Source organism: Salmo trutta, chromosome 17, assembly GCF_901001165.1.
Source record: "Salmo trutta chromosome 17, fSalTru1.1, whole genome shotgun sequence".
NCBI lineage: Eukaryota > Metazoa > Chordata > Actinopteri > Salmoniformes > Salmonidae > Salmo > Salmo trutta.
The window spans coordinates 55,767,566-55,839,654 of NC_042973.1; the positions used below are offsets into that span (position 1 = coordinate 55,767,566).

Below are 72,089 nucleotides of genomic sequence, written 5' to 3' on the forward strand. Positions count from 1 at the left end.
AGCAGATATACTACATCCATAACTAGTGGTTTCCTCATTACCAGATATACTACATCCATAACTAGTGGTTTCTTCATTACCAGATATACTACATCCATAACTAGTGGTTTCCTCATGACCAGATATACTACATCCATAACTAGTGGTTTCCTCATTACCAGGGAGGTGTTTCTGCAATCAAATTGTGAGTGCATCGCCCTCGCCCCCAAAATTTTAGCAAACACAGAAAGGGGCCTGTATTGGATAGCAAAAATCACAATGCTTAGGATTTCACCAACTTTAATAACTTATCTCTAGCTACCGCTAATGTGAAAACAAGACAAAATATGATTGTTGCTAACTTGACTGTCTTAATTGCCAAATAATTTAACAGTCAATTGTTTACAACTTCATGGGTATGCTCTTGGCATCACCTTTCACCTCAAATAAACAGTGGATTTCTGCTGCTGTGGGCCTTTAACCATCTGTTTATAACTTTGTTATTCACACAGGAGAGAGACGTGACTATCGTGGATCCTCTGGGGAGTCTCAACAACATCATGAAGCTGACAAGGCAGAGAAGAGTCTCTCCAGATCAGAACTCCTCAAGAAACACCAGCAGAGACCCACAGGGAAGAAATCTTACTGCAAATCTTCATCGGAACTTAAAATACACCAGCGAGTACACACAGGAGAGAAATCTCACCACTGTTTTGATTGTGGGAAGAGTTACTTAAGATCAAAATCACTAAAAGTACACATGATGATTCACACAGGAGAAAAACCTTATAGCTGTGATCAATGTGGGAAGAGTTTTACTACATCTAGCTATCTGACTATACACCAGAGAACACATACAGGAGAGAAACCATATAGCTGTACTCAATGTGGGAAGAGTTTTACTCATTCAAGCAACCTGTTATCACACCAGAGAAAACACACAGGAGATAAATCTTATAGCTGTGATCAATGTGGGAAGAGTTTTACTCAGTCAAGCAACCTGGTATCACACCAGAGAACACACACAGGAGAGAAACCTTATAGCTGTGATCAATGTGGGAAGAGTTTTACTACATCTAGCCATCTGATTGTACACCAGAGAACACACACAGGAGAGAAACCTTATAGCTGTACTCAATGTGGGAAGAGTTTTACTCACTTAAGCAGCCTGGTATCACACCAGAGAAAACACACTGGAGAGAAACCTTATAGCTGTGATCAATGTGGGAAGAGTTTTACTACATCTAGCCATCGGATTGTACACCAGAGAACACACACAGGAGAGAAATCTTATAGCTGTACTCAATGTGGAAAGAGTTTTACTCACTTAAGCAGCCAGTTATCACACCAGAGAACACACACAGGAGAGAAATCTTATAGCTGTAATCAATGTGAGAAGAGTTTTGTTACTTCTAGCCATCTGACTATACACCAGAGAACACACACAGGAGAGAAACCTCATAGCTGTGATCAATGTGACAAGAGATACTCTGATAAAAGATCTCTGATCAAACATCAGAAAATACATACATGAGGGAGTTGTTTCATGATATCAATGAATTAATGTCACAATGTAGAATGTTTTAACATTGTAGAAGGAGTATTTTAATGATGTCACAATGTAGAACCCTAAATGTTTTCCCCCTGTTCTATTGATTTCAACATGATATGGATATTAGCCTCATCTGTGGAAATTGTTTTGTTCTTTGCTCCGTTCATCTTTCCCTCAATCTTGACTAGTCTGCCAGTCCCTGCCACTGAAAAACTTCCCCACTGCATGATGCTGCCATGCTTCACCGTAGGGATGGTGCCTGGTTTCCTCCAGACGTGACACTTGGCATTCAGGCCAAGAGTTCAATCTTGGTTTCATCAGAACAGAGAATCTTGTTTCTCATGGTCTGAGAGGCCTTTTGGTGAACTCCAAGTGGGCCGTCATGTGACTTTTATTGAGAAGTGGCTTCTGTCTGGCCACTCTACCATAAAGGCCTGATTTGTGGAGTGCTGTATAGATGGTTGTCCTTCTGGAAGGTTCTCCCATCTCCACAGAGGAGCTCTGTCATAGTGAACAGCGGGTTCTTGGTCACATCCTTGAACAAGGCCCTTCTCCCCCGATTGCTCTGTTTGAAGAGTCTTGGTGGTTCCAAATGTCTTCCATTTAATAATGATGGAGGCCACTGTGTTCTTGTGGACCTTCAATACTTCAGCCATTTTTTGGTACCCTTCCCCAGATCCTGTCTCGGAGCTCTACGGACAATTCCTTCGACCTCATGGCTTGGTTTTTGTTCTGACATGCACTGTCAACTGTGGGACCTTATATAGACAGGTGTGTGCCCAAATCATGTCCAATGAATTGAATTTACCGCAGGTGGACTCCAATCAAGTTGTAGAAACATCTCAAGGATGATCAATGGAAACAGGATGCACCTGAAAGCAGTTTCGAGTCTCATAGCAATGGGTCTGCATACTTATGTAAATAAGGTATTTCTGTTTTTCTCTTTGTCATTATGGGGTAGATTAATGAGGAAAACAATATTATTTAATCCATTTTAGAATAAGGCTGTAACGTAACAAAATGTGTGAAAAGTCAAGGGGTCTGAATACTTTCTAAATGCTCTGAATATGCTATTGGTTTACTGTTAGAATAAGTTGTATGACTACACCAATACTGTTAAAGCAACGATGCAGAGACCTAGAAAATGCATGGCCAACCTTGCTGCTAGAGATCTAGCTACTGAGTGTGCAGGTTTCTGTTCCAGCCCTGCACTAACACCTGACATTGTGCTGATTATTTGGATTAGACACTATTGAACTATTCAGTCATGTCTTGTTGTGGAGTCAGATGGACGTCAAAATCCACGGCCCATTTCCACAGCTGTTCTTTATGATAGGAAATAAAGTGGATTCACACAATCAACTATAGTGTCTTTTTGGGTCAATGAACATTCCCTGTTTGTCTGTTTTATTTGGTTGTTTATCTAATTTAGTCTGATGATATTGATGCACAATCACTGTCTGGCTGACAGTCTGTGAACTGAGTCAATCTAGTTCCCACAGAATGAATGTTGTGGGTATTTAATTCTGCTACATTTAAACATTATTTTAAGCTTTATTTAACTAGGCAAGACAGTTGAGAACAAATTCTTATTTACAATGATGGCCTACCTGGGAACAGTGGGTTAACTGCCTTGTTCAGAGGCAGAATGACAGATTTTTACCTTGTCAGCTTGGGGATTTGATCCACCAACCTTTTGGTTTCTGGCCCAATGCTCTAACCACTAGGCTACCTGCCGGCCTATAGGCATGTCCAATGCAGACATGATGGGATTAGTATTGGCTTCATAGGCGTGTCCAATGCAGACATGATGGGATTAGTATTGGCTTCATAGGCGTGTCCAATGCAGACATGATGGGATTAGTATTGGCTTCATAGACGTATCCAATGCAGACATGATGGGATTAGTATTGGCTTCATAGACGTGTCCAATGCAGACATGATGGGATTAGTATTGGCTTCATAGACGTGTCCAATGCAGACATGATGGGATTAGTATTGGCTTCATAGACGTGTCCAATGCAGACATGATGGGATTAGTATTGGCTTCATAGACGTGTCCAATGCAGACATGATGGGATTAGTATTGGCTTCATAGGCGTGTCCAATGCAGACATGATGGGATTAGTATTGGCTTCATAGGCGTATCCAATGCAGACATGATGGGATTAGTATTGGCTTCATAGGCGTGTCCAATGCACTTGTGCATGGGGTTTGTAATTTCGATAGTGAAACAGGATTTGCTAATCCTCCCACATTGTTTCCATTTTGCTGAGATGTTTTCTCCATTTGAAATGATACTGTTAGAAATAGGTAAAGCACTCACACATCTGAGAACTTGTGTGTGTTAATCATTAGTTAATAACTTGAAAGAAAACAAAAGGCTGATTGATACTGATCAGTGTGTGGGTTTCTTTTTCATCAGACAATTAATGAGGCTCGCCATGTCGATGGAGACCAGATCAGACTCATAATGAGGCTCACCGTGTTGAAGGAGACCAGATTAGACTCATAATGAGGCTCACCATGTTGAAGGAGACCAGATCAGACTCATAATGAGGCTCACCGTGTTGAAGGAGACCAGATTAGACTCATAATGAGGCTCACCATGTTGAAGGAGACCAGATTAGACTCATAATGAGGCTCACCATGTTGAGGGAGACCAGATTAGACTCATAATGAGGATCACCATGTTGAAGGAGACCAGATTAGACTCATAATGAGGATCACCATGTTGAAGGATACCAGATTAGACTCATAAGGAGGCTCACCATGTTGAAGGAGACCAGATTAGACTCATAAAGACCCAGTGAGGGTGGAGCTCAGTCAGAGAGCTGTTGAGGGACTGGTTAGGAAGAACACTTCTACAGCCAGAGAGGTGAGAGGTCACACATGGTTTAGATGGTAAATATTTGTTCCCTTAGCGGTTCATCACGTCAGCTAAAGGGAATATGTTCCATCATCTATGTTTATTTACATTAGTGCAAATTGTCCACTGATATTGGTGTAATTTCTCACCCCTTCTGGCTGTATGAAAGTTAATTTCCCCTCAGACACACACATTTGTTCTTTGATATTATGGTAATTTGTGTGGAATGTACTTGTCCCCACACATTCACCCCATCTCTTTACATTGCTGATGCATATTCAGTGGCCTGACTGTGTCCAGACTTTGTCAAAGGCCCATCCTGGTAGATCTGAACCTAATGCAGCTTGGAGTGATCAGATGACAGAAGTCACATTTAAGTGCCAGGTGTAACTGAGGCCGTAGATGCTCCATATCCATTACTTTGAGTGTTTTATATAATATGACTAAATGTGTTTCTGTGTTGCAGGGGCAGTCAGAAATGGAACAGCAAGGCCACAGAACATGACATAAGCAGAGCTGTGGGAGACCACCTCAAGCCCCTGGTAGAGCCAGGCCTTCAGCAGGCTGGAAAAGTGGGATTGATACAGTTTTTCATACTAAGGTGGACCAAGAGTTTGTTGATTGGTCAGTCATTGGGTTAATTTGTTTTACAATATGTTCAAATCAAATCAAGCTTTATTTATACAGCACATGTCAGACATGGATGCAACACAATGGCTTCACAGGAAAAAACTATGAAAATAATCAGAAATATTTAGTACACAAATATGAGGATAAAAAACAATAACAACTGAAAGACTAATGAGCATTGTAAGGAAACGCCATTGATTAAAATATCAACAATATGATGCAATATCCAACCCAAAATATAATAAAATATTTTTTAGGAGGGTCTCTGAAAGACACTATGGGGGTGTCGACTGAAAGTTGACTAGTAACAACAACTGGGACCTAAAAGACACCCACCATGAGACCCACTAAATCTGCCCAAGAAGAGGCAAACAAAACAAAAACCCACACCAAACTTAAAGACAGGAAGCAAACCAAAAAGGTGGAGCAACTAAAGGTGTTGACTCTCCACATGTATCAAGACAACTGGAGCACTGGAACAAACAAAACTGAAATCAAATTGTCACATGAACTGAATACAAAAGGTGTAGACCTAACAGTGAAATGCTGACGAGCCCCTAACCAACAGTGCAGTTTTTTAAAATACGGAAAAGAATGAGAGAAAACTCATCTCCAACACGGAAAAATGTGTCAAAATAAATTGGTTAAACGCACAACACAAGTCTTTTTGACTGCCCACCCTTGAGACAATCAACAACCAAGTTGTCCTTACCACAGACATGTCTGATTTCAAGAGGAAACTCCTGCAATATCCGTAGTAACTTTCCACCTTACTGCAGAGCTTCTCTCTCTTTTCAGGGTTCACTAGATAGACATGTTGTTGGATCGGGGCCCAGTCCCCAATGTCATGCTCTAGTACATTTGGGTTGGCACATTTGAGAATGAATCCTGATATTCTAAAAGCAGGGCAACAATGTTAATATAATTGTACCCCAAATATGTCAGTTGGTTACATTAATAATAATCATGACTAAATGTTACATGAAATGTAAATATGAAATATTTGGTTGCATAGTCTACTTTCAACAGCTTTTCAATGACATGTTGCTAGATGGGATATCCCCAATGTCAAAACACAGTTTTAACGTGTCCAAATCAATAACCAATTTGCAGAAACAGTTTGGGATATATTGAAAACCTAAACATAACATGTGCTATATACATAAACATCTGCCAAAATAAACACAACACATGGAAATGGGAGATATCTGTTACCTCACTGATTAGAAGACAACCTGCAGAAGACAGTCAGCTACATTTTGGAGTGATGCATTTAAATTTAGGGGTCATTAAACAAAGGAACGCAACACTTATTTGTCATAACTCATCGATATCATGTGGATTTTTTTATAAATTTTTTTTATTTTACCTTTATTTTACCAGGTGAATTGACTGAGAACACATTCTCATTTACAGCAACAACCTGGGGAATAGTTACAGGGGAGAGGAGGGGGATGAATGAGCCAATTGTAAGCTGGGGATGATTAGATATCCATGATGGTATGAGGGACAGATTGGGAATTTAGCCAGGACACTGGGGTTAACACCCCTACTCTATGATAAGGACCATGGATCTATAGAGACCACAGAGAGCCAGGACACCGGGGTTAACACCCCTACTCTATGATAAGGCCCATGGATATCTGCCCTGGGGAATTTAGCCAGGACACCGGGGTTAACACCCCTACTCTTACGATAAGTGTGAGTAGGGGTGTTAACGTCCCATCCGAAAGACGGCACCCTACACAGGGCACTGTCCCCAATCACTGCCCTGGGGAATTTGGATATTGTTTAGACCAGAGGAAAGGGTGCCTCCTACTGGCCCTCCAACACCACTTCCAGCAGCATCTGGTCTCCCATCCAGGGACTGACCAGGACCAACCCTGCTTAGCTTCAGAAGCAAGCCAGCAGTGGGATGCAGGGTGGTATGCTGCTGGCAACAATTGTGCGAAAGGAGGAAGATGAGATTACACATCCTGTTAAAACGAACAGCTCCAAAACCACACGGAATCTGGGAGTAATGTGTACATCACTGGTTAGAGGACAATTTATAGAAAACAGCTAGCTACATTTTGATTCAAGTGGGTCACCAACGTGGTAAGTGTAACACAACTATTTTTGTGTTAGTCACTTTTTGTTAAATCTCATATATAGTAACTCTCTCAATTCAGAGCCTGGATTTTCCCCCTGAGGCTAATATCCATATCATGTTGAAATCAATAGAACAGGGGACAAACCTTTAGGGTTCTACATTGTGACATCATTAATATACTCCTACTACAATGTTAAAACATTCTACATTGTGACATCATTAAAATACTCCTACTACAATGTTAAAACTTTCTACATTGTGACATTAATTCATTGATATCATGAAACAATTCCTTAATGTATGTATTTTCTGATGTTTGATCAGAGATATTTTACTAGAGTATCTCTTCCCACATTGGTCACAGCTATAAGATTTCTCTCCTGTGTGTGTTCTCTGGTGTAGAGTCAGCTGGCCAGATGTAGTACATCTCTTCCCACATTGATCACAGCTATAAGGTTTCTCTCCTGTGTGTATTCTATGGTGTAGAGTCAGAGATCCAGATTGACCAAAACTCTTCCCACATTGACCACAGCTATAAGGTTTCTCTTCTGTGTGTGTTCTCTGGTGCACTGTCAGCTGTCCAGATCCACCAAAACTCTTCCCACATTGGTCACAGCTATAAGGTTTCTCTCCTGTGTGTGTTCTCTGGTGCACTGTCAGCTCTCCAGATTGACCAAAACTCTTCCCACATTGACCACAGCTATAAGATTTCTCTCCTGTATGTGTTCTCTTGTGTTGAGTCAGATGGCAAGATCTACCAAAACTCTTCCCACATTGACCACAGCTATAAGGTTTCTCTCCTGTGTGTGTTCTCTGGTGTAGAGTCAAACTTCTAGATGCCACAAAACTCTTCCCACATTGACCACAGCTATAAGGTTTCTCTCCTGTGTGTATTCTCTGGTGTATAGTCAGCTGGCCAGATTGACCAAAACTCTTCCCACATTGACCACAGCTATAAGGTTTCTCTCCTGTGTGTGTTCTGTGGTGTTGAGTTAGATGGCCAGATCGACCAAAACTCTTCCCACATTGATCACAGCTGTAAGATTTCTCTCCTGTGTGTGTTCTATGGTGTAATGTCAGCTGGCAAGATTGGCCAAAACTCATCCCACATTGACCACAGCTATAAGGTTTATTTCCTGTGTGTGTTCTCTGGTGCACTGTCAGCTCTCCAGATTGACCAAAAGTCTTCCCACATTGACCACAGCTATAAGATTTCTCTCCTGTGTGTGTTCTCTGATGAATTTTAATGCCTGATGAGGTGAATCTCTTCCCACAGTCAGAGCAGCAGTGAGTTCTCTTCCCTGTGGATCTCTGCAGGTGTTTCTTGAGGTGTTCTGATCTGGAGAGACTCTTCTCTGCCTCGTCAGCATCATGAGGTTGTTGAGGCTCCCCAGAGGATCCACGATAGTCACGTCTCTCTCCTGTGTGAACAACAAAGTCAGACAGATGGTTAAAGGCCCACAACAGCAGTAAACCCCTATAAAAGGATGATGCCAACAGCGTAGCCATGATGTTGTACAACAATTGACGTCTGTAATGAATGTTAAGATTTGACATTTGCCTTAAAATGAGCAAGAATAGTCATATTTAGTCTTGTTTTCACATTAGTAGTAACATCGATGATTGTAGGCTAGAAATTAAGTTATTCATGTTGTTGAAACTCTAAGCACTGTGCCAGACGACTTTTGGTCTCCAATATAGGCCCCTTTCTGTGTTTGCTAAAATTGCAGCACGAGAGCGATGCACATGCAATTTGATTTCAGAAACTCCTCCCTGCTAATGAGGAAACCGATAGTTATGGATGTTTGCCTGGAGCAAAAATGGTGAGCAAAGATTTTAGTTTTTCACAATGTATTCTGAATATGAATGGGGGAAAACTCAGGGGAGTAACCTCCATTTCCAGGTTGGTGATGAGTTCATTTCACACTACTTTGGATTATAATTGTAAGGCTCGTTTGAATGTCCTGCTTAATATAATGGTTGTGTCATCATCGCAAATCAACTGCTTTATACCTAAACACTTCAATCAGTAAAATTTTCTTTGGCTAGCTTTTCCATCAGCCTGACAATGAGGGTTTGTACACTAAGTGTTTGCCAAATTGGCCCATAACTTCACCTAACAATAACATAGACCTACTGTAGGACCCATAACTTCACCTAACAATAACATAGACCTACTGTAGGACCCATAACTTCACCTAACAATAACATAGACCTACTGTAGGACCCATAACTATAACATAGACCTACTGTAGGACCCATAACTTCACCTAACAATAACATAGACCTACTGTAGGACCCATAACTTCACCTAACAACAACATAGACCTACTGTAGGACCCATAACTTCACCTAACAATAACATAGACCTACTGTAGGACCCATAACTTCACCTAACAATAACATAGACCTACTGTAGGACCCATAACTTCACCTAACAACAACATAGACCTACTGTAGGACCCATAACTTCACCTAACAATAACATAGACCTACTGTAAGACCCATAACTTCACCTAACAACAACATAGACCTACTGTAGGACCCATAACTTCACCTAACAATAACATAGACCTACTGTAGGACCCATAACTTCACCTAACAATAACATAGACCTACTGTAGGACCCATAACTTCACCTAACAATAACATAGACCTACTGTAGGACCCATCATTTATTTTTATTTTTTTTAATTTCACCTTTATTTAACCAGGTAGGCTAGTTGAGAACAAGTTCTCATTTGCAACTGCAACCTGGCCAAGATAAAGCATAGCAATTCGACACATACAACAACACAGAGTTACACATGGAATAAACAAAACATACAGTCAATAATACAGTAGAACAAAAGAAAACAAAAAATATATATACAGTGAGTGCAAATGAGGTAAGTTAAGGCAATATATAGGCCATGGTGGCGAAGTAATTACAATATAGCAATTAAACACTGGAATGGTAGATGTGCAGAAGATGAATGTGCAAGTAGAGATACTGGGGTGCAAAGGAGCAAGATAAATAAATAAACACAGTATGGGGATGAGGTAGGTAGATAGATGGGCTGTTTACAGATGGGCTATGTACAGGTGCAGTGATCTGTGAGCTGCTCTGACAGCTGGTGCTTAAAGCTAGTGAGGGAGATATGAGTCTCCAGCTTCAGAGATTTTTGCAGTTCGTTCAAGTCATTGGCAGCAGAGAACTGGAAGGAAAGACGACCAAAGGAGGAATTGGCTTTGGGGGTGACCAGTGAGATATACCTGCTGGAGCGCATGCTACGAGTGGGTGCTGCTATGGTGACCAGTGAGCTGAAATAAGGCGGGGCTTTACCTAGCAGAGACCTGTAGATAACCTGTAGCCAGTGGGTTTGGCAACGAGTATTAAGCGAGGGGCAACCAACGAGAGCGTACAGGTCGCAATGGTGGGTGGTATATGGGACTTTGGTGACAAAACGGATGGCACTGTGATAGACTGCATCCAGTTTGTTGAGTAGAGTGTTGGAGGCTATTTTATAGATGACATCGCAGAAGTCGAGGATTGGTGGGATGGTCGGTTTTACGAGGGTATGTTTGGCAGCATGAGTGAAGGATGCTTTGTTGCGATATAGGAAGCCGATTCTCTATTTAATTTTGGATTGGAGATGCTTAATGTGAGTCTGGAAGGAGAGTTTACAGTCTAACCAGACACCCAGGTATTTGTAGTTGTCCACGTATTCTAAGTCAGAGCCGTCCAGAGTAGTGATGCTGGACGGGCGAGCAGGTGCAGGCAGTGATCGATTGAATCGCAATTGAGAATCCATTCACTTTTAGATAAACTTCAGTTAGTGCTAAATACGGCTGCTAGAATCTTGACTAGAACCAAAAAAATTTGATCATATTACTCCAGTGCTAGCCTCTCTACACTGGCTTCCTGTTAAGGCAAGGGCTGATTTCAAGGTTTTACTGCTAACCTACAAAGCATTACATGGGCTTGCTCCTACCTATCTTTCCGATTTGGTCCTGCCGTACATTCCTACACGTACGCTACGGTCACAAGACGCAGGCCTCCTAATTGTCCCTAGAATTTCTAAGCAAACAGCTGGAAGCAGGGCTTTCTCCTATAGAGCTCCATTTTTATGGAATGGTCTGCCTACCCATGTGAGAGACGCAGACTCGGTCTCAACCTTTAAGTCTTTACTGAAGACTCATCTCTTCAGTAGGTCCTATGATTGAGTGTAGTCTGGCCCAGGAGTGTGAAGGTGAACGGAAAGGCTCTGGAGCAACGAACGCCCTTGCTGTCTCTGCCTGGCCGGTTCCCCTCACTCCACTGGGATTCTCTGCCTCTAACCCTATTACAGGGCCTGAGTCACTGGCTTACTGGTGTTCTTCCATGCCGTCCCTAGGAGGGGTGCGTCACTTGAGTGGGTTGAGTCACTGACAAGGTCTTCCTGTCTGGGTTGGCACCCCCCTTGGGTTGTGCCGTGGCGGAGATCTTTGTGGGCTATACTCGGCCTTGTCTCAGGATGGTAAGTTGGTGGTTGAAGTTATCCCTCTAGTGGTGTGGGGGCTGTGCATTGGCAAAGTGGGTAGGGTTATATCCTGCCTGTTTGGCCCTGTCCGGGGGAATCGTCGGATGGGGCCACAGTGTCTCCTGACCCCCCTGTCTCAGCCTCCAGTATTTATGCTGCAGTAGTTTATGTGTCGGGGGGCTAGGGTCAGTCTGTTACATCTGGAGTATTCTCTTGTCTTATCCAGTGTCCTGTGTGAATTTAAGTATGCTCTCTCTAATTCTCTCTCTCTTTCTTTCTCTCTCTCTCTCTCGGAGGACCTGAGCCCTAGGACCATGCCTCAGGACTACCTGGCATGATGACTCCTTGCTGTCCCCAGTCCACCTGGCCGTGCTGCTGCTCCAGTTTCAACTGTTCTGCCTGCAGCTATGGAACCCTGACCTGTTCACCGAACGTGCTGCCTGTCCCAGACCTGCTGCTTTCAACTCTCTAGAGACAGCAGGAGCGGTAGAGATACTCTCAATGATTGGCTATGAAAAGCCAACTGACATTTACTCTTGAGAGGCTGACTTGTTGCACCCTCGACAACTACTGTAATTATTATTTGACCATGCTGGTCATTTATGAACATTTCAACATCTTGGCCATGTTCTGTTATAATCTCCACCCGGCACAGCCAGAAGAGGACTGGCCACCCCTCATAGCCTCGTTCCTCTCTAGGTTTCTTCCTAGGTTTTGGCCTTTCTAGGGAGTTTTTCCTAGCCACCGTGCTTCTACACCTGCATTGCTTGCTGTTTGGGGTTTTAGGCTGGGTTTCTGTACAGCACTTTGAGATATCAGCAGATGTAAGAAGGGCTATATAAATCCATTTGATTTGATGATGGAATATTTGACTATTTTGACTGCCAGAGCCAGTCGACCTCTGAAAATAACATACAGTCCTTGGACCTTGAGGAGTAACGGGGGCAGCAATCAGCAGTAGAAACAATAACAAAGCGTACTCCCTGTCCGTTTCGGTAAAAAGCTGAGGGATGGGGCTGGAGAAATACAACCATCCATGATATCAACATTCTAGTTTTAACCATGTTTTGAGGATATACAATGTTTGTTTATATTTCATGACAAACATTGGAGTTAAAAAAAGGTTATATTTTGGGTTCTGATGGGGTACGACAGTTGAACTAAGCTCATGAGGCATTTATAAGTGATTTCTTCAAGAAACAATGGGTACATATCATTAATGTATAAGTCCCAAAATGGATGTAACAACTGCTGATTGCCCCTTTAAGAGAACATCTTGGGCTAATCTAATAGGAGATATTGAGGACTACAGTATTTCAGGCATTGTCATTGGATGCATTTGATCAATTGTTAACGTTTTGTTGATGGTCCACTCTTGATGTTCTACACGTTACAGTGTAGCTTCAGCCATTCCTACAGAACAACATTAAAGTGTAGAACCCCTTTACTGCATATTGGTTCAACGACTGCAGAGACGGTACTTACTGGTGTTAAACACATCTCCAACCTCCTCTTCTTCCTCCAATGTGACAGTCATCTCCCCCTCCTCCTCTTTCACTCCAAAAACTGCATCCTCCTCTCCTTTTACTGTAACATCCTCCTCCTCTTTCACTCTGAACGCGTCTTCCTCTTCTTTCATTGTAACGTTTTTCTCTTCTTCTTCTTTCACGGTAACAGCCTCACCCTCTACTTGTTTTTGTATTGTAACATCTTTCTCTTCCTCCTCCTCTTTGACGAGAGCTTCTTTCTCCGTCCAGCAGACCTCCTCTTCTTTAGCAGGAGGAGAGTAGCTTAGTGAACTCATGGTCGGGGATGTTAGCTAGCTAGCATTAGCGACTAGCCTAGTTCTAAGCTAACTTAGCAAACCAGCTAGCTGACAAACAACGTAAATATATAATTAAATGGGCCAACAAGTACATACAACAGAAGTGTGTTTAATACACAGCGACTAATATACACCAAAACAGTGTAAAGAGCGTAAATGTTGTAGCTATGTTTGCTAGAAAGCTACCGAGGTGTCTGACTAGCTGTTGTTGTTGAAGGAGCGTCCCGTCCACTAGATTATACGTCACACTGGCAGCATCGCCTGAACCTAAAAGACGCACATCGCCATCTGCTGACTGGAGGGCAACGCAGTTGAGGAACCAAACGTTTATTTTTCATTTATTTCAGGAAAGTTTTATATTATATTAAGTCGTTCAAAGAGAAGCATGTGTTGATTGATTTGTGTTTAATAAGTGAGAATTTAAAGCAAACTTTACACCCAATACACATTTGCATTGAACCATACTTCTGACATGGATCATTTTGACCCCAGAGGCATATCTTTTATCATAGCCAAAATGTGGTTTATTCAATTCTTCCAAATTTTCATGACTTTGTCAATCAACTTGTTCTTAAGAAATCTATATCATGGTTTAGTGTTTCTGTATCAATATGGACTTTTAACAAATTCAAATCCTTTGGAGTCATTTTGACTCCAGCCAAAAGCATCTTTGATAAATAGGACGTTTATTTCAAAACAAAATCACATTTTATTGGTCACATACACGTGTTTAGCAGATGTTATTGTGGGTGTAGTGAAATGCTTGTGTTTCTAGCTCCGACAGTGCAGTAATATCTAATAAGTAATATCTAACAATTTCACAACATTTACCCAATACACACAAATCTAAGTATTTTAATCTGGGTTTCTCTGTAGACATGATCCATCCCACCAGAGGGTGGAGGGGCTCCTGTAACAGTGGTTTTAACCAGATAGATACCTGCAGACACACATTATAGTGCCTCCCATGTACTCTCCTAAGATTGGACTCTTCTATACCACGGATCACATGACTGTGTACAAAACTGCAAGGGGTATACAGTGCATTCATTAAGTATTCAGACCCCTTCACTTTTTAAACATTTAGTTACATTACAGCCTTATTCTAAAGTTGAATAATTTTATAATTGAATAATCAATACCCCATAATGACATCACAATAACCCATAATGACAAAACAAAATAATTAAAAAAAAACATTTTTACAAATGAATTGACTTAAGTATTCAGACCCTTTACTATGAGACTCGAAATTGAGGTCAGATGCATCCTGATTCAATTGATCTTCCTTGAAATGTTTCTACAACTTGGAGTCCACTTGTGGTAAATTCAATTGATTGGACATGATTTGGAAAGGCACACAACTGTCTATATAAGGTCCCACAGTTTACAGTGCATGTCAGAGCAAAAACCAAGCCATGAGGTCAAAGGAATTGTCCATATTGCTCCGAGACAGGATTGTGTCGAGGCACAGATCTGGGGAAGGGAACCAAAAAATGTCTTAAGCATTGAAGGTCCCCAAGAACACACTGGCCTCCATCATTCTTAAATGGAAGAAGTTTGGAACCACCAAGACTCTTCCTAGAGCCGGCCGCCCGGCCAAACTGAGAAATCGTGGGAGAAGGGCCTTGGTCAGGGAGGTGAACAAGAACCTGATGTTCACTCTGACAGAGCTCCAGAGTTCCTCTGTGGAGATGGGAGAACCTTCCAGAAGGACAACCATCTCTGCAGCACTCCAGCAATCAGGCCTTAATGTAGCAATGATTAAATTGTCAAAATTTATTTCAATGGACAATTCAGTGAACTGTTCTGTGAAAGGTGTTGGCTAGAGATGACATGCAGGAGCTTGCAGGGATTTGTAGTCTTGCATGTCATCTACTTTGATGCTAATTAGCATTTTAGAATCCGAGAGTAAAGAGACACAAATATATTGATACAAGTATTTGTATTGATTATGGATCCCCATTAGTTCCTGCCAAGGAAGCAACTAGTCTTCCTGGGGTTTATAATGGATCCCCATTAGTTCCTGCCAAGGCAGCAGCTACTCTTCCTGGGGTTTATTATGGATCCCCATGAGTTTCTGCCAAGGCAGCAGATACTCTTCCTGGGGTTTATTATGGATCCCCATTAGTTCCTGTCAAGGCAGCAGCTACTCTTCCTGGGGTTTATTATGGATCCCCATTAGTTCCTGTCAAGGCAGCAGCTACTCTTCCTGGGGTTTATTATGGATCCCCATGAGTTCCTGCCGAGTATGGTTAGGGAGCGTGCCAGCCTGCCTGAACCGCCCCTGAATTAACAGGTATAAATGATGGGTTATGAATTAACCTCTCTGGGGTATGTGGGACGATTTCGTCCCACCTACGTAACAGCTACTGAAATTCCAGTGGCGCGATTTTTGAATCGTTAGAAATACTATTACTTCAATTTCTCAAACATATGACTATTTTACAGCTATTTAAAGACAAGAATCTCGTTAATCTAACCCCACTGTCCGATTTCAAAAAGGCTTTACAACGAAAGCAAAACATTAGATTATGTCAGCAGAGTGCCCAGCCAGAAAAAATCAGACAGCCATTTTTCAAGCTAGCATATCATGTCACATAAACCCAAACCACAGCTAAATGCAGCACTAACCTTTGATGATCTTCATCAGATGACACACCTAGGACATTGTGTTATACAATACATGCATGTCTGTTCAATCAAGTTCATATTTATATCAAAAAACAGCTTTTTGCATTAGCATGTGACGTTCAGAAAACGCATAACCCCCGGCAAACTTCCGTTGAATTTACTAACAGTTTGCTAAATTACTCACGATAAACGTTCACAAAAAGCATAACAATTATTTTAAGAATTATAGATACATTACTCCTCTATGCACTCGATATGTCCGATTTTAAAATAGCTTTTCGGATGAAGCACATTTTGCAATAATCTAAGTACATAGCCCGGCATTACAGGGCTAGCTATTTAGATACCCACCCAGGTCAGCCTCCACCAAAATCACATTTCCTATAAGAAAAATGTTCTTACCTTGCTTGTTCTTCATCAGAATACACTGCCAGGACTTCTACTTCAATAACAAATGTTGGTTTGGTCCCAAATAATCCATCGTTATATCCAAACAGCGACGTTTTGTTCGTGAGTTCTAGACACTATCAGAATGCTTCTTCACGGTCCCGCGCATGGCGCATTGGCGTGTCAAAAATGTCTAAATATTCCATTACCGTACTTCGAAGCATGTCAACCGCTGTTTAAAACCAATTTTTATGCCATTTATGTCGTAGAGAAGTGATAATATTCCGACCGGGAGTATGCATTGAGCCTAAACAGCCGAATAAAATTTCTCCTCGGGAGCGACTCGTGCACGCGCCTCATTCAAAGGTCCTCTGAGCATCCACTTACAAAAGGCGATAATCTGTTTCAACCTGAGGCTCCCTCGTAAACCTTCAGGTTTTTCGCGGGCTCTGAGAGCCTATTGGAGCCCTGGGAATTGTCACGTTACAGCTAAGATCCTTACTTTTCAATAAAAAGATGCAAGACGCACGACTCCTTGTCAGACAGGGTACTTCCTGCTTGAAACCTTGTCAGGTTTTTGCCTGCCATAGGAGTTCTGTTATACTCACAGACACCATTCAAACAGTTTTAGAAAATTCAGAGTGTTTTCTATCCAAACCTGAACAATAATATGCATATTCTAGCTTCTGAGTTGGTGTAGGAGGCAGTTAAAAATGGGAACATATTTTTTCCAAAATTCTCAATACTGCCCCCTAGCCCAGACAGGTTTTAACAGGTATAAATGATGGGTTATGAATTAACAGCTATAAATGATGAGTTATGAATTAACAGGTATAAATGATGGGTTATGAACTAACAGGTTAAAATGATGGGTTATGAATTAACAGGTATACATGATGGGTTATGAATTAACACATCCCCTCCAGGCATTAAAATACATTCAGGACTTCTTATAGTGAGCATAACATGACAATACATGACATCTAAGTAGCTGAATATTCTTTTGGACTAACAATCTAACAGTTTGAAGGACACAACTCCTGTTATTCTGGTTAAACAGTGAGAGACTAGTTGATTAAGAAGTGGGATTTTTTTACAATTAGGAAATAATACGTCATGTTTTACTCGTACCTCAGCAAGTATTGTGAATGGTTAGGAAATAATATGTCATGTTTTACTCGTACCCCAGCCAGCATTGTGAATGGTTAGGAAATAATATGTCATGTTTTACTCGTACCTCAGCCAGCATTGTGAATGGTTAGGAAATAATATGTCATGTTTTACTCATACCTCAGCTAGCATTGTGAATGGTTAGGAAATAATATGTCATGTTTTACTCGTACCCCAGCCAGCATTGTGAATGGTTAGGAAATAATATGTCATGCTTTACTCGTACCTCAGCCAGCATTGTGAATGGTTAGGAAATAATATGTCATGTTTTACTCGTACCTCAGCTAGCATTGTGAATGGTTAGGAAATAATATGTCATGTTTTACTCGTACCTCAGCCAGCATTGTGAATGGTTAGGAAATAATATGTCATGTTTTACTCGTACCTCAGCCAGCATTGTGAATGGTTAGGAAATAATATGTCATGTTTTACTCGTACCTCAGCCAGCATTGTGAATGGTTAGGAAATAATATGTCATGTTTTACTCGTACCTCAGCCAGCATTGTGACTGGTGTCTGATGCAGTGACATACTCGACCATGGCAGTAAATCTAATACTTAGGTGTTTTTAGTGATGCATGAAAGGTCTGGGGTGGTTCTGTGATTATAAGTTACTGACCTTGGAATACATTTCTGGCCATGCTGGCAGGGTCTGAATCAAACCCAATGTCCACCTGGTACACTGACAGGGTCTGAATCAAACCCAATGTCCACATGGCACACTGGCAGGGTCTGAATCAAACCCAATGTCCACCTGGTACACTGGCAGGGTCTGAAAACCCAATGTCCATCTGGTACACTGGCAGGGTCTGAATCAAACCCAATGTCCACCTGGTACACTGGCAGGGTCTGAATCAAACCCAATGTCCACCTGGTACACTGGCAGGGTCTGAATCAAACCCAATGTCCACCTGGTACACTGACAGGGTCTGAATCAACCCCAATGTCCATCTGGTACACTGACAGGGTCTGAATCCACCCAATGTCCACCTGGTACACTGGCAGGGTCTGAATCACACCCAATGTCCACCTGGTACACTGGCAGGGTCTGAATCAACCCAATGTCCACCTGGTACACTGGCAGGGTCTGAATCAACCCAATGTTAAGGGGAGGGAAGATTGGTCAAGAGGGTGATGATTATTGTTGTTCTACTGCCTGATTGTTATGCAACAACACTGTTTACAAAAGCTTTGTTAAAGAACAAGTTGTTGTTTGTGTCGCACTGCTTTGCTTTATCTTGTCCAGGTCGCAGTTGTAAATGAGAACTTGTTCTCAACTGGCCACCTGGTTAGATAAAGGTGAATTTGTTAAAAAAATATATATATATATTTTTTACAACATTAACAATGTCTACACTGTATTTCTGATCAATTTTATTATTATTTTAATGGATGAAAAATGTGCTTTATTTAAAAAACAAGGACATTTCTAAGTGATCCCAAACTTTTGAACAGTAGTATATATCTACATGATGTATTGTTACACCATGTAGGAGCAGTATAGACCTAGTCTGTTCATTATATACATCTACATGATGTATTGTTACACCATGTAGGAGCAGTATAGACCTAGTCTGTTCATTATATACATCTACATGATGTATTGTTACACCATGTAGGAGCAGTATAGACCTAGTCTGTTCATTATATACATCTACATGATGTATTGTTACACCATGTAGGAGCAGTATAGACCTAGTCTGTTCATTATATACATCTACATGATGTATTGTTACACCATGTAGGAGCAGTATAGACCTAGTCTGTTCATTATATACATCTACATGATGTATTGTTACACCATGTAGGAGCAGTGTAGACCTAGTCTGTTCATTATATACATCTACATGATGTACTGTTACACCATGTAGGAGCAGTATAGACCTAGTCTGTTCATTATATACATCTACATGATGTATTGTTACACCATGTAGGAGCAGTATAGACCTAGTCTGTTCATTATATACATCTACATGATGTATTGTTACACCATGTAGGAGCAGTATAGACCTACAGTAGCTGGCTACTTATTTATATGTTGTTTGACTGAATGAAACTGCCTTAAATGTGCTGTAGAAAAAAAAAATATTCTCACTAATCAATCACCACATTCCTGTCTTTGTATGTCTCAATAGTATTATTTAATTAAATCCATGTAAGATAATCTTAGTCTGAAAATAAAATGTGATCCTCAACTGCGTTTCCCTCCAGTCAGCAGACGGCGATGTGCGTCTTTCAGGCGATGCTGCAGCGTGACGTATAATCTAGTGGACGGTTCTTCATAAACAGCTCGTCAACCACCTCGGTAGCTTGCTAGCCAACATAGCCGAAACATTCAAGCTATTTAGACGCTTTCGGCCTATATTACCTACTGTGTTTTAGACACACTTCTGTCGTATCTACTTGTTAACCTATTTAATTTAATATTACGTTATTTTGTATTAGTCAGCTATAGTAGCTGGCTGGTTAAGTTAGCATTAGCCTAGTCGCTAATGATAGCTAGCTAGCTAGCTAACATCCCCGACCATGAGCTCCCTAAACTACTCCCCTCCTGTTAAAGAAGAGGAGGTCTACTGGACGGAGAAAGAAGCTCTGGGGCTGAACATTGTCGTGAAAGAGGAGAATGAAGAGAAAGACGTTTCAGTTAAACAAGAGGAAGATGAGGATGATGCTGTTTTTGGAGTGAAGAAGGAAGGAGAGATTACTGTCACATTGAAAGATGAAGAGGAGGAGACAGGAGATCTGAGTAACACCAGTAAGTACCGCCTTCAATTAGTTTTTAACTTTGGATATTCGGAGTTGGCTCGTCAATACCTCTTCAACGGAGGGTCCTGGGATGATGACTGATATGTCTAGAATCAGACGACTTAGAGAACAAGCTACCCCTTGTTTTCTCCGTTCCGTTTCCAAAAAGTGACTTAACATATATATTTGAGGAGGGTCTATCTGCTGACCGCAGACTGGGGGGCCACGGCATGTAGTGATTTTAATGTAGTGATGTTTTACTACACACCGTGACCCCCAATAGAGCCATGTGAGAGTTGGGTTGGCTACACCAAAGATTATGGATATACTGACAAGATGTCTCTTCGCCCTAACAAGGGGAGTCGTTGTCCACAAAGCTGCACTGTGGGTTGTCTATCTCCCACCTATCCTGTCTTTGGATTGGTGGATACATCTTATTATTGTAATCTATTGTTTATATTCTATGAGGGTTGTTGACATCAACCTCCTGTATTCAATGGAGAGAGATGCTAAGCTACTAGCATGAATATTAGAACACACCGTTCTATACAGTCCACCTGGTAGAGGTTCATATCTGACAGAGATGAACACACCGTTCTATACAGTCCACCTGGTAGAGGATCATATCTGACAGAGATGAACACACCGTTCTATACAGTCCACCTGGTAGAGGTTCATATCTGACAGAGATGAACACACCGTTCTATACAGTCCACCTGGTAGAGGTTCATATCTGACAGAGTGAAGGAGGAGGTTGATCATCAGGAGTCGGATGTGAAGGAGGAGGATGATCATCAGGAGTCAGATGTGAAGGAGGAGGTTGATCATCAGGAGTCAGATGTGAAAGTGGTGGGTCTAATAGAACAGGAGAGAAATGACATAGTGGTGGGTCTAATAGAACAGGAGAGACATGACATAGTGGTGGGTCTAATAGAACAGGAGAGACATGACATAGTGGTGGGTCTAATAGAACAGCAGAGAAATGACATAGTGGTGGGTCCAATAGAACAGGAGAGAAATGACATAGTGGTGGGTCTAATAGAACAGGAGAGAAATGACATAGTGGTGGGTCCTATAGAACAGGAGAGAAATGACATAGTGGTGGGTCTAATAGAACAGGAGAGAAATGACATAGTGGTGGGTCTAATAGAACAGGAGAGAAATGACATAGTGGTGGGTCTAATAGAACAGGAGAGAAATGACATAGTGGTGGGTCTAATAGAACAGGAGAGAAATGACATAGTGGTGGGTCTAATAGAACAGGAGAGAAATGACATAGTGGTGGGTCTAATAGAACAGGAGAGAAATGACATAGTGGTGGGTCTAATAGAACAGGAGAGAAATGACATAGTGGTGGGTCTAATAGACAGGAGAGACATAGTGGTGGGTCTAATAGAACAGGAGAGAAATGACATAGTGGTGGGTCTAATAGAACAGGAGAGAAATGACATAGTGGTGGGTCTAATAGAACAGGAGAGAAATGACATAGTGGTGGGTCTAATAGAACAGGAGAGAAATGACATAGTGGTGGGTCCAATAGAACAGGAGAGAAATGACATAGTGGTGGGTCCTATAGAACAGGAGAGAAATGACATAGTGGTGGGTCTAATAGAACAGGAGAGAAATGACATAGTGGTGGGTCCTATAGAACAGGAGAGAAATGACATAGTGGTGGGTCTAATAGAACAGGAGAGAAATGACATAGTGGTGGGTCTAAGTAGAACAGGAGAGAAATGACATAGTGGTGGGTCCAATAGAACAGGAGAGAAATGACATAGTGGTGGGTCCAATAGAACAGGAGAGAAATGACATAGTGGTGGGTCTAATAGAACAGGAGAGAAATGACATAGTGGTGGGTCTAATAGAACAGGAGAGAAATGACATAGTGGTGGGTCTAATAGAACAGGAGAGAAATGACATAGTGGTGGGTCTAATAGAACAGGAGAGAAATGACATAGTGGTGGGTCTATAGAACAGGAGAGAAATGACATAGTGGTGGGTCTAATAGAACAGGAGAGAAATGACATAGTGGTGGGTCCAATAGAACAGGAGAGAAATGACATAGTGGTGGGTCTAATAGAACAGGAGAGATATGACATAGTGGTGGGTCTAATAGAACAGGAGAGAAATGACATAGTGGTGGGTCTAATAGAACAGGAGAGAAATGACATAGTGGTGGGTCTAATAGAACAGGAGAGAAATGACATAGTGGTGGGTCTAATAGAACAGGAGAGAAATGACATAGTGGTGGGTCTAATAGAACAGGAGAGAAATGACATAGTGGTGGGTCCTATAGAACAGGAGAGAAATTACATAGTGGTGGGTCTAATAGAACAGGAGAGAAATGACATAGTGGTGGGTCCTAATAGAACAGGAGAGAAATGACATAGTGGTGGGTCTAATAGAACAGGAGAGATATGACATAGTGGTGGGTCTAATAGAACAGGAGAGAAATGACATAGTGGTGGGTCTAATAGAACAGGAGAGAAATGACATAGTGGTGGGTCTAATAGAACAGGAGAGAAATGACATAGTGGTGGGTCCTATAGAACAGGAGAGAAATGACATAGTGGTGGGTCTAATAGAACAGGAGAGAATGACATAGTGGTGGGTCCTAATAGAACAGGAGAGAAATGACATAGTGGTGGGTCTAATAGAACAGGAGAGAAATGACATAGTGGTGGGTCTAATAGAACAGGAGAGAAATGACATAGGGTTGGGTCTAATAGAACAGGAGAGAAATGACGTAGTGGTGGGTCCTATAGAACAGGAGAGAAATGACATAGTGGTGGGTCTAATAGAACAGGAGAGACATGACATAGTGGTGGGTCTAATAGAACAGGAGAGAAATGACATAGTGGTGGGTCTAATAGAACAGGAGACAAATGACATAGTGGTGGGTCTAATAGAACAGGAGAGAAATGACATAGTGGTGGGTCTAATAGAACAGGAGAGAAATGACATAGTGGTGGGTCTAATAGAACAGGAGAGAAATGACATAGTGGTGGGTCCAATAGAACAGGAGAGAAATGACATAGTGGTGGGTCTAATAGAACAGGAGAGAAATGACATAGTGGTGGGTCTAATAGAACAGGAGAGAAATTACATAGTGGTGGGTCTAATAGAACAGGAGAGAAATGACATAGTGGTGGGTCTAATAGAACAGGAGAGAAATGACATAGTGGTGGGTCCTATAGAACAGCAGAGAAATGACATAGTGGTGGGTCTAATAGAACAGGAGAGAAATGACATAGTGGTGGGTCCAATAGAACAGGAGAGAAATGACATAGTGGTGGGTCTAATAGAACAGGAGAGAAATGACATAGTGGTGGGTCTAATAGAACAGGAGAGAAATGACATAGTGGTGGGTCTAATAGAACAGGAGAGAAATGACATAGTGGTGGGTCTAATAGAACAGGAGAGAAATGACATAGTGGTGGGTCTAATAGAACAGGAGAGAAATGACATAGTGGTGGGTCTAATAGAACAGGAGAGAAATGACATAGTGGTGGGTCTATTTAGAACAGGAGAGAAATGACATAGTGGTGGGTCTAATAGAACAGGAGAGAAATGACATAGTGGTGGGTCTAATAGAACAGCAGAGAAATGACATAGTGGTGGGTCCAATAGAACAGGAGAGAAATGACATAGTGGTGGGTCTAATAGAACAGGAGAGAAATGACATAGTGGTGGGTCCAATAGAACAGGAGAGAAATGACATAGTGGTGGGTCAAATAGAACAGGAGAGAAATGACATAGTGGTGGGTCTAATAGAACAGGAGAGAAATGACATAGTGGTGGGTCCAATAGAACAGGAGAGACATGACACAGAGTTACACGTGTGATAAACAAACGTACAGTCAATAACACAATAGATAAATCTATCATCGCCGTCATGTGCAAATGAATTAAGGAGGGATGGCAATAAATGGGTAATTACAGAGGTAATTACTATTTAGCAATTAACACTGGAGTGATGTGAAGAAAAAAAATAGCTGTGTTTCAGTTAACAAATGTCACCAGTAGTAAATGTACTGTTACTTCCTGTCATTTGGTTACATTCATTTCTGTTAATGTATTAATTACAGTCATTTACCGTTGTCATTCTCGGAGTGGAAACGTTGTCTGTTTAAAACCTGCTACACTTGTGAGAACCCAGTTTTGGTTTATTTCAGAACCATCATTTACAAGATTTGTCCATTTTTTTCAATGTCTTTTTGTTTGGAGTTCTCCATGTGAGCAATGAGCATGTCTGGTTTCTCTGTCCTGATCATGTTGAGGGAGCGCGTGTCTGGTTTCTCTATCCTGATCATGTTGAGGGAGCGCGTGTCTGGTTTCTCTGTCCTGATCATGTTGAGGGAGCGCGTGTCTGGTTTCTCTGTCCTGATCATGTTGAGGGAGCGTGTGTCTGGTTTCTCTATCCTGCTCATGTTGAGGGAGCGCGTGTCTGGTTTCTCTGTCCTGATCATGTTGAGGGAGCGCGCACCCTCATTCATACTGGGTTCCTTACAAACAACAGAATTTGGCACAACCTTCCCTCCAGCCAAATAATTTCCCAATATGAATGAGACCCCCTTCACCGGTAGGCAAGGCCTCACTCCAACGACAACGGAATGAGACATGAGATCAGATTCCAGTTCCACATTATAAACGGAACTTCCATGCAACCATCTTCACGCCTTGTACTGACACACTGGAACCAGTTGCTTAAGTGTCAAAGGCAAAACACCCTCCAACATGAAGGGCTTCCCCAGTATAGTACTGTAGAAACACCCTCCAACATGAAGGGCTTCCCCAGTATAGTACTGTAGAAACACCCTCCAACATGAAGGGCTTCCCCAGTATAGTACTGTAGAAACACCCTCCAACATGAAGGGCTTCCCCAGTATAGTACTGTAGAAACACCCTCCAACATGATTCCAAGCACCACCCTCCTTTTGAAGCTTCCAGTCTGTTATTCGAACTCAATCAGCATGACAGAGTGATCTCCAGCCTTGTCCTTGTCAACACTCACACCTGTGTTAACCTGTTTAGGATAGGGGGCAGTATTTTCACGGCCGGATAAAAAAATGTACCCGATTTAATCTTGTTATTACTCCTGCCCAGAAACTAGAATATGCATATAATTATTTGATTTGGATAGAAAAGACCCTAAAGTTTCTTAAACTGTTTGAATGGTGTCTGTGAGTATAACAGAACTCAGAACTTTTTCGCTGCAGTCCCTGGGCGAAAAACAGTAGGGCTTTTGGAAAGTGGTCGTTCTGAGAACAATGACACGGGTGCGCGCGTGCATGTGAAGACTCCGTTTTCTATTTTCAGTGTTTGAACGAAAACAAGGTCTCCCGGTCGGAATATTATCGCTATTTTACGAGAAAAATCGCATAAAAATTGATTTTAAACAGCTTCGAAGTACGGTAATGGAATATTTTGAATTTTTTTGTCACGATATGCGCCGGCGCGTCACCCTTCGGATAGTGTCTTGAACGCAAGAACAAAATGCAGCTATTTGGATATAACTATGGATTATTTGGAACCAAAACTACATTGGGTGTTGAAGTAGAAGTCCTGGGAGTGCATTCTGACGAAGAACAGCAAAGGTAATCCAATTTTTCTTATAGTAAATCTGAGTTTGGTGAGTGCCAAACTTGGTGGGTGTCAAAATAGCTAGCCATGATGGCTGGGCTATCTACTCAGAATATTGCAAAATGTGCTTTCACCGAAAAGCTATTTAAAATCGGACACCGCGATTGCATAAAGGAGTTCTGTATCTATAATTCTTAAAATAATTGTTACGTTTTTTTGTGAATGTTTATCGTGAGTAATTTAGTAAATTCACCGGAAGTTTTCGGTGGGTATGCTAGTTCTGAACGTCACATGCTAATGTAAAAAGCTGGTTTTTGATATAAATATGAACTTGATTGAACAAAACATGCATGTATTGTATAACATAATGTCCTAGGAGTGTCATCTGATGAAGATCATCAAAGGTTAGTGCTGCGTTTAGCTGTGGTTTTGGTTTTTGTGACATTAAATGCTAACTTGAAAAATGGGTGTGTGATTATTTCTGGCTGGGTACTCTCCTGACATAATCTAATATTTTGCTTTCGTTGTAAAGCCTTTTTGAAATCGGATGATGTGGTTAGATAAAGGAGAGTCTTGTCTTTAAAATGGTGTAAAATAGTCATATGTTTGAAAAATGGACGTTTTGGGATTTCTGAGGTGTTTGTAATTCGCGCCACGCTCTATCATTGGATATTGGCGAGGCGTTCCTCTAGCGGCACATCTAGATGTAAGAGGTTAACGAGAGAATCACTGACATGATGTCAGCTGGTCCTTTTGTGGCAGGGCTGAAATGCAGTGGAAATGTTTTTTTGGGATTCAGTTAATTTGCATGGCAAAGAGGGACTTTGCAATTAATTGCAATTCATCTGCTCACTCTTCATAACATTCTGGAGTATATGCAAATTACCATCATACAATCTGAGGCAGCAGACTTTGTGAAAATGTATATTTGTGTCATTCTCAAAACCTTTGGCCACGACTGTACACACAATACCTCATAATGAAAAAGCTCAAATAGGTTTGTAGAAAACATGTCACATTTATTAATAAGAAAAAACAGATACCTAAATTTACATAAGTATTCAGACCCTTTGCTATGAGACTTGAAATTGATCTCAGGTGCATACTGTTTCCATTGATCATTGTTGAGATGTTTATACAACTTGATTGGAGTCCACCTGTGGTAAATTCAATTGATTGGACATGATTTGGAAAGGCACACACCTGTCTGGCTACCACAGCATTCTGAAGCGATACGCCATCCCATCTGGTTTGCGCTTAGTGGGACTATCATTTGTTTTTCAGCAGGACAATGACCCAACACACCTCCAGGCTGTGTAAGGGCTATTTGACCAAAAAGGAGAGTGATGGAGTGCTGCATCAGATGACCCGGCCTCCACAATCACCCGACCTCAACCCAATTTTTATTTATTTTATTATTTATTTACCTTTATTTAACTAGGCAAGTCAGTTACGAACAAATTCTTATTTTCAATGACGGCCTAGGAACAGTGGGTTAACTGCCTTGTTCAGGGGCAGAACAACAGATTTATACCTTGTCAGCTCGGGGATTTGAACTTGCAACCTTTCGGTTACTCTAACCACTAGGCTACGCTGCCGGCCCAATTGCGACGGTTTGGGATGAGTTGGACCGCAGAGTGAAGGTAAAGCAGCCAACAAGTGCTCAGCATATGTGGGAACTCCTTCAAGACTGTTGGAAAAGCATTCCTGGTGAAGCTGGTTGAGACAATGCCAAGAGTGTGCAAAGCTGGCAAAGGGTGGCTACTTTGAAGAATCTAAAATATATTTTGATTTGTTTGCCACTTTTTTGGTTACTACATGATTCCATATGTGTTATTTCATGGTTTTCATGTCTTCACTGTTATTCTACAATGTAGAAAATAGTAAAAATAAAGAAAACCCCTGGAATGAGTAGGTGTGTCCAAACTTTTGACTGGTACTGTATATCTCATTAATGTTTTTACATTCAGTTACATGAAGTCACTTTCTTACCACTTCTTCCATAGTCCAACATGTAAGGAAAGCTTTTTTTAACTCAAAAGGGATGCTGCCAAAAATGTATTGAATTCAAATGGATTTACCCAGCCTACAAAGCACTACAGCCACTCTGTGATGACCAGTTCTGCTCTTTTTGAGGGATCTAGTCTAGATTAAACCTCATAGGAAGACAGTTTTATCATGTGGAGGTTTCATTCAGGTCTCTGTTTAACGAGATCCTCTGTTTGTCTTTTGGCAGGAGAGATACCAGACTCTCACTCTGACAGCGGGAAGAGTCCTTCAGGGGAACCAGACCCAGAGACGCCCAAAACAGCGAGACAACACCACTGCTCCCACTGTGAAAAGAGTTTTCGCTGGTTAGGGAACCTGAAACTGCATGAGAGGACACACACGGGAGAAAAGCCTTTCCAATGCTCCCAGTGTGGAAAGAGTTTTGCTGTGTTAGCTAACCTGAAGAGGCATGAGAGAATACACACTGGAGAAAGGCCTTATCACTGTTCCCAATGTGGAATGAGTTTTAATCAGGATGGGGACCTAAAAGCTCATAAGAGGAAACACACAGGAGAAAAGCCTTTCCAATGTTCCCAGTGTGGAAAGAGTTTTACTAAGATAGGGCAATTAAAAGAACATGAGAGAATACACAAAGGAGAAAAGCCTTTCCAATGTTCCCAGTGTGGAAAGAGTTTTACTAAGATAGGGCAATTAAAAGAACATGAGAGACTACACACCGGAGAAAAGCCTTACCAATGTTCCCAGTGTGGAAAGAGTTTTGCCGTGTTAGCTAACCTGAAAAGGCATGAGAGAATACACACAGGAGAAAAGCCTTATCACTGTTCCCACTGTGGAATGAGTTTTATTCAGTTATGGGACCTACAAGCTCATGAGAGGATACACACAGGAGAAAAGCCTTTCGAATGTTCCCAGTGTGGAAAGAGTTTTACTCAGATCGGTCACCTGAAAGCTCATGAGAGGATACACACAGGAGAAAAGCCTTACCAATGTTCCCAGTGTGAAAAGTGTTTTACCATGTTAACTAACCTGAAAAGGCATGAAAGAATACACACAGGAGAAAAGCATTTTCTGCTCCCAGTGTAAAAATTGATTTTCTCGAATGGCGGACCTAAAAGCTCATGAGGGGATAGAGAGGAGAAAAGCCTTTCCAATGTTCCCAGTTTCGAAAGGGTTTTACCTGGTTAGGGAGCCTGAAGGAGCATAAGAGTACACACACGATAAAAGTCCAGTCAATGCTCTCTCTCTGTGTGGAAGGACATTTTCCCAGTCAGAGAACCTGAAATCACATGAGAGAATAGAAAGGCTGTATTCTGACTTATATTTTTGACTGAAAATCTGTGTTTTTGTTTTGTGCCACATTAAATCATATTGTTTATGATTATACCTGTCCATATAAGGTCCCACAGTTGGCAATGCATGTCAGAGCAAATTCCAAGCCATAAGGTCGAAGAAATTGTCCATAGAGCTCTGAGACAGGATAGTGTCGATGCACAGATCTGGGGAAAGGTACCAAAAAATATCTGCAGATTTGAAGGTCCCCAAAAACACAGTGGCCGCCATCATTCTTAAATAGAAGAAGTTTGGAACCACCAAGACTCTTCCTAGAGCTGGCCGCACGGCCAAACTGAGCAATCGGGGGAGAAGGACCTTGGTCAGGGAGGTGACCAAGAACCCGATGTTCACTCTGACAAAGTTCCAGAGTTCCTCTGTGGAGATGGGAGAACCTTCCAGAAGGACAATCATCTCTGCAGCACTCCAACAATCAGGCCTTTATGGTAGAGTGGCCAGACGGAGGCCACTCCTCAGTAAAAGGCACATGACAGCCTGCTTGGAGTTTACCAAAAGGCACCTAAAGACTCTCAGACCATGAGAAACAAGATTCTCTGGTCTGATGAAACCCAGATTGAACTCTTTGGCCTGAATGCCAAGCGGCTCGCCTGGCGTAAAGCGTGGTGGTGGCAGCATCATGCTGTGGGGATGTTTTTCAGCGGCAGGGACTGGGAGACTAGACAGGATCAAGGGAAAGATGAACAGAGTGCAGAGAGATCCTTGATGAAAACCTGCTACAGAGAGCTCAGGACCTCAGACTGGGGTGAAGGTTCACCTACCAAAAGGACAATGACCTTAAGCCCACAGCCAACAATACCAGAGTTGCTTCGGGACAAGTCTCTGAATAACCTTGAGTGGCCCAGCCAGAGCCCGGACTTGAACCCGATCGGAGACCTGAAAATAGCTGTGCAGCGTCGCTCCCCATCCAACCTGACAAAGCTTGAGAGGATCTGCAGAGAAGAATGGGAGAAACTCCCCAAATACAGGTGTGCCAAGCTTGTAGCATCATACTCCAGAAGACTGGAAGCTGTAATCGCTGCCAAAGGTGTTTCAACAAAGTACATAGTAAACGGTCTGAATACTTCAGTTTATTTTAATAAATTAGCAAAAAAAATCTAAAACCGTTTTTTGGTTTGTCATTATGGGGTATTGTGATGTCATTATGGGGTATGCATTGATTGAGTATTTAAATTTTTTATCCATTTTAGAATAAGGCTGTAACGTAACAAAATGTGGAAAAAGTGAAGGGGTTTGAATACTTTCCAAATGCACTGTGTTGTTACATCATGTAGGAGCAGTATAGACCTAGTCTGTTCATTATATACATCTACATGATGTATTGTTACACCATGTAGGAGCAGTATAGACCTAGTCTGTTCATTATATACATCTACATGATGTATTGTTACACCATGTAGGAGCAGTATAGACCTAGTCTGTTCATTATATACATCTACATGATGTATTGTTACACCATGTAGGAGCAGTATAGACCTAGTCTGTTCATTATATACATCGACATGATGTATTGTTACACCATGTAGGAGCAGTATAGACCTAGTCTGTTCATTATATACATCTACATGATGTATTGTTACACCATGTAGGAGCAGTATAGACCTAGTCTGTTCATTATATACATCTACATGATGTATTGTTACACCATGTAGGAGCAGTATAGACCTAGTCTGTTCATTATATACATCTACATGATGTATTGTTACACCATGTAGGAGCAGTATAGACCTAGTCTGTTCATTATATACATCTACATGATGTATTGTTACACCATGTAGGAGCAGTATAGACCTAGTCTGTTCATTATATACATCTACATGATGTATTGTTACACCATGTAGGAGCAGTATAGACCTAGTCTGTTCATTATATACATCTACATGATGTATTGTTACACCATGTAGGAGCAGTATAGACCTAGTCTGTTCATTCTATACATCTACATGATGTATTGTTACACCATGTAGGAGCAGTATGGAGGTCAGTGGGGGACAAAATTGTTGACACCCTTGATAAAGATGAGATAAATGACTCTATTAAATAAAGAATTAAAATACTGAGCTATATTGTATGTAAAAAAGAAATAAATTATATTATTTTATACTAATACAATTGCTCAGAGAAAGAGATTTAGTTTAACATGTAATTCTCAAAAGGTAGGGGTCTGAATTATTGCCTCCCATGTTTTCAATACTCCAGCACCATCCCCTTGGGAGGATAATGACACTGAAATGTTTTATGAGATTAGAGAACACATTGGGTGGTATCTTAGACCATTCCTCCATACAGAATCTCTCCAGGTCCTTGTTTGATTTAGTCTGTCTTATGGACTGCCCTGTTCAATTCAAACCACAGGTTTTCAATGGAGTTCAAGTCTGAAGACTGAGATGGCCATTGAAAATGTTGATTTTTGTGCCCAATTAACCATTTCTTTGTGGATGTTGATGTGTCTTGCTGGAAGATCCACTTATGGCCAAGTTTCAGCCTCCTAGCAGAGAGGTAACCAGGTTTTGGGCTAAAATATCCTGGTAGTGGGTAAAGTTTATTTATTTTATACATTTTTGCTCATCTTTATCAACGGTATTAATAACTAGGTGCTTATTTTGATATCTAGTTATTTGACTGAATCAGAAATACAGATGTGGAGTAGATGTAGAGTTTGTTTTAAATTCTCATAAAAAAACTGAACTAATCAAACAACACTTGTTGCTCTTTATACGTGTTGATATAATATTAATATTTAATGGAGAGAAAAAAAACGTTTCCCTAAACTGCTTTATAATATTATAATTATAATGAAGAATACAAATAGTTTTCCCTCCTCAACTGCGTTTCCTCCCTCCAGACAGCAGATGGCGATATGTGTCTTTCAGGCGATGTTTTTAGTGTGACGTATAATCTAGTGGACGGAACTCTTCTTCAACAACTGCAGCCACCTCGGTAGCTCGCTAGCCGACAAAGTTGGAACATTCAAGTTCTTTAGACAATTTCGTGGTTTATTTGCCATTTTGCTTTAAACATACTTATGTGGAAACAACTAGCTACCCCATTTTATGTAATATTTACGTTGTAAGTCACCTAGCTCGCTGGTTAAGTTAGCACTAGTCTAGTCGCTAATGCTAACTAGCTATTATCCCCGACCATGAGTTCACTAAGCTACTCTCCTCCTGTTAAAGAAGAAGAGGTCTGCTGGATGGAGAAAGAAGGTCTAGTGAAAGAGGAGGAGGAAGAGGAGGCTGTTACAATACAAAAACAAGTAGAGGGTGAAGCTGTTACCGTGAAAGAAGAAGAGAAAGACGTTACAGTGAAAGACGCCTTCAGAGAGGAGGAGGATGTTACTGTGAAAGAAGAGGAGGAAGATTCAGTTTTTGGAGTGGAGGATGAAGTGAAAGAAGATGAAGACGTTTTTGGAATGAAGGATGAAGAGGGGGAGATTACTGTCACATTAGAGGAGGACGAAGAAGAGAAGACTGGAGAACTGATTAACACCAGTAAATACAGTGAGTACTATCTTATAAAACAGGGACATTGATCTGATTAACACCAGTAAATACAGTTAGTACTATCTAATAAAACAGGGACATTGATCTGATTAACACCAGTAAATACAGTGAGTACTATCTAATAAAACAGGGACATTGATCTGATTAACACCAGTAAATACAGTGAGTACTATCTAATAAAACAGGGACATTGATCTGATTAACACCAGTAAATACAGTGAGTACTCTCTTATAAAACAGGGACATTGATCTGATTAACACCAGTAAATACAGTGAGTACTATCTAATAAAACAGGGACATTGATCTGATTAACACCAGTAAATACAGTGAGTACTATCTTTTAAAACAGGGACATTGATCTGATTAACATCAGTAAATACAGTGAGTACTATCTTTTAAAACAGGGACATTGATCTGATTAACACCAGTAAATACAGTGAGTACTATCTTTTAAAACAGGGACATTGATCTGATTAACACCAGTAAATACAGTGAGTACTATCTTATAAAACAGGGACATTGATCTGATTAACACCAGTAAATACAGTGAGTACTATCTTATAACAGTCTTCCCTGTAGCTCAGTTGGTGTTTGCAACGCATGGTGTTTGCAACGCCAGGGTTGTGGGTTCGATTCCCATGTATGAAATGTATGCATTCACTACTGTAAGTCGCTCTGGATAAGAGCGTCTGCTAAATGACTAAAAATGTAAATAAAACAGGGACACAAGCCATTTTCTGGTCTTGCCATAGACTTTCAAGACGATTTAAGTCCAAACTGTAACTAGGCCACTCAGGAACATTCAATGTCATCTTGGTAAGCTCCTCCAGTGTAGATTTGGCCTTGTGGTTTAGGTTATTGTCCTGTTAGGACAGTTTTTTTGTATTCAGATCTCTGAAATGCTCTCTAACTACGTAACATTTAGTGTCTCCTTATGTTACGGTGGGAAAACAGTTTTCATGGGAACAGAAATCCTAAATCATTTCAGAGTTTGCTAAATCCAGTGGTTCAAACCGAGAGTCACCTTAACTTTATTGACACCCAAATGGATACTGTCATTAACGCAGTTCTTCAATAATTACACATAATACTTAATACTGTAGCTGTTTAGTTACAGTCACATGTTCAACTATCATCAGCTGATCCAGGAAATCATTTTCTGAATGACAGTCACATGACAAACATCATGACATGCAACAACAACCAAAGTGCTTCTTCATTCATTACTCTGGTAAAGACAGTTATGCCGTGCTCCACGTTGGATCCAACATCCCTAACAAATTGATGTTTATAATGTGTTATTGTCTGCTTGATTTACAGTAGGGTCTCGTTAGTCTGTCTGGACACAGAGATACTTAGCTCATAATGTGTAGAGAATTGTTCCTTGATGGATAGGCTATTGTTCAACACACAGAGCTATTTTCCTTTATTCAGGACATTTAGAATGACAACACATTACAGAGTAGCCTAGTGGGATTATTCACAAAATTATCTGGTGATCGGGTTATGAAATGTCATGACAAAGACATTTTAGTTTCCATGTTTCACCTGAAATATTAAATATATAGTCCTAGGTCTATGTTGTTGTTAGGTGAAGTTATGGGTCCTACAGTAGGTTTATGTTGTTGTTAGGTGAAGTTATGGGTCCTACAGTAGGTCTATGTTATTGTTAGGTGATGTTATGGGCAAATACTTAGTGTAAAACCCTCTGTCAGGCTGATGGCAAAGCTAGCCAAAGAGCATTTTACAGGTTTAAGTGTTTATGTATAAAGCAGTTGATTTGCGACAATAACACAAACATATTAAGCAGGAGATTCAAACGAGCCTTACAATTATAATCTTAAAGTAATGTGAAATGCACTCATAAACAACCTGTAAATGGAGGCTATATTTGCTGTCAGCCTATGAGAACTCCCCTGAGTTTTCCCCCACGGTGGTGAATTAGTGAATAGACACAGAGCTTAATGTGAGTTTCCTTGAGTAGCACTCCTGATAGTGCTGTAATATTCAGAATGCCTTGTGAAAAACTAAAATCGTCGCTCACCATTTTTTCTCCAGGCAGAGAGAAAAAACTACATCCATAACTAGTGGTTTCCTCATTAGCAGATATACTACATCCATAACTAGTGGTTTCCTCATTACCAGATATACTACATCCATAACTAGTGGTTTCCTCATTACCAGATATACTACATCCATAACTAGTGGTTTCCTCATTACCAGATATACTACATCCATAACTAGTGGTTTCCTCATTACCAGATATACTACATCCATAACTAGTGGTTTCCTCATCACCAGATATACTACATCCATAACTAGTGGTTTCCTCATTACCAGATATACTACAACCATAACTATCGGTTTCCTCATCAGCAGGGAGGTGTTTCTGCAAGTGTGTTTGCATGTGCATCGCCCTCGTGCCGCAATTTTAGCAAACACAGAAAGGGGCCAAAATTTGAGACCAAAAGTCGTCTGGCACACTGCTTAGGATTTCAACAACTTTAATAACTTATTTCTAGCCTACAAACATCGATGTTACTACTAATGTGAAAACAAGACAAAATATGACTATTCTTGCTCATTTTAGGACAATTGTCAAATAATTGTAACATTCATTACTGACTTAAATTGTTTACAACATCATGGCTGCGCTGTTGGCAACACTTTTACAGTGGATTTCCGCTGTTGTGGGCCTTTAACAATCTGTCTGACTTTGTTGTTCACATAGGAGAGAGACGTGACTATTGTGGATCCTCTGGGGAGCTTCAACAACATCATGATGCTGACGAGGCAGAGAAGAGTCTCTCAGAACACCTCAGGAAACACCTGCAGAGATCCACAGGGAAGAGAACTCACTGCTGCTCTGACTGTGGGAAGAGATTCACCTCATCAGGCATTAAAATTCATCAGAGAACACACACAGGAGAGAAACCTTACGGCTGTGTTCAATGTGGGAAGAGTTTTGGTCAATCTGGCCATCTGGTATCACACCAGAGAACACACACAGGAGAGAAATCTTATAGCTGTGGTCAATGTGGGAAGAGTTTTGCTGCATCTAGAACTCTGACTCAACACCAGAGAATACACACAGGAGAGAAACCTTATTGCTGTGATCAATGTGGGAAGAGTTTTCGTGGATCTGGCCATCTGGTATCACACCAGAGAACACACACAGGAGAGAAACCTTATAGCTGTGTTCAATGTGGGAAGAGTTTTACTACATCTGGCTCGCTGACTCTACACCAGAGAACACACACAGGAGAGAAACCTTATAGCTGTGATCAATGTGGGAAGAGTTTTGGTCAATCTGGCCATCTAGTATCACACCAGAGAACGCACACAGGAGAGAAATCTTATAGCTGTGGTCAATGTGGGAAGAGTTTTGCTGCATCTAGAAATCTGACTCTACACCAGAGAACACACACAGGAGAGAAATCTTATAGCTGTGATCAATGTGGGAAGAGTTTTACTACATCTGGCTCGCTGACTCTACACCAGAGAACACACACAGGAGAGAAACCTTATAGCTGTGATCAATGTGGGAAGAGTTTTGGTCAATCTGGCCATCTAGTATCACACCAGAGAACACACACAGGAGAGAAATCTTATAGCTGTGGTCAATGTGGGAAGAGTTTTCGTGGATCTGGCCATCTGGTATCACACCAGAGATTACACACAGGAGAGAAACCTTATAGCTGTGATCAATGTGGGAAGAGTTTTACTACATCTGGCTCTCTGACTCTACACCAGAGAATACACACAGGAGAGAAACCTTATAGCTGTGATCAATGTGGGAAGACTTTTATAACATCTGGCTCTCTGACTGTACACCAGAGAACACACACAGGAGAGAAACCTTATAGCTGTGGTCAATGTGGGAAGAGTTTTGGTCAATCTGGCTCTCTGACTCTACACCAGAGAACACACACAGGAGAGAAACCTTATAGCTGTGATCAGTGTGACAAGAGATTCACCGATAAAAGACATCTGATCAAACATCAGAAAATACATGAAGGAGTTGTTTCATGATATCAATGATATGTCAGAATGTAGAATGTTTTAATATTGTAGAAGGAGTATTTTAATGATGTCACAATGTAGAACCCTAAACGTTTTCCCCATTCAATTGATTTCAGCATGATATGGATATAAGCCTCAGGGGGAAAATCCAGGCTCTGAATTGAAAGAGTACTATTTATGTGATTTAACAAAAAGTGACTAACAAAAAATGAGCTGTGTTACACTTACAATGTTGGTTACGCACTGGAATCAAAATGCATCACTTCAAAATGTATCTAGCTGTTTTCTACAAATTGTCCTCTAACCAGGGATGTACACATTATTCCCAGATTCCTGTGGTTTTTGAGCTGTTAGTTTTAACAGGACGTGCAACCTCATCTCCCTTCTGTCACACAAATGATTTTAGCGTGATATCGATGAGTTATGACAAATAAGTGTTGTGTTCCTTTGTTCAGCGACCCCTAAATTTAAATGTATCACTCCAAAATGTAGCTGACTGTCTTCTGCAGGTTGTCCTCTAATCAGTGAGGTAAAATATATCTCCCATTTCCATGTGTTTTTTTAGTTGTGTTAGTTTCAACAGCATGTACAACCTGATTTCCCCCCCTAATTGATATCAGTGATTTATTGCTACTTGTCAAAACAATAGCGTTTTTTGTGCTTGTGCAGTTTATAAGGTGCTTGTTTAAATAAATACAAGTAATATGATTATTGTGCCAGATGGTTGTGTATATAGTACATTTTATGTTTAGGTTTTCAATTCATCCCAAACTGTTTCTGCATATTGGTTAATGATTTGGACACGTTAAAACTGTGTTTTGACTTTGGGGCTATTTCATATTTACATTTCATGTAACATTTAGTAATGATATTTATTTATGCAACCAACTGACAATTTTTTGGTACAATTATATTGACATTGTTGCCCTGCTTTTAGAATATCAAGGTTAATTCTCATTCTCAAATGTCCGTGTTAAGGACAACTTGGTTGCTGATTGTCTCAAGGGTTGGGCAGTCAAAAAGTTTTGCGTTTAGGCAGTGAGTTGCCATGGATCAGAATTTATTTTGACTGCACGTTCTTCAGTATTGGAGATGAGTTTTATTTGGGCTCGTTCCAAGGGGACGAGAGTTCTAGAAGCTAGTGAGTTTTAGGAAGATATAAAAAAATATTGTTTATAATTGTTGACAGCCAGTAGACACCATGTTTATATTTGTGAAGGTGAAACATTGTAGTTGATTATAATGTGAAATGGAAGTTGTTTTCTGTTGGTGGTGAGCAAACTTTTAAGGTGTTACAGTCTTTGGTTTTTCCATTTATGTTTTGAGGTTTGGATTTTAGCTCGTTAGCACGTCTAGCTCGTTAGCACGTCTAGCCCGTTAGCACGTCTAGCTCATTAGCACGTAGGACGCACTGATTGGTGTCACCTCGTTAGTCAGTATGTGTTACACCTGTGCTGGCTTGTCCATCTCGTTAGTGGGAAGGTGTTTTTTACCTGAGCTGGTCCAGGTTCTATTTAAGAGTGTCTGGCCCAGTGCTCCAGTTGTCTTGATACATGTGGAGAGTCAACACCTTTAGTTGATCCACCTTTTTGGTTTGCTTCCTGTCTTTAAGTTTGGTGTGGGTTTTTCTTTTGTTTTCCTCTTCTTGGGCAGATTTAGTGGGTCTCATGGTGGGTGTCTTTTAGGTCCCAGTTGTTGTTACTAGCCAACTTCCAGTGGACACTGAGAGCAAAACTGCAAGATTATGTTATAATACTTTTATTGCATCAAATGGTTGTTTTATGCAACAGAATAGAGGGTTCTTAGAACTATTGTGTCTGTGTTCTACTGAGGATGGGCCTCTGGGAGAAAACACTGACAGGAGATTTACAATGTCTTTTGGGTGATAAAACCTAAAGAGACTGCATTCCAGAGCATGAGTTAATGTTTCTGTTCTATATGTTACCAGGGAGAGATGACCTCAGGGCCAGACCCTGGTCTCTACACAAAGAGTACTGTTTTTACAGCAGATACTGTCTGCTGAGAATTATAAGTATCTTTCATACAAATCTTAACCTTGTGACCCGTTCTATACATCTGTTGTTCGTCATGTAGGTTGAAAGGGGTGTATCTTGGCTGTAAAAGACCTTTGTACTTTTGTCTCGGGGCTCTCAACGAATCATCTGGGGTTGATTCATCTCTCAACGAATCATCTGGGGGTGATTGTTCGACCAGCCATCATTATCATAGGGCACCCAATTGATTGACTTTATATGTGTGTTGTATTGACCTGCTCCCTTATAAGTGAATAAAGATTTAGTTTAAGAATAACTCTGACTTGTGTGATAAGTTTGTCTCATTTGATATTAACCACCACATTTGGCGATGGGGATGTGAATCTTGACTTGGTGACCGCTCCTGGTGACCTGGGTAAATGGTGCACCAGGGATCCCTCTAACTTGGGATCTCAGGGAGACCACACTGCGGGAACGGAGCAGATGGACCCACCTTTGATCTGAGAGGCAGCGAGCCGAGTGGATACCATCAGAATAGTATATATAGTGGATACCATCAGTATAGTATATATAGTGGATACCATCAGTATAGTATATATAGTGGATACCATCAGTATAGTATATCTAGTGGATACCATCAGTATAGTATATATAGTGGATACCATCAGTATAGTATATATAGTGGATACCATCAGTATAGTATATATAGTGGATACCATCAGTATAGTATATATAGTGGATACCATCAGTATAGTATATATAGTGGATACCATCAGTATAGTATATATAGTGGATACCATCAGTATAGTATATAGTGGATACCATCAGTATAGTATATATAGTGGATACCATCAGTATAGTATATATAGTGGATACCATCAGTATAGTGTATATAGTGGATACCATCAGTATAGTATATATAGTGGATACCATCAGTATAGTGTATATAGTGGATACCATCAGTATAGTGTATATAGTGGATACCATCAGTATAGTATATATAGTGGATACCATCAGTATAGTATATATAGTGGATACCATCAGTATAGTATATATAGTGGATACCATCAGTATAGTACATATAGTGGATACCATCAGTATAGTTTATATAGTGGATACCATCAGTATAGTATATATAGTGGATACCATCAGTATAGTGTATATAGTGGATACCATCAGTATAGTATATATAGTGGATACCATCAGTATAGTGTATATAGTGGATACCATCAGTATAGTATATATAGTGGATACCATCAGTATAGTATATATAGTGGATACCATCAGTATAGTATATATAGTGGATACCATCAGTATAGTATATATAGTGGATACCATCAGTATAGTATATATAGTGGATACCATCAGTATAGTATATATAGTGGTGTAAACAGGGCCCAGTCAGTAGGCTCTGAGTGTGTATTCCTGTGTGGAGGTGTAAACAGGGCCCAGTCAGGAGGCTCTGAGTGTGTATTCCTGTGTGGAGGTGTAAACAGGGCCCAGTCAGTAGGCTCTGAGTGTGTATTCCTGTGTGGAGGTGTAAACAGGGCCCAGTCAGTAGGCTCTGAGTGTGTATTCCTGTGTGGAGGTGTAAACAGGGCCCAGTCAGTAGGCTCTGAGTGTGTATTCCTGTGTGGAGGTGTAAACAGGGCCCAGTCAGGAGGCTCTGAGTGTGTATTCCTGTGTGGAGGTGTAAACAGGGCCCAGTCAGTAGGCTCTGAGTGTGTATTCCTGTGTGGAGGTGTAAACAGGGCCCAGTCAGTAGGCTCTGAGTGTGTATTCCTGTGTGGAGGTGTAAACAGGGCCCAGTCAGGAGGCTCTGAGTGTGTATTCCTGTGTGGAGGTGTAAACAGGGCCCAGTCAGTAGGCTCTGAGTGTGTATTCCTGTGTGGAGGTGTAAACAGGGCCCAGTCAGTAGGCTCTGAGTGTGTATTCCTATGTGGAGGTGTAAACAGGGCCCAGTCAGTAGGCTCTGAGTGTGTATTCCTGTGTGGAGGTGTAAACAGGGCCCAGTCAGTAGGCTCTGAGTGTGTATTCCTGTGTGAGGGGGCACCTTGGAGGCGTAAACAGGGCCGAGTCAGTGGAGGATGATCTGAGAGTCAGTCGACTCAGACACCTATCATTGGTCGGTTGCGGGCGACCTAGAGCCATCCTGACACTGAATTGATCACAGTGGGGATTGGTCTGTAGGGGTGAGGGGCCAGGGTGACTGTGGGTTCTGTGTGAAACACGGTACCTGGTGAAACTCTATTGGAAGAAGGACCTCATTCTGAAAAGTGTCTGTGTGACTCTCAGAAGTGGTGAATTCCAAAGATTTTAAACGTGCTGCCAGGTATGCCCTGGGTTCGGTCATTTCGCGTTAAATATCTAGAATCTGTGTGAACGAGATGACAACTAGAATCTGTGTGAACGTGATGACAACTAGAATCTGTGTTTACTAGTTAAGACCATTTATGATATAGTACAAGATAGTAAGATGCACCTGTAATTGTTTTAAACCTGTAATTATTTTAAACCTGGACCCCATTTCATATTTTCTGATATGAGAGTTGTGTGACTGTGATATGAGAGTTGTGTGACTGTGGTATGAGAGTTGTGTGACTGTGGTATGAGAGTTGTGTGACTGAGTCATAATCTGATGTTTGGATAGTAACAGAGATCTATAGTTCCTCCTAGAGATCTATAGTTCCTCCTAGAGATCTATAGTTCCTCCTAGAGATCTATAGTTCCTCCTAGAGATCTATAGTTCCTCCTAGAGTTCTATAGTTCCTCCTAGAGATCTATAGTTCCTCCTAGAGATCTATAGTTCCTCACAGAGATCTATAGTTCCTCCTAGAGATCAATAGTTCCTCATAGAGATCTATAGTTCCTCCTAGAGATCTATAGTTCCTCCTAGAGATCTATAGTTCCTCCTAGAGATCTATAGTTCCTCCTAGAGATCTATAGTTCCTCACAGAGATCTATAGTTCCTCCTAGAGATCAATAGTTCCTCCTAGAGATCTATAGTTCCTCATAGAGATCTATAGTTCCTCCTAGAGATCTATAGTTCCTCCTAGAGATCTATAGTTCCTCCTAGAGATCTATAGTTCCTTTAGAGATCTGTAGTTCCTCACAGAGATCTATAGTTCCTCCTAGAGATCTATATTTCCTCATAGAGATAGATCTATAGTTCCTCATAGAGATCTATAGTTCCTCCTAGAGATCTATAGTTCCTCATAGAGATCTATAGTTCCTCCTAGAGATCTATAGTTCCTCATAGAGATAGATCTATAGTTCCTCCTAGAGATCTATAGTTCCTCCTAGAGATCTATAGTTCCTCATAGAGATCTATAGTTCCTCCTAGAGATCTATAGTTCCTCCTAGAGATCTATAGTTCCACCTAGAGATCTATAGTTCCTCCTAGAGATCTATAGTTCCTCCTAGAGATCTATAGTTCCTCATATAGAAATATGCTTAATCAGATGATTGACATGTGGATAATAAGCTTTGATATAACGTTATCTTGGGGTTCCGTTCCTTCACTGCCCATCATAGAAGATCACGGGGTGGTATTGAGAGGGGGATGATATTTTAGAAAGCAGCGGAAGGTCTATAGTTCCTGGGAGGCTTGATTTTGCCGTGGTCTCTGGGAGGTTAGAGAACCGTTGAGGATCCCATGGTCATTGTCCGGGAAACAAACGTATATTTTTTGGTTCCGTTGTGAGTATGTTTGGAGAGCTGCTTCGTAGCTGTGGAGAGTCCTTGAAAAAGCAAATGGAATAGTTGTCGTGAGTACCTAAGAATGTCTTATGTTTTCTATGGATTCTGTGAATATATGATGAATTGTATGTGTGTATAATGATTAGTAGAGATTTGATGAAGTAATACTGGGAATATAATTAGATACAATTTAAACAACCCATATATAGACGAACGTAGGCTTTGAGTTGGTATCTTTAACGGATCATTTGATAAAGATGAGTTTTAAGCATTATTAAACTGTCTATAAAGTCTGGGCAGTTGTCTCAGAAACTGGAGTGAATCACAGGTAAACTAACAACATTGTAGACTTGATGCTAAATACAGATTTTTCAGCTTTAGTGTGTATATCGTATCCACTTAGTTATGTTAGGAAGTTTGCCATCTTTATGACCGGCCCTGGTAACTTCACCCCAACTTCTCTGATCCCCAGAACACAGTAACTTAACAACATAAGGGTTTTTCTGACATTTTTGGGAAATTAAGGGAAAATAAAAATCCAGCCGTAGCAGAGCCCCAAGACCCATGGGGACGTCCTCGAGGGCCTGGATGTTCTCCCCATCAAAGGCCAGCGGGATTTCACTCTCATGGTGAAATGGATTTCCACCGATGTGCAGTAAAGGAGTGAAGAGCGGTGAAATCTGTGTCAACAAAAGTAAGAAAAGATTAATATACATACAATTAACATAACAAATGTTAAGCTGTAGTTTTATATAAGCATGCACACTTATGTTTATGAAGAAATAGATGATTGGTGCATAGACATACCTTGTCATGGACATAAAGGCCACTCGGGTCCTCATTGAAGAGTTTGGGCAAGAGCAGAATCGCTGCTGTGGTCTCCAGTCCTAGTAAAGTAAAGCAATGATCTTACTACACTTGCTCATTTTATTACAAAATACATTAGAGAAAGGGAAGGAATAAGAGCTGTTGTTGGCTTTATACAATATATGGGAAAGAATATAGTTGAGGAAATAATCCAAACCTAGTTGTGCCTAGTTAGGACATAACGTTAGCTAGCTAGCTAACGGTACTGTACTGTAGCTCATACAACGCCGACGGTCAAACCCGGCTTTCTAATATTTACGTTCATTAACTATAGTAACGTTATGGAAGATATTCACAGAAAACCATCATTGTCTTCATTATTCATTATTAGTATGTTATATTATTATAATAAATGATTTCGAGACATATTCAGAGCCAAACATCAACCCAACTTAACCTTTTTAACTGTTGTCGCATCCAAACTTGTCACCATCGTTTTCAGTTGTAATTGTGAAGTTCCCGGAAGAAGTCCAGCAACAACGGAGGTTCCTCGATGAACCCACCTTCTAACAAGTTCTTTGAAGAACCTTTTGGGGCTGTTTTTCATTGACCAAGAACCCTACGGTTCTTAGGGGATCTGAGAACAACTCCAGTTGAACCCTTCATTTTTAGAGTGTAGTCGGCTCTATTTACTCTCAGATTCAAACATGATGATTAGTATCAACGATCAAGTGTAGTTGGTAAACACGTGATCTTGGTTTGTGTATGTGTGTGGAGAACGAGACACAGACTAACTGTGAATTGGTCGTCTCGTTCTGTAGCTACAGCTAGTTATTCTAGTCTTCTAGTGAGGTGTCAAAACAACAGGAAATCACTCTAGAAACAGTTCCTGTGAAGTAGATCAACGGTTCCCTGAATTGGGCCAAGCGCCTTTGGCCTGTCTGCCCAGAGGGTGTGTGTGAGGTTGCACACCCACACAAACACACACATAAACTTCTCAACCTTAAAGAGATCCTTCAACACATTAGAAGTCATATCAACTTAAAGAGGTTAACATAGATTTTCCCTCACAAGAGATAAATCAGATCCAGACTGAACTGTGTGACATAGTAGGGAGTTGTAGTTTCTCTAGAGATAAATCAGACCCAGACTGAACTGTGTGATGTAGTAGGGAGTTGTAGTTTCTCTAGAGATAAATCAGATCCAGACTGAACTGTGCGATGTTGTAAATTTGTATTTTCCAAGAGGCCAATATTATACATAGTTTAGCGTATAAAACCTTGTAATCAACTACAATGACCATAATCCACTGCGCGCCTACTTGTCTTGTCTGTGTTTCTTTTACACCTGTGTTAAGTTCTAAATAAAGAGTAAAAACTCAGACTATAAGTGAAGCTCAAACCAAGTTTATTCACCCACTGAGTCCCAGCTGCATGAGACCAAGACATATTCACACAAGCTGCTGGTATTTAACCCTTTATGCTGAGTCTCCTCCTTACTGGTATTAACCCTTTATGCTGAGTCTCCTCCTTACTGGTATTAACCCTTTATGCTGAGGCTCCTCCTTACTGGTATTAACCCTTTATGCTGAGTCTCCTCCTTACTGGTATTTAACCCTTTATGCTGAGTCTCCTCCTTACTGGTATTAACCCTTTATGCTGAGTCTCCTCCTTACACCTCTGTTCCTAGGTAGAACTTTAGTCATATCAGTTCTTCCTCACCTCATCTGACCTCAGCCTAAATTCCTCACTCCTCCCCACCTCACGGCTGTCCTGTTGACTTGTTCCAGACTGTGGCCCTTCTCCTTCCCACCTCACGGCTGTCCTGTTGACTTGTTCCAGACTGTGGCCCTTCTCCTCCCCACCTCACAGCTGTCCTGTTGACTTGTTCCAGACTGTGGCCCTTCTCCTCCCCACCTCACGGCTGTCCTGTTGACTTGTTCCAGACTGTGGCCCTTCTCCTCCCCACCTCACGGCTGTCCTGTTGACTTGTTCCAGACTGTGGCCCTTCTCCTCCCCACCTCACGGCTGTCCTGTTGAATTGTTCCAGACTGTGGCCCTTCTCCTCCCCACCTCACGGCTGTCCTGTTGACTTGTTCCAGACTGTGGCCCTTCTCCTCCCCACCTCACGGCTGTCCTGTTGACTTGTTCCAGACTTTGGCCCTTCTCCTCCCCACCTCACGGCTGTCCTGTTGACTTGTTCCAGACTGGGGCCCTTCTCCTTTCATAGGATCCCTGACGTCTAACAATAACACATTCTGACAGACTGTAAACGTTCTACATCCCCTTCTCTCAAACAGTGACATGAATGAGGATATTTCATATTTTCAAGTTCAGAAGTCAGAACCCATCACCTGCTATGTAAAAGAGACAGAAGAATGCACAATGGTCAATGCTATCTGGGATCCTTGGGACATCCCTACCCTAAACCCTAACCTTAACCCCCACCCTAACCATTTTAAATGTCAACTTCAACGGGCTAGGGACGTCCCAAGGATGTATCTCTACCTGAAATTACATGATCTAAGTGATTGATAGTTGGTATTCAGCAGTCATAAAGCCTAATTTACTTTAATGAACTACTAAAATAGTGATTTAGTCAGACAGCATAGACAGCAGCTCTACACATTATTGACTGACTGATATATTCATCCTTCCATCCCTCCTCAGCCTTCCTCTCCTCTGAAGACCCAGTGAGGATGGAGCTCAGTCAGAGAGCTGTTGAGGGACTGGTTAGGTAGAACACTTCTACAGCCAGAGAGGTGAGAGGTCACACATGGTTTAGATGGTAAATATTTATGTCCCCTTAGCGGTTCATCACGTCAGCTAAAGGGAATATGTTCCATCATCTATGTTTATTTACATTAGTGCAAATTGTCCACTGATATTGGTGTAATTTCTCACCCCTTTTGGCTGTATGAAAGTTAATTTCCCCTCAGACACACACATTTGTTCTTTGATATTATGAAGGTCATTTGTGTCAAATGTAACTTTCCCCACTCATTCACCCCATCTCTTTACATTGCTGATGCATATTTGGTGGCCTGGCTGCATCCAGACGATGTCAAAGGCCCATCCTGGTAGATCTGAACCTAATGCAGCTTGGAGTGATCAGATGACAGACGTCACATTTAGGTGCCAGGTGTAACTGAGGCCATAGATGCTCCATATCCATTACTTTGAGTGTTATATATAATATGACTAAATGTGTTTCTGTGTTGCAGGGACAGTCAATAAATGGAACAGCAAGGCCACAGAACATGACATAAGCAGAGCTGTGGGAGACCACCTCAAGCCCCTGGTAGAGCCGGGGGTGGTGTTTACCACTCCACCACGCCTTCAGCAGGCTGGAAAAGTGGGATTGATCTGGTTGATCCATTTGTTTGTTTCGGTTTGCAGTAATTGAATCCTTTGACGTATTGTTGAATTAAACATTTATCTTCAACAAATGTACTGGGTTGGTTGAAAAGTGATACTAAACGTACATACCAGCACTATTTTGACATAGTGGGAGATATACTGAATTTATACTTTTTTTCATAATAAGATGGACCAAGATACGTATTGGTTTTGCAAGAGTCTGTTGATTGTCAGTCATTGGGTTAATTTCTTTTGCAATATGTTCAAATCAAGCTTTATTTATACAGCACATTTCAGACATGGATGCGTCACAGGAAAAAAAATAAAACAATGAAAATAAACAGAAATATTTACCACAACAAACATAAGATTAACTGAAAGACGAATTAGCATTCTAAGGAAAATCCATTCATTAAAATATTAATTGGATGCAACATCCAACCCAAAATATAAGCTTGTTTTTTAGGAGGGTCTCTGAAAGACACTATGGGGGTGTCCACTGGAAGTTGACTAGTAACAACAACTGGGACCTAAAAGACACCCACCATGAGACCCACTAAATCTGCCCAAGAAGAGGCAAACAAAATAAAAACCCACACCAAACTTAAAGACAGGAAGCAAACCAAAAACGTGGAGCAACTAAAGGTGTTGACTCTCCACATGTATCAAGACAACTGGAGCACTGGGCCAGACACTCTTAAATAGAACCTGGACCAGCTCAGGTGAAACACCTTCCCACTAACGAGATGGACAAGCCGGTGTAACACATACTGACTAACAGAAATGGAAAAACCAAAGACTATAACAACTTAAGAGAATGCTCACCACCAACAGAAAAAACTTCCATTTCACATTATAATCAACTACAATGCTTCACCTTCACCAATATAAACATGGTGTCTACTGGCTGTCAACAATTAAAACATTTTTTTTTTTTCCTCACTAGCTTCTAGAACTCTCGTCTTCCTAAAACCCACTAGCTTCTAGAACTCTCATCTTCCTAAAACTCACTAGCTTCTAGAACTCTCGTCTTCCTAAAACTCACTAGCTTCTAGAACTCTCGTCCCCTTGGAACGAGCCCAAACAAAACTCATCTCAAATACTGAAGAACGTGCAGTCAAAATAAATTCTGATCCATGGCAACTCACTGCCTAAACGCAAAACTTTTTGACTGCCCACCCTTGAGACAATCAGCAACCAAGTTGTCCTTAACACGGACATTTGAGAATGAGAATTAACCCTGATATTCTAAAAGCAGGGCAACAATGTCAATATAATTGTACCCAAAAATGGTCAGTTGGTTGCATTAATAATAATCATTACCAAATCTTACATGAAATGTAAATATAAAATATTTGGTTGCATAATCTTATTTTCAACGGCTTTTCAATTACATTTTGCTAGGCGGGATAGCCCCACTGTCAAAACAAAGTTTTATCGTGTCTAAATCAATAACCAATATGCAGAGTTTGTGATACATTGAAAACCTAAACAAAAAATGTGCTATATACACAAACATCTGCCACAATAATCATATTACTTGTATTTTTTTTAAACAAGCTCCTTATAACTTGCACAAGCACCAGAAACACTGTTGTTTTGACAAGTAGCAATAAATCACTGATATCGATTAGGGGGGAAATCAGGTTGTACGTGATGTTGAAACTAACACAACTAAAAAAAACACATGGAAATGGGAGATATATTTTACCTCACTGATTAGAGTACAACCTGCAGAAGACAGTCAGCCACATTTTGGAGTGATACATTTAAATGTAGGGGTCGCTAAACAAAGGAACGCAACACTAATTTGTCATAACTCATCGATAACGTGTCGAAATCGAAATCAATTGTACGACAGGAGGGAGATGAGGTTGCACGTCCTGTTAAAACTAACAGCTCAAAAACCACACGGAATCTGGGAATAATGTGTACATCCCTGGTTAGAGGACAACTTGTAGAAAACAGATCGCTACATTTTGATTCCAGTGGGTCACCAACATGGTAAGTGTAACACAGCTCTTTTTGTGTTAGTTACTTTTTGTTAAATCTCATAAATAGCCAACGTGTTAAGTGTAACACAACTCAACACAACACAACTTTCAATTCAGAGCCTGGGTTTTTCCCCTGATGCTAATATCCATATCATTTTGAAATCAATTGATAAAGAGGCAAACATTTTGGCTTCTACATTGTGACATTATTAAAATACTCCTAGTACAATGTTAAAACATTCTACATTTTGACATTAATTCATTGATATCATGAAACAACTCCTTCATGTATTTTCTGATATTTGATCTGAGATCTTTTATATGATTCTCTCTCTGATCACAGCTAAGAGGTTTCTCTCCTGTGTGTGTTCTCTGGTGTTGTACCAGGCTGTTTGACTGAGTAAAACTCTTCCCACATCGATTAGAGCTATACGATTTCTATTCTGTGTGTATTCTCTGGTGTACTGTCAGAAGGCTAGATGTAACAAAATTCTTCCCACATTGAACACAGCTATAAGGTTTCTCTCCTGTGTGTGTTCTCTGGTGTACTGTCAGATCACCAGATCGAACATAACTCTTCCCACATTGAGTACAGCAAAAAGGTCTCTCTCCTGTGTGTGTTCTCAGGTGTAGTCAGATTCCTAAATGCAGGAAAACTCTTCCCACATTCATCACAGCTATACGGTTTCTCTCCTGTGTGTGTTCTCTGGTGTGATATCAGGATGCCGAGCTGAGTAAAACTCTTCCCACATTGAGTACAGCTATAAGATTTCTCACCTGTGTGTGTTCTCTGGTGTGATATCAGGCTGCTTAGCCGAGTAAAACTCTTCCCACATTGATCACAGCTATATGGTTTCTCTCCTGTGTGTATTCTCTGGTGTGATATCAGGCTGGTTGAATGACCAAAACTCTTCCCACATTGATCACAGCCAAAAGGTTTCTCTCCTGTGTGTATTCTCTGGTGTATCTTCAGATAGCTAGATTGTACAAAACTCTTCCCACATTGAGTACAGCTATAAGGTTTCTCTCCTGTGTGTGTTCTCTGATGAATTTTAATGCCTGATGAGGTGAATCTCTTCCCACAGTCAGAGCAGCAGTGAGTTATCTTCCCTGTGGGTCTCTGTAGGTGTTTCTTGAGGTGTTCTGATCTGGAGAGACTCTCCTCTGCCTTGTCAGCATCACGAGGTTGTTGAGGCTCCCCAGAGGATCTACGATAGTCCCATATCTCTCCTGTGTGAACAACAAAGTCAGACAGATGGTTAAAGGCCCACAACAGCGGAAATCCACTGTAAAAGGGGATGCCAACAGCGTAGCCATGATGTTGTACAACAATTGACGTCTAATGAATGTTAAAATTATTTGACAATTGTCTTAAAATGACCAACAATAGTCATATTTTGTCTTGTTTTCACATTATTAGTAACATCGATGATTGCAGGCTAGAAATAAGTTAAAGTTGTTGAAATCCTAAGCAGTGTGGCAGACGACTTTTGGTCTCCAATATTGGCCCCTTTCTGTGTTTGCTAAAATTGCGGCACGAGGGCGATTTGGTTGTAGAAACTCCTCCCTGCTAATGAGGAAACCACTAGTTATGGATGTAGTATATCTGGTAATGAGGAAACCACTAGTTATGGATGTAGTATATCTGCTAATGAGGAAACCACTAGTTATGGATGTAGTATATCTGGTAATGAGGAAACCACTAGTTATGGATGTAGTATATCTGGTAATGAGGAAACCACTAGTTATGGATGTAGTATATCTGGTAATGAGGAAACCACTAGTTATGGATGTAGTATATCTGGTAATGAGGAAACCACTAGTTATGGATGTAGTATATCTGGTAATGAGGAAACCACTAGTTATGGATGTAGTATATCTGGTAATGAGGAAACCACTAGTTATGGATGTAGTATATCTGGTCATGAGGAAACCACTAGTTATGGATGTAGTATATCTGGTAATGAGGAAACCACTAGTTATGGATGTAGTATATCTGGTAATGAGGAAACCACTAGTTATGGATGTAGTATATCTGCTAATGAGGAAACCACTAGTTATGGATGTAGTATATCTGGTAATGAGGAAACCACTAGTTATGGATGTAGTATATCTGGTAATGAGGAAACCACTAGTTATGGATGTAGTATATCTGGTCATGAGGAAACCACTAGTTATGGATGTAGTATATCTGCTAATGAGGAAACCACTAGTTATGGATGGTGAGCAAAGATTTTAGCTTTTCACAATGTATTCTGAATATTACAGCGCAAGATCAGGAGTGCTACTCAAGGAAACTCACATTAAGCTCTGTGTCTATTCACCAATTCACCACCGTGGGGAAAACTCAGGGGAGTTCTCATAGGCTGACAGCAAAAATAGCCTCCATTTCCAGGTTGCCTATGAGTTCATTTCACACTACTTTGGATTATAATTGTAAGGCTCGGTTGAATCACCTGCTTAATATGTTTGTGTTATTGTCGCAAATCAACTGCTTTATACTTAAAAAACACCTCAACCAATAAAATGCTCTTTGGCTAGCTTTAACATCAGCCTGACAATGAGGGTTTGTACACCAAGTGTATGCCAAATTGGCCCATAACTTCACCTAACAACAACACAGACCTACTGTAGGACCCATAACTTCACCTGACAACAACATAGACCTACTGTAGGACCCATAACTTCACCTGACAACAACATAGACCTACTGTAGGACCCATAACTTCACCTAACAACAACATAGACCTACTGTAGGACCCATAACTTCACCTAACAACAACACAGACCTACTGTAGGATCCATAACTTCACCTAACAATAACATAGACCTACTGTAGGACCCATAACTTCACCTAACAACAACATAGACCTACTGTAGGACCCATAACTTCCCCTAATAACAACATAGACCTACTGTAGGACCCATAACTTCACCTAACAACAACATAGACCTACTGTAGGACCCATAACTTCACCTAACAACATAGACCTACTGTAGGACCCATAACTTCACCTAACAACAACACAGACCTACTGTAGGACCCATAACTTCACCTAACAACATATACCTACTGTAGGACCCATAACTTCACCTAACAACATAGACCTACTGTAGGACCCATAACTTCACCTAACAACAACACAGACCTACTGTAGGACCCATAACTTCACCTAACAATAACATAGACCTACTGTAGGACCCATAACTTTATCTAACAACAACATAGACCTACTGTAGGACCCATAACTTCACCTAACAATAACACAGACCTACTGTAGGACCCATAACTTCACCTAACAATAACATAGACCTACTGTAGGACCCATAACTTTATCTAACAACAACATATACCTACTGTAGGACCCATAACTTCACCTAACAACAACACAGACCTACTGTAGGACCCATAACTTCACCTAACAACAACATAGACCTACTGTAGGACCCATAACTTCACCTAACAACAACACAGACCTACTGTAGGACCCATAACTTCACCTAACAATAACACAGACCTACTGTAGGACCCATAACTTCACCTAACAACATATACCTACTGTAGGACCCATAACTTCACCTAACAACATAGACCTACTGTAGGACCCATAACTTCACCTAACAATAACACAGAACTACTGTAGGACCCATAACTTCACCTAACAATAACATAGACCTACTGTAGGACCCATAACTTCACCTAACAATAACACAGACCTACTGTAGGACCCATAACTTCACCTAACAACATATACCTACTGTAGGACCCATAACTTCACCTAACAACATAGACCTACTGTAGGACCCATAACTTCACCTAACAATAACACAGACCTACTGTAGGACCCATAACTTCACCTAACAATAACATAGACCTACTGTAGGACCCATAACTTTATCTAACAACAACATAGACCTACTGTAGGACCCATAACTTCACCTAACAATAACACAGACCTACTGTAGGACCCATAACTTCACCTAACAACATATACCTACTGTAGGACCCATAACTTCACCTAACAACATAGACCTACTGTAGGACCCATAACTTCACCTAACAATAACACAGACCTACTGTAGGACCCATAACTTCACCTAACAATAACATAGACCTACTGTAGGACCCATAACTTTATCTAACAACAACATAGACCTACTGTAGGACCCATAACTTCACCTAACAATAACACAGACCTACTGTAGGACCCATAACTTCATCTAACAACAACACAGACGTAGGACTATAAATCATTTAATATTTCAGGTGAAACATGGAAACTAAAATGTCTTTGTTATGACATTTCATAACCTGATCACCAGATAATTTTGTGAATAATCCCACTAGGCTACTCTGTGATGTGTTGTCATTCTAAATGTCCTGAATAAAGGAAAAAGCTCTGTGTGTTGTACAATAGCCTATCCATCAAGGAACAGTTCTCTACACATTATGAGATAAGTCTCTCTGTTTCCAAACAGACTAACGAGACCCTACTGTAAATCAAGCAGACAATAACACATTATAAACATCAATTTGTTAGGGATGTTGGATCCAACGTGGAGCACGGCATAACTGTCTTTACCAGAGTAATGAATGAAGAAGCACTTTGATTGTTGTTGCATATCGTGATGTTTGTCATTCAGAAAATGATATCCTGGATCAGCTGATGATAGTTGAACATGTGACTGTAACTAAACATCTACAGTATTAAGTATTATGTGTAATTATTGAAGAACCGCATTAATGACCATTTGGGTGACTCTTGGTTAGAACCACTGGATTTAGCAAACTGAAATGATTTAGGATTTCTTTATTTTCCTTCAGGGAACAGTAATTATAGTCATAAAGTTACACTCCCTTTCAGTCGGTCAACTTCGGTACAACATACTAAGGGACAATACAATCATTCCCCATGCCGACCCAAACGGATACTAAATGAAACGGCCCCTGGCAGACCACCCAGACCTGACAACGCAAGATTGTTGTCAATTTATTAATTGTCTTGAAACACTCCTGTCAATGTTGAGTAAAGACACACACCTAATTAAGCATATAGAAGTAGGACTAGTCTACCTGGTTACACATATAGAAGTAGGACTAGTCTACCTGGCCTGTGTGCAAATGTAGGCCTATAAATGTGCCCATTTGGGGATGTCTGATAGTATTTCTGATTGTCTTAACGCACCACCACTAATGAATTGTGGAGCTTCTCAAAGTAATTTTGTCTTCATTTTCAAACAACACGTAAACAAAGTCTAATCAAAATCATTTGCCGATGACAATAGTTCCTCAAAGTATTTTAGTAAAATATTTCCAGCTCTCGTCCTTTCGATAACCACTCAGCATAAAAAGGGAAACATGTAATTCTCTGATCCTGTGGAAATGTCATAAAATACCTGATTACTTCTTATCCTTTGCACAAATAGCCTACAGCTGTGTCTGTCCAGAACTCACTGGAGCAGGAAACTGAGGGTGTAGAATATTTTATACAATGTTGCAAGCTTGCTATCCGAGTTTCACTGACCCAGTTGATAGTTGATATAATGTTTCAGGTTTGTTGTAGACAGGCCATGTGCAGCCAAAGTGATTTCTAGGATATTTATTTTTATCACAATATTTTCTGCCTGCAGAATGCAGGTCAGGTCATGTTGACGACTGACGACTGGCTCCCTCTAGGTCAGGTCATGTTGACGACTGGCTCCCTCTAGGTCAGGTCATGTTGACGACTGGCTCCCTCTAGGTCAGGTCATGTTGACGACTGGCTCCCTCTAGGTCAGGTCATGTTGACGACTGGCTCCCTCTAGGTCAGGTCATGTTGACGACTGGCTCCCTCTAGGTCAGGTCATGTTGACGACTGGCTCCCTCTGGGTCAGGTCATGTTGACGACTGGCTCCCTCTAGGTCAGGTCATGTTGACGACTGGCTCCCTCTAGGTCAGGTCATGTTGACGACTGGCTCCCTCTAGGTCAGGTCATGTTGACGACTGGCTCCCTCTGGTCAGGTCATGTTGACGACTGGCTCCCTCTAGGTCAGGTCATGTTGACGACTGGCTCCCTCTAGGTCAGGTTACGTTGACGACTGGCTCCCTCCCTCTGGTCAGGTTATAGTGACGACTGGCTCCCTCGTCATTTGTGTGTCTTATTTATTTAATCAAACAGCGTGCTTAAAGCATCAGACAAGTTCAGTACATATAGTTGATTTTATAGAAACACATGGGGCGAATGGTAGAAAGAACAGATGACTCTTGGTTGACCAAGATGTATTTTAGTTGGGGACAGCACTAGAACATGATTTTGGGGCTCCAGAGTGGCACAGCGGTCTGCATCTCAGTGCTTGAGGCGTCACTACAGACACCCTGGTTCAAATTCAGGCTGTATCAAAACCGGCCGTGATTGAGAGTCCCACAGGGCGGCGCACAACTGGCCCAGCGTCGTCAGTCATTGTAAATAAGAATTTGTTCTTAACTGACTTGCCTAGTTCAATAAAGGTTACGTTTAAATAAATAAAAAAAATAGTGTTTCATGACAAACCATTTTTTACAAATCCGTCAAGGCACCAACTTTGAGAAGGGTTTAAAACAAAGGTTTCAAACCAATTCATGAATGTAATTAAATCTAGGTATGTCTTGCCTTTAATGTAATGGCATGAAAAAAAATTGGCTGAATATTATACAATGACTTATCAACAGCTCTAACAATTTGCCTCCACAGGAAATCTACACTGGCAGTTATAGAATATACTATATAGCCTAGAAACCTGGTTAAACTATCATTATGACATCATGGATGAATTCTAGAATATACTATATAGCCTAGAAACCTGGTTAAACTATCATTATGACATCATGGATGAATTCTAGAATATACTATATAGCCTAGAAACCTGGTTAAACTATCATTATGACATCATGGATGAATTCTAGAATATACTATATAGCCTAGAAACCTGGTTAAACTATCATTATGACATCATGGATGAATTCTAGAATATACTATATAGCCTAGAAACCTGGTTAAACTATCATTATGACCTCATGGATGAATTCTAGAATATACTATATATCCTAGAAACCTGGTTAAACTATCATTATGACATCATGGATGGCCAGTCCTTGTATTCATAGTGTAGTGAATTCATGGGGTAGCCCTGAGCTGAACTCAAACCTGGGTCCAGCGACTGTCAAGTCAACACCTTATAACTGTTACGCCAAGATGTCTGAACTTCTTGAAGAGGTCGGTAGGTGTTGGGTTACGGTTTCTACAATAGCTTTCTCTATAAATTTGAGAGTGGTTACACTTCTCCTTCCCCCATCCCTCAGCTGTTTACCAAACCAAGCCTCTGGGCAGCCATTTTGTTGCTGTTTAAAAAACCCACACAACAAACCAATCTGCAGTTCATACAATAACAAAGCAGTCATTCCACCACTGTTTTGGTTATAAGATGATTATGGGGCTGGAGAAATGTAACTACTTTCAAAATTCATAGACAGACCTATGGATGCAAGGACTGACCATCCATGATATCAACATTATAGTTTTAACCATGTTGAGGCTATACAGTGTTGGTTTACATTTCTAAACATTGGAGTAAAAAAAGCTTATTTGGGGTTCTGATGGGGTAAACAGTTGAACTAAGCTCATGAGACATGTGTTATATTCTTCAAGAATCAATGGTTATAAATAACTAATATAAAAGTCACAATATGGATGTAGCAATTTCAGATTTCCGATTTAACACCAAACATCAGTTCAACAACTGCAGAGTTTGTGCCTCTGTATTTAAGACAGTACTTACTAGTGTTAATCAGGTAACAGGTCTTATGTCTAAGTTCACCGTTAGAACCATTGGATGCCTTAAGATGTGTTTGGGAAACCGGGCCCAGATATCCAGTTTCCTCCTTTATCGATGTAACGGTCATCTCCTCCTCCTCCTTTTTCACTCCAAAAACTGCATCCTCCTCTTCTTTTACTGTAACATCCTCATCCTCTTTCACTCTGAACGAGTCTTTTTCTTCTTTCACAGTAACGGCCTCACCCTCTACTTCTTGTTTAGAGTAGCTTAGTGAACTCATGGTCAGGGATGTTAGCTATGCTAATGCTAGCTGACTAGTAACAACAACACCGTAAATATGAAATTAAATCTGATAACTAACTGGACGACAGAAGTGGTTTTAAAACACAGTTGCTAATATACTCGAAAACGTCTAAAGAGCTTTATTGTTTCGGCTATTTTGTCTAGCAAGCTACCGAGGTGGCTGAATAACTGTTGCTACTGTTGAAAGAAGAGTTCCGTCCACTAGATTATACGTCACACCAACAGCATCGCCTTAAATTCCCAGACCGCCATCTGCTGACTGGAGTGGGTAACGCAGTTGAGTAAAAATGTTTATTTTTTTATTTTCAGACAAAAAGTTAAAGGGTAGGAATAAGGGACATCGCTGGTACTAAAATGTTCATTAGCCCCCCCCCCTAAATAAATCAATATCAATCAATATATTTTTTCTGTGATTTTTTTTTTTTCCGTTTTTTTTCGCTTCTTAAACTTCTTACCGGGCAGCACTAGGACCGGGGAGGCTGCTGCTGCACTAGTGACTGTTAGAATTTCTTCAGCAAAGATGGAGGACAGAAATACTAGGAGAGAGGGGTACCCCTACACAGAACTGAACTGGATCAAAGATGGAGGACAGAAATACTAGGAGAGAGGGGTACCCCTACACAGAACTGATCTGGATCAAAGATGGCGGACAGAAATACTAGGAGAGAGGGGTACCCCTACACAGAACTGATCTGGATCAAAGATGGCAGACAAAAATACTAGGAGAGAGGGGTACCCCTACACAGAACTGAACTGGATCAAAGATGGACAGAAATACTAGGAGAGAGGGGTACCTCTACACAGAACTGAACTGGAGCAAATATGGCGGACAGAAATATTAGGAGAGAGGGGTACCCCTACACAGAACTGATCTGGATCAAAGATGGCGGACAGAAATACTAGGAGAGAGGGGTACCCCTACACAGAACTGATCTGGATCAAAGATGGCGGACAGAAATACTAGGAGAGAGGGGTACCCCTACACAGAACTGAACTGGATCAACTCACTGTCAACTCACAGTCAACTCACAGTCAACTCACTGTCAACTCACAGTCAACTCACTGTCAACTCACAGTCAACTCACAGTCAACTCACTGTCAACTCACTGTCAACTCACTGTCAACTCACTGTTAACTCACTGTCAGCCCTTCCTCAAACCCAACCTCTCCAACTCTCCCCTCGCCACTTTCACGCCCTGTATTAGGATTTGGGCAGGGAGTGTGTTGAGGGTGTGTGTGTTAGGGGAGTGTTGGGGGAGTGTTGGGGGAGTGTTAGGGGAGTGTTAGGGGAGTGTTGGGGGAGTGTTAGGGGAGTGTTAGGGGAGTGTTAGGGGAGTGTTGGGGAGTGTTAGGGGAGTGTTGGGGAGTGTTAGGGGAGTGTTGGGGGAGTGTTGGGGGAGTGTTAGGGGAGTGTTGAGGGTGTTAGGGGAGTGTTAGGGGAGTGTTGGGGAGTGTTAGGGGAGTGTTGGGGGAGTGTTGGGGGAGTGTTAGGGGAGTGTTGGGGGAGTGTTAGGGGGAGTGTTAGGGGGAGTGTTGGGGGAGTGTTGGGGGAGTGTTAGGGGAGTGTTGGGGAAGATGATGATGATGGCAGTGATGATGAAGATGATGACGATGACAGTGGTGATGAAGATGATGACGATGATGATGGCAGTGATGATGAAGATGATGACGATGATGATGGCAGTGATGATGAAGATGATGACGATGATGATGGCAGTGGTGATGAAGATGATGACGATGATGATGGCAGTGGTGAAATACTAGGAGAGAGGGGTACCTCTACACAGAACTGAACTGGATCAAAGATGGCGGACAGAAATCCTAGGATGGAAGCAAATGTAAGGGATTATAACATCATAAGAATCATGCAAAAAACATGTACAGTTGACAGGAATGTTAGTTAATGTAGAGACAAACGATTATGCTTTTTTTAAAGTTCATTTACGAAAATCGCGTTTTAGCCAGCTAGCTGACTAGCTAACATTAGCCAGCTAGCTGACTAGCTAACATTAACCTGCCAGCTGACTAGCGAACACTAACCAGCTAGCTGACTAGCTAACATTAACCAGCTAGCTGACTAGCTAACATTAACCAGCTAGCTGACTAGCTAACATTAGTCAGCTAGCTGACTAGCTAACATTAACCAGCTAGCTGACTAGCTAACATTAGTCAGCTAGCTGACTAGCTAACATTAACCAGCTAGCTGACTAGCTAACATTAACCAGCTAGCTGACTAGCTAACATTAACCAGCTAGCTGACTAGGTAACATTAACCAGCCAGCTGACTAGCTAACATTAACCAGCGAGCTGACCAGCTTTATGGGTGTTGACATGAGTTTGAAATTGTAATTCTGGTTGTTTTAGGGACTCCTGAAACAACCAGCAAACCAGGCTGTCGTTTTGTGAAACAGTGGATGTATAGAATCTAGCCAGCTGAAGAATTTACTGCAAATTGAATGTACAATTGTGTAAGCTTGCCTTGCTGATATTTGCCATGCAGATAGATGAAATAACATAGCTAGCTATGTTCTTGCTTATTGTGCAGTGGATGATTAAAATACCTGTATGTCTATGGATGTGTAGCTAGCTATCTAGCCGATCTGTGTATGGACCCAAACGTTTGGTATACATATTAGTTCAGAACCTATGAACCTCAGCTATCATAGCCAGTTGTATCAACTTCAAAACAGCCTGAATGACATTAATGAAGCCTATGGATTGAGTAGAATATAATATCATGTTGTGCCAAGGATGCAAGTCGTATATACATGTAGTTATTACCATGCATGAGATCCCCACATTGTAGCCTGTACATTTAATATATTCACTGATCATGTACTCTACCTTGGCAAATAAAGGTGCAGTTTAGGTATGAAAGACTTTGAGATTATTTTTCAGTCATATCCAATACCAGGATTATCAAATTCCAGTCTTTGAATGACGCTGTGTCTGCATGTATGGATTACAATTATACACTTCAACAGTGTTTACCAATCTTGGTCCTGGGACATCAATGGTTACACATTGTAACTAATAGACTAGAAACAGGATTTAACTAGTTAATTCATATATACAGAAATATAATGTTAAAAAACAGAACACTACACTTCCTATGCATCATGTAAATACTCTAACACTGGTTCATCTCAACATCTAATGCCCTTCATCTGCATTGATCTGATAAACACAGGATAGGTGGAGTATTTCATCACATTACACTTCATTTCAACCAGTAGAGAATGTGAAACGCTTTATTGAAAAGCTCATTATCCAAGTGTTATAAATACAAGTTTAATCTGTACTTCAATGCACATCTGTTGTGCATTATAAAAACAGAGGAAGAAAGAGGAGGTGGTGAGAGAGGTGTAAAAGACAGAAAGGGAAAGAGGTAAGCACATAGGAGCAGGGAAGGCAGCACATGATTAATGAAACACAGTGCTACATAAATATTCTCTCAGTTCATCACAATTACATAATAGTGTCTCTCGTCGGCCCAAAGGTTCTTAAAAGCAGGTGAGGTGGTGATGATGGGACTGGGGGTTGGCCTCCTCTCACATCAAAACATACCTGCAGACGAGAGACAGATGGAGAGAGAGAGCATGTTTAAACCTTGTGTTTTTATTTTTAATTCTAACATTGTTAGTCATCAATCAGGAGGTGAAATGCAAAACTGACCTTGGATCATTAACTCTGGGACTACTGCATCTCTATCTGTATTTCAATGTAATGCATCTCTTTAATAACACTTCCTGTATAATATAAACTAACCTGGGATCATTAACTCTGGGACTACTGCATCTCTCTCTGTATTTCAATGTAAAGCATCTCTTTAATAATACTTCCTGTATAATATAAACTGACCTGGGATCATTAACTCTGGGACTACTGCATCTCTATCTGTATTTCAATGTAAAGCATCTCTTTAATAATACTTCCTGTATAATATAAACTGACCTGGGATCATTAACTCTGGGACTACTACATCTCTCTCTGTGTTTCAATGTAAAGCATCTCTTTTATAATACTTCCTGTTGACCTGACCAAGTGACCTCTCAGTGTGGTGTGGCCTCACCTGGTGTCCACACCACACTAAGTGGCTGCAGAGTACTTTATGCTGAAAAACATGAACGGACACACAAGGACAAACAATACAGCGTAGTTATAGAAATAATGAAGTGTCTTACTATTCTCCATGGTTGGCCATCTTGCCTATTCTTTGAAGGTGGAAGGAGCCACAGTTATACACCTGAGCCTGTTTACTGCACAACACAATCCATCAATCAGATTGATACATGAGTGTGTAGGTGTGGGTTATAGGGTGTCTAATTGTTTTACATTTTTCAATATGGGTGATTTAAAATAGCCTGTTTTGTTTTTGTACAGACATCACATCCTTACCTAAACAGCACCCTCACCTGAGAAGTAGAAATCAAAGGGAGAGAAACTGGGAATTGAATAACTGTAGTTGACATAGCTAAGTAAATGGAAGAATACTCTTATTGCAATGTGAATGGCTCTTAAAAGAGCTTTTGGTTGTAGTCTATGGTGTTGCCAGGGAACAGCACCCTCTTTGAAGAAGTAGGAGGTGAAGATCTCCTGCACACGGATTGCCTCTCTTGCTGCGTTGTTGGACCCCATACTTGAAACATCCTGCAGAGCAGCAGACTTCTCCTCTAGGACACGGCGGCGAGCTGCAGATCCCCTCCTGGTCCTCGTGTCCATCCTCATGAAGTTACACAGGACACAGGTAGCCTTCACACACCTGAATTCCTCCAGGAGGCAGTCCCAGATGACCCTGGTCACCCAACCTTGCAGTGCCCTACAGGGTAACTGTAGGCAATCGTTTTGAAGGAATCTCCAGTTACAAGGTATCTGTAGGAATATGGAAGACAATGTAATTATTAGACTTTTACATCACCAGGTCATTGTGGATTACTAAAGTATAATATCCCTGATAACAAATCATGATAACATTGGATTGATAGATGCTTGGGCACACATATGTTCATGTGTAGCATGTGACAATAACAGGATCATATCAAGGACAGCATCACAAATGAATACATAAATACCACTTGAAGCTTGATGATGAGTTGATCATTTGAATCAGCTGTGCAGTGTGAAGGAAAAAACAAAAATGTGCCCCTCTTTGAGTCCCCAGGACTGAGAACCACTGCTCTTCATTGGAACCTCTTCATATGTAGACTGGCTTTCATAGAGCTCTTTATCTGAGGACAGACAACCTCACAAGAAACAGACTTCATTATAGTCAAATTACACCACACTGAATATTATGTTACTATTATCTCCGTCCTCACTTCTAGGGACAGGAACTACACAAAAGTACCTGCCCTATCCAGAATAGCCTCCTCTCTCACTGACAGTTGGGGCTGCTATCCTTTCACCCTCCTCCATGGCTGTTAGCTAGCTACCTACAAATGCATTTGGAGTTTGTTTTTTATAGTGATAAATACATCGAGATGGCTAGCTAATATGAAGTTAGGTAGATGGTGATATTTCATTCATTTAGCTAGTTATCTATACAGTATTTGAAGTTGGCTGGCTAGCTGATTTAGCAGCTCATTTGAGTTAGCCTGCACTGTAGCTAGTTAGCTATTAAGACAGTACTTACTAGTGTTATTCAAGGGCCAGTTTCCCAAAACCATCTTATGGCTAAGTTCACCGTTAGAATCATTGCACGCCTTAATATGAGTTTGGGAAACCAGGCCCAGAAATCCAGTTTCCTCCTCCTTTCTTCTTTCACGGGAACAGCTTCACCCTCTACTTGTTGTTGTATTGTAACATCCTCCTCTTCCTCCTCCTCTTTCACTAGAGCTTCTTTCTCCGTCCAGCAGACCTCCTCTTCTTCAACAGGAGGGGAGTAGTTTAGTGAACTCATGGTCGGTATGTTAGCTAGCTAGCATTAGCGACTAGCCTAGTTCTAAGCTAACTTAGAAAACCAGCTTGCTGACAAACAACGTAAATATATAATTAAATGGCCCAACAAGTACATACGACAGAAGTGTGTTTAATACACAGCGACTAATATACACCAAACCAGTGTAAAGAGCGTGAATGTTGTAGCTATGTTTGCTAGAAAGTTACCGAGGTGTCTGACTAGCTGTTGTTGTTGAAGGAGCGTTCCGTCCACTAGATTATACGTCACACTGGCAGCATCGCCTGAACCTAAAAGACGCACATCGCCATCTGCTGACTGGAGGGCAACGCAGTGGAGGAACCAAACGTTTATTTTTCATTTATTTCAGAAAAGTGAAATATTATATTAAGTCGTTCAAAGAGAAGCATGTGTTGATTGATTCGTTTTTAATGAGTGAGAAATTAAAACAAACTTTACACCCACTACATATTTGCATTGAACCATACTTCTGACATGGATCATTTTGACCCCAGAGGCAAATCTTTTATTATAGCCAAAATGTGGTTTATTCAATTTTTCATGACTTTGTCAATCAACTTGTTCTTAATAAATCATGGTTTAGTGTTTCTGTATCAATATGGACTTTTAACAAATTCAAATCCTTTGGAGTCATTTTGACTCCAGCCAAAAGCACCTTTGATAAATAGGATGTTTATTTCAAATCAAATCACATTTTATTGGTCACATACACATGTTTAGCAGATATTATTGCGGGTGTAGTGAAATGCTTGTGTTTCTAGCTCCGACAGTGCAGTAATATCTGACAAGCATTGTCTAACAATTTCACAACATATATCCAATACACACAAATCTAAGTATTTGAATCTAGGTTTCTCTGTAGTCATGATCCATCCCACCAGAGGGTGGAGGGGCACCTGTACTTACTAATGTATTTACTTAAGTATTCAGACCCTTTGCTATGAGACTTGAGATTGAGCTCAGATGCATCGTGATTCCTCTAATCATCCTTGAGATGTTTCTACAACTTGATTGGAGTCCACCTGTGGTAAATTCAATTGATTGGACATGATTTGGAAAGGCACAGACTTGTCTATATAAGGTCCCGCAGTTCACAGTGCATGTCAGAACAAAAACCGAGCCATGAGGTCAAAGGAATTGTCCATATTGCTGTGAGACAGGATAGTGTCGAGGCACAGATCTGGGGAAGGGTACCAAAAAATGTCTTCAGCATTGAAGGTCCCCAAGAACACAGTGGCCTCCATCATTCTTAAATGGAAGAAGTTTGGAACCATCAAGACTCTTCCTAGAGCTGGCTGGCCAAACTGAGCAATCAGGGGAAAAGGGCCTTGGTCAGGGAGGTGACCAAGAATCTGATGGTCACTCTGACAGAGCTCCAGAGTTCCTCTGTGGAGATGGGAGAACTTCCAGAAGGACAACCATCTCTGCAGCACTCCACCAATCAGGCCTTAATGTTGCAATGATTAAATAGTCAAAATGTATTTCAATGGACAATTCTGTGAACTGTTCTGTGAAAGGTGTTGGCTAGAGATGACATGCAGGAGCTTGCAGGGATTTGTAGTCTTGCATGTCGTCTACTTTGATGCTAATTAGCATTTTAGAATCTGAGAGTAAAGAGAGACAAATATAGGCAGCAGCTACTCTTCCTGGGGTTTATTATGGATCCCCATTAGTTCCTGCCAAGGCAGCAGCTACTCTTCCTGGGGTCCAGCTAAAATAAAAGCAGTTATACCATTTTAAAAACGTTACAATAAATTCACAACACACTGTGTGTCCTCAGTCACCTTGTCCTAGAGAGATTTACATGGTTATCAAAACGTCACACCACGGTGAGCCTAAACAAAACACAGCCCTATGGTAAAAATGAATGGTGGAAAAACGATGTGAACCATTTCCCTGTTTGACCTGTAGTTGTTATGGATATTATGACTCTACAGAGCCCCACAGTGGACGTGTCAAAATATGTTACATTGGTAAAGCACACTTTATTTAACCTCAATGGCATCTTGTTTTTACATGGCATTGTAGATTTTAACAGTATACAGGATGTATTTTGGATGTTTTCAGTGTATTTTCAACGCTTTCAGACAATGGATTAATCGCGATTAAAAAAAATAGTGCACTAACATTACACAAAGTGAACTCAAGTCTGACAGTCCAAACAAAATCACAAATTCTCAGTCAAAAACACAAGTCAGAACACAGCCTCTCTATTCTCTCATGTGATTTCAGGTCCTCTGACTGGGAAAATGTCTTTCCACAATGAGAGCAGTGGTATGTCTTCTCCTCTTGTGTATTTGTATGTATTCTTTCATGCTCTTTCAGGTACCTTAACCGGATAAATCTCTTTCCACTATGGGAGCAGTGGTAAGGCTTTTCTCCTGTGTGTATTCTCTCATGCTCCTTCAGGCTCCCTAACTGGGTGCAACTCTTTCCACAATGGGAACATTGGAAAGGCTTTTCTCCTGTGTGTGTCCTCTCATGTCTTTCCACGCTCCCTAACCACCTAAAACTCTTTCCGCACAAGGAGCAGTGGTAAGGCTTCTCTTCTGTGTGTATTCTCTTATGTGTTCTCAGGCTCCCTAACTGAGTAAAACTCTTTCCACACTGGGAGCAGTGATGTCGTCCTGCTGGTTTGAACGTCTCAGGGTCTGGTTCCTCTGAAGGACTCTTCCTGCTGTCAGAAGGAGAGTCTGGTCTCTCTCCTGTCAAAGACAAACAGATTATTTAATTAATTAAACAGATACCTGAATGAAACCTCCACATGATAAAACTTCCTATGATGTTTAATCTCGATTAGATCCCTCAATCACCTGAAGTCAGTTTTCACAAGTATTATTCAACCCACTTCAAAATGCAGGTCTCTGTGTGGTTCTTAGGATGTCCAAGCAGGTGATTCACTTCCAACCGAAGTCTTGCAGGTGTTTACATGATTTTCACATCTGCCAGGTCATCAAAAAAATCTAATTTCAGTACGTGTATATATATATATATATATTTTTTTTTTCTCACCAATTTCATGATATCCAATTGCAACTCCCCTACGGACTCGGGGGAGAGGCGAAGGTCGAGAGCCATGCGTCCTCTGAAACACGACCCTGCCAAGCCGCACTGCACATCTTGACACACTGCTCGTTAAACCCGGAAGCCAACCACACCAATGTGTCGGAGGAAACACCGTCCAGCTGGCGACCGAAGTCAGCGTGCATGCTGACCGCCACAAGGAGTCGCTAGAGCGCGATGGGACAAGGACGTCCCGGCCGGCCAAACCCTCCCCTAACTTGGACGACGCTGGGCCAATTGTGCGCTATGGGACTTCCGATCACAGCCGGTTCTGATACAGCCTGGATTAGAACCAGGGACTGTAGTGGCGCCTCTAGTGAAGTCAATGACAAGCATACATAACATGATGCAGCCACCACCATGCTTCAAAATATGAAGTGGTACTCAGTGATGTGTTGGATTTGCCCCAAACATAACACTTTGTATTCAGGATATAAAGTTCATTTCTTTGCCACATTCTTGTCCAGTGTTACTTTAGTGCCAACAGCCTCTCTATTCTCTCATGTGATTTCAGGTCCTCTGACTGGGAATGCTTCCTTCTTTTCACTCTGTCATTTAGGTTAGTACTGTGGAGTACCTACAATGTTGTTGATCCATCCGCAGTTTTCTCATATCACAATCATTAAACACTGTAACTATTTTTAAAGTCACCATTGGCCTCATGGTGAAATCCCTGAGCGGTTTCCTTCCTCTCCAGCAACTGAGTTAGTGACTGGGTATATTGATACACCATCTAAAGTGTAATTAATAACTTCACCATGCTCAAAGGGATATTCAATGTCTGCTTTTTTTTTACCCATCCACCAATACATGCCCTTCTTTGCGAGGCGTTGGAAAACCTTCCTGGTCTTTGTGGTTGAATCTGTGTTTGAAATTCACTGCTCGACTGAGGGACATTACAGATAATTGTATGTGTGGGGTACAGAGATGAGGCAGTCATTCACAACTCATGTTAAACACTATTATTGCACACAGTGAGTCCATGCAACTTATTATGTGACTTGTTAAGTAAAATCTTTACTCCTGAACGTATTTAGGCTTTTAATTAAATTTGTAAACACTTCCAAAAACATAATTCCACTCTGACATTATGGGGTATTGAATCCATTTAACCCCAGTATCTCTACTTGCACATTCATCTTCTGCACATCCTACCATTCCAGTGTTTAATTGCTATATTGTAATTACTTCGCCACTATGGCCTATTTATTGCCTAACCTCTCTTATCCTACCTCATTTACACATGCTGTATATAGATTTTTCTACTGTATAATTGATTGTATGTTTGTTTATTCCATGTGTAACTCTGTGTTGTTGTATGTGTCGAACTGCTTTGCTTTATCTTGGCCAGGTCGCAGTTGCAAATGAGGACTTGTTATCAACTAGCCTACCTGGTTAAATAAAGGTGAAATAAAAATAAATAAAAATAATTTTTACATTTAGGCTGTAACACAACGAAATGTGGGACAAGTCAAGGGGTGTGAATACTTTCTGAAGGCACTGTATATATAAAACTCCCCCCACACAGCAATCTAATAGCATCAGTAAAATCTGTTGAAATTAAACCACAGATAAATATACCTAACATAGTACATCTATTAAACAATACATCACAACACATACATCAGAAATAGTTACACATTATAGAGATCCATTCATGGATGTTCAGGTCTGTTGGGAAAAACGTTCAGAAATGTCCACTGCTGATTTTTTCCAGGTGTCCATAGCAGACACCCTGGCCCTGTGAATCCTGTCCGTGGACAAATTCTCAGTCAGAAACACAAGTCAGAACACAGCCTCTCTATTCTCTCGTGTGATTTCAGGTCCTCTGACTGGGAAAATGTCTTTTCACAATGAGAGCAGTGGTATGTCTTCTCCTCCTGTGTATTAGTATGTTGGAAAGGCTTTTCTCCTGTGTGTTTTCTCACATGCTTTTGCAGACTACCTGACCACCTAAAACTCTTTTCACACTGGGAACATTGGAAAAGCTTTTCTCCTGTGTGTATTCTCTCATGCGTTTTCAGGCTCACTAACCACCTAAAACTCTTTCCACAGTGAGAACAGTGATAAGGCTTCTCTCCAGTATGTATTCTCTCATGCTTTTTCAGGACCCATAACCACCTAAAACTCTTTCCACAGTGGGAACAGTGATAAGGCTTCTCTCCCGTGTGTGTTCTCTCATGCCCAACCAGGGCTCCTAACTGAGTAAAGTTCTTCCCACAGTGGGAACAGTGGTAGGGCTTTTCTCCTGTATGTGTTCTCTCGTGCATTTTCAGGCTCCCAAACCACCTAAAACTCTTTCCACAGTGGGAGCAGTGGTGTTGGTTAGGCGTCGCTGGGTCTGTTTCCTCTGAGGAACTCTTCCCGCTGTCAGAGTCTGGTCTCTCTCCTGCAAAAGACAAACAGATTATTTAGTTAAACAGAGAGACCTGAAAGAAACCTCCATTAAATAACATTGTTTTCCTATGAGGTTTAATCTAGACTAGATCCCTCAATACCCTGAGGTCAGTTTTCACAACATTACATCATTAAAAATAAACTTGGTGACGGTGTGATTTAAAAACAAATGATGAAGAGCTCCAAATCTAATCTCTCAGGGAATGTCATGATGTCATAATGATAGATAATGTCATGTTTACAGGCTGAGCAGAGCTCTATAATAATAGATAATGTCATGTTTATAGGCTGATCAGAGCTCTATAATAATAGATAATGTCATGTGTATAGGCTGATCAGAGCTCTATAATAATAGATAATGTCATGTTTATAGGCTGAGTAGAGCTCTATAATATATAATGTCATGTTTATAGGCTGAGTAGAGCTCTATAATAATATATAATGTCATGTTTATAGGCTGAGCAGAGCTCTATAATAATATATAATGTCATGTTTATAGGCTGAGCAGAGCTCTATAATAATATATATTACTATTCCAGGCTGCAGTTGATCCATTGTTAATAACGTTTTGTTGGTGGCCCACTTCATCTCTAAAGTAATAATGGACATTACTATCTTCTCTAAATTATATTTTTTTGTTTAGCCACACCTATCCTTCAAAATTGGTACTTTGTTTTGAAGACTTACAAACTCACAGACGTTTGCTAATATGTTTAGTCTCCCCAAAACCACTGTCCTTTTGCTAATATGTTTAGTCTCCCCAAAACCACTGTCCTTTTGCTAATATGTTCAGTCTCCCCAAAACCACTGTCCTTTTGCTAATATGTTCAGTCTCCCCAAAACCACTGTCCTTTTCATGTCAATAATGCTTCTTATTTTATGTATTTCTCCAACATTATTTAGAAATCAGCGTTTTGCGAGTATACACACTCTACACAAGGCCTACAATAGACACACGTCAAAACTGTCATTTATAACTTGTTTGCCATTCTGTGAGACAATTAAGTTGTGATTTTGTGGTGGGAGGGACTCTGATGGTATACACATGTTACAGTTAAGCAATAAGACCAGAGGAAGTATGGCATATGGCCAAATAAAGGTAAAATAAATTTTAAAAATGACAAACATTACGACATGCAACAACAACCAAAGTGCTTCTTCATTCATTACTCTGGTAAAGACAGTTATGCCGTGCTCCACGTTGGATCCAACATCCCTAACAAATTGATGTTTATAATGTGTTATTGTCTACTTGATTTCCAGTAGGGTCTCGTTAGTCTGTTTGGACACAGAGATACTTAGCTCATAATGTGTAGAGAACTGTTCCTTGATGGATAGGCTATTGTACAACACACAGAGCTATTTTCCTTTATTCAGGACATTTAGAATGACAACCCATTACGGAGTAGCCTAGTGGGATTATTCACAAAATGATCTAGTGATCAGGTTATGAAATGTCATGACAAAGACATTTTAGTTTCCATGTTTCACCTGAAATATTAAATGATTTATAGTCCTAGGTCTATGTTATTGTTAGGTGAAGTTATGGGTCCTACAGTAGGTCTATGTTGGGGTGCTAGGTGAAGTTATGGGTCCTACAGTAGGTCTATGTTGTTGTTAGGTGAAGTTATGGGTCCTACAGTAGGTCTATGTTGTTGTTAGGTGAAGTTATGGGTCCTACAGTAGGTCTGTGTTGTTGTTAGGTGAAGTTATGGGTCCTACAGTAGGTCTATGTTGTTGTTAGGTGTAGTTATGGGTCCTACAGTAGGTCTATGTTATTGCTAGGTGAAGTTATGGGTCCTACAGTAGGTCTATGTTGTTGCTAGGTGAAGTTATGGGTCCTACAGTACTGCCCTACCAAGCAAAAAGGCAGTAACTGCTAATTTGTTAAAAAATGAGTTAGTCATTGCTGCATTAATCATGTGGACAAGTATCCTGCCTCTATTGTATTGTACAACACACACGTGCTCCAGTCTGTAGTTATTGTGGTTCGGTGAAGTTATGGGTCCTACAGTAGGTCTATGTTATTTTTAGGTGAAGTTATGGGTCATACAGTAGGTCTATGTTATTGTTAGGTGAAGTTATGGGCAAATTTTGTTAAACACTTAATGTACAAACCCTCAGTTTCAGGCTGATGATAAAGCTAGCTAAATAGCATTTTACTGGTTGAAGTATTTTTTAAGTATAAAGCAGTTGATTTGCAACAATAAAACAAACATTTTATTAACCTGGACATTCAAACGAGCCTTACAATTATAATCCAAAAGTAATGTGAAATGCACTCATAAGCAACCTGGAAATGGAGGCTATTTTTCCTGTCAGCCTATGAGAACTCCCCTGAGTTTTCCCTCACGGTGGTGAATTAGTGAATAGACACAGAGCTTAATGTGAGTTTCCTTGAGTAGCACTCCTGATCTTGCGCTGTAATATTCATGATTGGATTGAAAAACGAAAATCTTTACTCACCATTTTTGCTCCAGGCAGATATACTACATCCATAACTAGTGGTTTCCTCATTACCAGATATACTACATCCATAACTAGTGGTTTCCTCATTACCAGATATACTACATCCATAACTAGTGGTTTCCTCATTACCAGATATACTACATCCATAACCAGTGGTTTCCTCATTACCAGATATACTACATCCATAACTAGTGGTTTCCTCATTACCAGATATACTACATCCATAACTAGTGGTTTCCTCATTACCAGATATACTACATCCATAACTAGTGGTTTCCTCATTACCAGATATACTACATCCATAACTAGTGGTTTCCTCATTACCAGATATACTACATCCATAACTAGTGGTTTCCTCATTACCAGATATACTACATCCATAACTAGCTCATTACCAGATATACTACATCCATAACTAGTGGTTTCCTCATTACCAGATATACTACATCCATAACTAGTGGTTTCCTCATTAGCAGATATACTACATCCATAACTAGTGGTTTCCTCATTACCAGATATACTACATCCATAACTAGTGGTTTCCTCATTACCAGATATACTACATCCATAACTAGCGGTTTCCTCATTACCAGATATACTACATCCATAACTAGTGGTTTCCTCATTACCAGATATACTACATCCATAACTAGTGGTTTCCTCATTACCAGATATACTACATCCATAACTAGTGGTTTCCTCATTAGCAGATATACTACATCCATAACTAGTGGTTTCCTCATTACCAGATATACTACATCCATAACTAGTGGTTACCTCATTACCAGATATACTACATCCATAACTAGTGGTTTCCTCATTACCAGATATACTACATCCATAACTAGTGGTTTCCTCATTACCAGATATACTACATCCATAACTAGTGGTTTCCTCATTACCAGATATACTACATCCATAACTAGTGGTTTCCTCATTACCAGATATACTACATCCATAACTAGTGGTTTCCTCATTACCAGATATACTACATCCATAACTAGTGGTTTCCTCATTACCAGATATACTACATCCATAACTAGTGGTTTCCTCATTACCAGATATACTACATCCATAACTAGTGGTTTCCTCATTACCAGATATACTACATCCATAACTAGTGGTTTCCTCATTACCAGATATACTACATCCATAACTAGTGGTTTCCTCATTACCAGATATACTACATCCATAACTAGTGGTTTCCTCATTACCAGATATACTACATCCATAACTAGTGGTTTCCTCATTACCAGATATACTACATCCATAACTAGTGGTTTCCTCATTACCAGATATACTACATCCATAACTTGCTGTTTCCTCATTAGAAGGGAGGAGTTTCTGCAATCAAATTGCATGTGCATTGCCCTCATGCTGCAATTTTAGCAAACACAGAAAGGGTCCCATATTGGAGACCAAAAGTCGTCTGGCACACTGCTTAG

General features: G+C 40.8%; 1 protein-coding gene and 1 long non-coding RNA gene across 2 annotated transcripts in view; one reads left to right on the forward strand and one right to left on the reverse strand.

The window, feature by feature from the left end:
- Positions 1-391: 391 nt before the first annotated feature.
- Positions 392-29,195, forward strand: LOC115151385 (zinc finger protein 420-like). The gene is made up of 3 exons (XM_029695293.1): positions 392-395; positions 612-1,505; positions 28,438-29,195. Exons 1-3 carry the CDS (start codon positions 392-394, stop codon positions 29,058-29,060), a joined length of 1,521 nt encoding a protein of 506 aa, XP_029551153.1. The 3' UTR covers positions 29,061-29,195.
- A 38,756-nt stretch (positions 29,196-67,951) lies between these two features.
- Positions 67,952-72,089, reverse strand: part of LOC115152460 (uncharacterized) — a 313,979-nt gene continuing 309,841 nt past the window's right edge. The window contains exon 2 of the long non-coding RNA XR_003867493.1: positions 67,952-68,167. This is a non-coding gene — a long non-coding RNA (uncharacterized LOC115152460). The remainder of the gene's footprint in view (positions 68,168-72,089) is intronic.

Bases quoted from the DNA above. Each gene is read 5' to 3' on its own strand.
- LOC115151385 (XM_029695293.1), top strand. The intron at 1,506-28,437 runs ATACATGAGGGA...ATGAGAGAATAC, and splicing joins GATCAAACATCAGAAAATAC to ACACTGGAGAAAGGCCTTAT.